The sequence below is a fragment of the Heptranchias perlo genome, chromosome 43, assembly GCF_035084215.1.
Source record: "Heptranchias perlo isolate sHepPer1 chromosome 43, sHepPer1.hap1, whole genome shotgun sequence".
NCBI lineage: Eukaryota > Metazoa > Chordata > Chondrichthyes > Hexanchiformes > Hexanchidae > Heptranchias > Heptranchias perlo.
In genome coordinates this window covers 3,594,554-3,666,642 of record NC_090367.1, presented here as the reverse complement: position 1 = coordinate 3,666,642, position 72,089 = coordinate 3,594,554, and the positions used below count along the sequence as shown (strand labels likewise).

At 51.9% G+C, this 72,089-nt stretch overlaps 3 protein-coding genes across 4 annotated transcripts in view; all 3 read right to left on the bottom strand.

The window, feature by feature from the left end:
• Nucleotides 1–15,381: 15,381 nt before the first annotated feature.
• On the bottom strand, nt 15,382–21,127 carry LOC137306513 (avidin-like). The gene is made up of 4 exons (XM_067975779.1): nt 20,966–21,127; nt 18,266–18,461; nt 16,795–16,912; nt 15,382–15,586 (listed from the first exon to the last, which is right to left on the bottom strand). Exons 1-4 carry the CDS (start codon nt 21,035–21,037, stop codon nt 15,547–15,549), a joined length of 426 nt encoding a protein of 141 aa, XP_067831880.1. The 5' UTR covers nt 21,038–21,127; the 3' UTR covers nt 15,382–15,546.
• A 1,378-nt stretch (nt 21,128–22,505) lies between these two features.
• Nucleotides 22,506–49,675, bottom strand: LOC137306424 (copper chaperone for superoxide dismutase-like). 2 transcript variants are annotated; one of them, XM_067975610.1, is made up of 8 exons: nt 49,589–49,675; nt 46,255–46,327; nt 39,387–39,524; nt 38,163–38,340; nt 36,731–36,791; nt 35,102–35,179; nt 25,871–25,974; nt 22,506–23,825 (listed from the first exon to the last, which is right to left on the bottom strand). In XM_067975610.1, the coding sequence occupies exons 1-8, from the start codon at nt 49,625–49,627 to the stop codon at nt 23,672–23,674; spliced, it is 825 nt and encodes a 274-aa protein (XP_067831711.1). In that variant the 5' UTR covers nt 49,628–49,675; the 3' UTR covers nt 22,506–23,671. The 2 variants fall into 2 exon arrangements, with proteins under 2 accessions (XP_067831711.1, XP_067831712.1); XM_067975611.1 differs by lacking the exon at nt 49,589–49,675 and adding an exon at nt 48,567–48,750.
• Nucleotides 49,676–69,545: 19,870 nt separating this feature from the next.
• The window catches only part of LOC137306423 (RNA-binding protein 4B-like), a 9,436-nt gene continuing 6,892 nt past the window's right edge, over nt 69,546–72,089 (bottom strand). Inside the window, exon 3 of the mRNA XM_067975609.1 lies at nt 69,546–71,909. Coding sequence (XP_067831710.1) covers nt 71,858–71,909 — 52 coding nt within the window. The 3' untranslated portion in view covers nt 69,546–71,857. The remainder of the gene's footprint in view (nt 71,910–72,089) is intronic.

Sequence of the window (72,089 nt, the reverse complement as noted above, 5' to 3'; positions counted from 1 at the left end):
GTCCGTGTGTGAATCAACACCAGGTGTGGACTGTACTCACTGTCCGTGTGTGAATCAACACCCGGTGTGGACTGTACTCACTGTCAGTGTGTGAATCAACACCCAGTGTGGACTGTACTCACTTTCCGTGTGTGAATCAACACCCGGTGTGGACTGTACTCACTGTCAGTGTGTGAATCGACACCCGGTGTGGACTGTACTCACTGTCAGTGTGTGAATCTACACCCGGTGTGGACTGTACTCACTGTCAGTGTGTGAATCAACACCCAGTGTGGTCTGTACTCACTGTCCATGTGTGAATCACCACACGGTGTGGACTGTACTCACTGTCCGTATGTGAATGAACACTCGGTGTGGACTGTACTCACTGTCCGTGTGTGAATCAACACCCGGTGTGGACTGTACCAATTGTCCGTGTGTGAATCAACACCCGGTGTGGAGTGTGTGAATCAACACCTGGTGTGGACTGTACTCTGTCCGTGTGTGAATCAACACCCAGTGTGGACTGTACTCACTATCCGTGTGTGAATCAACACCCGGTGTGGACTGTACTCACTGTCCGTGTGTGAATCGACACCCGGTGTGGACTGTACTCACTGTCCGTGTGTGAATCGACACCCGGTGTGGACTGTACTCGCTCCCCGTGTGTGAATCAACACCCAGTGTGGTCTGTACTCACTGTCCGTGTGTGAATCAACACCCGGTGTGGAGTGTGTGAATCAACACCCGGTGTGGACTGTACTCACTGTCCGTGTGTGAATCAACACCCAGTGTGGACTGTACTCACTGTCCGTGTGTGAATCAACACCCGGTGTGGACTGTACTCACTGTCCGTGTGTGAATCAACACCCGGTGTGGACTGTACTCACTGTCAGTGTGTGAATCAACACCCGGTGTGGACTGTACTCACTGTCCGTGTGTGAATCAACACACGGTGTGGACTGTACTCACTGTCCGTGTGTGAATCAACACCAGGTGTGGACTGTATTCACTGTCAGTGTGTGAATCGACACCTGGTGTGGACTGTACTCACTGTCAGTGTGTGAATCAACACCCAGTGTGGACTGTACTCACTGTCAGTGTGTGAATCGACACCCGGTGTGGACTGTACTCACTGTCAGTGTGTGAATCTACACCCGGTGTGGACTGTACTCACTGTCAGTGTGTGAATCAACACCCGGTGTGGACTGTACTCACTGTCCGTGTGTGAATCAACACCCGGTGTGGACTGTACTCACTGTCCGTGTGTGAATCGACACCCGGTGTAGACTGTACTCACTGTCAGTGTGTGAATCGACACCCGGTGTGGACTGTACTCACTGTCCCCGTGTGTGAATCAATACCAGGTGTGGACTGTACTCAATGTCCGTGTGTGAATCGACACATGGTGTGGACTGTACTCACTGTCAGTGTGTGAATCGACACCCGATGTGGACTGTACTCACTGTCCGTGTGTGAATCAACACACGGTGTGGACTGTACTCACTGTCCCCGTGTGTGAATCAACACCCGGTGTAGACTGTACTCACTGTCAGTGTGTGAATCGACACCCGGTGTGGACTGTACTCACTGTCAGTGTGTGAATCGACACCCGGTGTGGACTGTACTCACTGTCAGTGTGTGAATCAATACCCGGTGTGGACTGTACTCATTGTCCGTGAGTGAATCGACACACGGTGTGGACTGTACTCACTGTCAGTGTGTGAATCGACACCCGATGTGGACTGTACTCACTGTCCGTGTGTGAATCAACACACGGTGTGGACTGTACTCACTGTCCCCGTGTGTGAATCAACACCCGGTGTGGACTGTACTCACTGTCCGTGTGTGAATCAACACCCGGTGTGGACTGTACTCACTGTCCGTGTGTGAATCAACACCTGGTGTGGACTGTACTCGCTCCCCGTGTGTGAATCAACACCCAGTGTGGACTGTACTCACTGTCCGTGTGTGAATCAACACACGGTGTGGACTGTACTCACTGTCCGTGTGTGAATGAACACTCGCTGTGGACTGTACTCACTGTCCCTGTGTGTGAATCAATACCCAGTGTGGACTGTACTCACTGTGAGTGTGTGAATCAACACCCAGTGTGGTCTGTACTCACTGTTCGTGTGTGAATCAACACACGGTGTGGTCTGTACTCACTGTCCGTGTGTGAATCAACACCCGGTGTGGTCTGTACTCACTGTCCCCGTGTGTGAATCAACACCCGGTGTGGACTGTACTCGCTCCCCGTGTGTGAATCAACACCCAGTGTGGACTGTACTCACTGTCCGTGTGTGAATCAACACCAGGTGTGGACTGTACTCACTGTCCGTGTGTGAATCAACACCCGGTGTGGACTGTACTCACTGTCAGTGTGTGAATCAACACCCAGTGTGGACTGTACTCACTTTCCGTGTGTGAATCAACACCCGGTGTGGACTGTACTCACTGTCAGTGTGTGAATCGACACCCGGTGTGGACTGTACTCACTGTCAGTGTGTGAATCTACACCCGGTGTGGACTGTACTCACTGTCAGTGTGTGAATCAACACCCAGTGTGGTCTGTACTCACTGTCCATGTGTGAATCACCACACGGTGTGGACTGTACTCACTGTCCGTATGTGAATGAACACTCGGTGTGGACTGTACTCACTGTCCGTGTGTGAATCAACACCCGGTGTGGACTGTACCAATTGTCCGTGTGTGAATCAACACCCGGTGTGGAGTGTGTGAATCAACACCTGGTGTGGACTGTACTCTGTCCGTGTGTGAATCAACACCCAGTGTGGACTGTACTCACTATCCGTGTGTGAATCAACACCCGGTGTGGACTGTACTCACTGTCCGTGTGTGAATCGACACCCGGTGTGGACTGTACTCACTGTCCGTGTGTGAATCGACACCCGGTGTGGACTGTACTCGCTCCCCGTGTGTGAATCAACACCCAGTGTGGTCTGTACTCACTGTCCGTGTGTGAATCAACACCCGGTGTGGAGTGTGTGAATCAACACCCGGTGTGGACTGTACTCACTGTCCGTGTGTGAATCAACACCCAGTGTGGACTGTACTCACTGTCCGTGTGTGAATCAACACCCGGTGTGGACTGTACTCACTGTCCGTGTGTGAATCAACACCCGGTGTGGACTGTACTCACTGTCAGTGTGTGAATCAACACCCGGTGTGGACTGTACTCACTGTCCGTGTGTGAATCAACACACGGTGTGGACTGTACTCACTGTCCGTGTGTGAATCAACACCAGGTGTGGACTGTATTCACTGTCAGTGTGTGAATCGACACCTGGTGTGGACTGTACTCACTGTCAGTGTGTGAATCAACACCCAGTGTGGACTGTACTCACTGTCAGTGTGTGAATCGACACCCGGTGTGGACTGTACTCACTGTCAGTGTGTGAATCTACACCCGGTGTGGACTGTACTCACTGTCAGTGTGTGAATCAACACCCGGTGTGGACTGTACTCACTGTCCGTGTGTGAATCAACACCCGGTGTGGACTGTACTCACTGGCAGTGTGTGAATCAACACCCAGTGTGGACTGTACTCACTGTCCGTGTGTGAATCAACACCCGGTGTGGACTGTACTCACTGTCTGTGTGTGAATCAACACCCGGTGTGGACTGTACTCACTGTCCGTGTGTGAATCAACACCCGGTGTGGACTGTACTCACTGTCCGTGTGTGAATGAACACTCGGTGTGGACTGTACCCATTGTCCGTGTGTGAATCAACACCCGGTGTGAAGTGTGTGAATCAACACCTGGTGTGGACTGTACTCTGTCCGTGTGTGAATCAACACCCAGTGTGGACTGTACTCACTATCCGTGTGTGAATCAACACCCGGTGTGGACTGTACTCACTGTCCGTGTGTGAATCGACACCCGGTGTGGACTGTACTCACTGTCCGTGTGTGAATCGACACCCGGTGTGGACTGTACTCGCTCCCCGTGTGTGAATCAACACCCAGTGTGGTCTGTACTCACTGTCCGTGTGTGAATCAACACCCGGTGTGGAGTGTGTGAATCAACACCCGGTGTGGACTGTACTCACTGTCCGTGTGTGAATCAACACCCAGTGTGGACTGTACTCACTGTCCGTGTGTGAATCAACACCCGGTGTGGACTGTACTCACTGTCCGTGTGTGAATCAACACCCGGTGTGGACTGTACTCACTGTGAGTGTGTGAATCAACACCCGGTGTGGACTGTACTCACTGTCTGTGTGTGAATCAACACACGGTGTGGACTGTATTCACTGTCAGTGTGTGAATCAACACCCGGTGTGGACTGTACTCACTGTCCGTGTGTGAATCAACACACGGTGTGGACTGTACTCACTGTCCGTGTGTTAATCAACACCAGGTGTGGACTGTACTCACTGTCAGTGTGTGAATCGACACCTGGTGTGGACTGTACTCACTGTCAGTGTGTGAATCAACACCCAGTGTGGACTGTACTCACTGTCAGTGTGTGAATCGACACCCGGTGTGGACTGTACTCACTGTCAGTGTGTGAATCTACACCCGGTGTGGACTGTACTCACTGTCAGTGTGTGAATCAACACCCGGTGTGGACTGTACTCACTGTCCGTGTGTGAATCAACACCCGGTGTGGACTGTACTCACTGGCAGTGTGTGAATCAACACCCAGTGTGGACTGTACTCACTGTCCGTGTGTGAATCAACACCCGGTGTGGACTGTACTCACTGTCAGTGTGTGAATCAACACCCGGTGTGGACTGTACTCACTGTCCGTGTGTGAATCAACACCCGGTGTGGACTGTACTCACTGTCCGTGTGTGAATGAACACTCGGTGTGGACTGTACCCATTGTCCGTGTGTGAATCAACACCCGGTGTGAAGTGTGTGAATCAACACCTGGTGTGGACTGTACTCTGTCCGTGTGTGAATCAACACCCAGTGTGGACTGTACTCACTGTCCATGTGTGAATCAACACCCGGTGTGGACTGTACTCACTGTCCGTGTGTGAATCGACACCCGGTGTGGACTGTACTCACTGTCCGTGTGTGAATCGACACCCGGTTTGGACTGTACTCGCTCCCCGTGTGTGAATCAACACCCAGTGTGGACTGTACTCACTTTCCGTGTGTGAATCGACACCCAGTGTGGACTGTACTCGCTCCCCGTGTGTGAATCAACACCCAGTGTGGTCTGTACTCACTGTCCGTGTATGAATCAACACCCGGTGTGGAGTGTGTGAATCAACACCCGGTGTGGACTGTACTCACTGTCAGTGTGTGAATCAACACCCGGTGTGGACTGTACTCACTGTCAGTGTGTGAATCAACACCCGGTGTGGACTGTACTCACTGTCCGTGTGTGAATCAACACCCAGTGTGGTCTGTACTCACTGTCCGTGTGTGAATCAACACCCGGTGTGGTCTGTACTCACTGTCCGTGTGTGAATCAACTCCCGGTGTGGAGTGTGTGAATCAACACCCGGTGTGGACTGTACTCACTGTCAGTGTGTGAATCAACACCCGGTGTGGACTGTACTCACTGTCCGTGTGTGAATCAACACCCGGTGTGGACTGTACTCACTGTCCGTGTGTGAATCAACACCCGGTGAGGACTGTACTCACTGTCAGTGTGTGAATCAACACCCGGTGTGGACTGTACTCACTGTCAGTGTGTGAATCAACACCCGGTGTGGACTGTACTCACTGTCCGTGTGTGAATCAACACCCGGTGTGGACTGTACTCACTGTCCGTGTGTGAATCAACACCCAGTGTGGACTGTACTCACTGTCCCCGTGTGTGAATCAACACCCGGTGTGGACTGTACTCACTGTCAGTGTGTGAATCAACACCCGGTGTGGACTGTACTCACTGTCCGTGTGTGAATCAACACCCAGTGTGGACTGTACTCACTGTCCCCGTGTGTGAATCAACACCCGGTGTGGACTGTACTCACTGTCCGTGTGTGAATCAACACCCAGTGTGGACTGTACTCACTGTCCGTGTGTGAATCAACACCCAGTGTGGACTGTACTCACTGTCCGTGTGTGATTCAACACCCGGTGTGGACTGTACTCACTGTCTGTGTGTGAATCAACACACGGTGTGGACTGTATTCACTGTCAGTGTGTGAATCAACACCCGGTGTGGACTGTACTCACTGTCCGTGTGTTAATCAACACCAGGTGTGGACTGTACTCACTGTCAGTGTGTGAATCGACACCTGGTGTGGACTGTACTCACTGTCAGTGTGTGAATCAACACCCAGTGTGGACTGTACTCACTGTCCGTGTGTGAATCAACACCAGGTGTGGACTGTACTCACTGTCCGTGTGTGAATCAACACCCGGTGTGGACTGTACTCACTGTCAGTGTGTGAATCAACACCCAGTGTGGACTGTACTCACTTTCCGTGTGTGAATCAACACCCGGTGTGGACTGTACTCACTGTCAGTGTGTGAATCGACACCCGGTGTGGACTGTACTCACTGTCAGTGTGTGAATCTACACCCGGTGTGGACTGTACTCACTGTCAGTGTGTGAATCAACACCCAGTGTGGTCTGTACTCACTGTCCATGTGTGAATCACCACACGGTGTGGACTGTACTCACTGTCCGTATGTGAATGAACACTCGGTGTGGACTGTACTCACTGTCCGTGTGTGAATCAACACCCGGTGTGGACTGTACCAATTGTCCGTGTGTGAATCAACACCCGGTGTGGAGTGTGTGAATCAACACCTGGTGTGGACTGTACTCTGTCCGTGTGTGAATCAACACCCAGTGTGGACTGTACTCACTATCCGTGTGTGAATCAACACCCGGTGTGGACTGTACTCACTGTCCGTGTGTGAATCGACACCCGGTGTGGACTGTACTCACTGTCCGTGTGTGAATCGACACCCGGTGTGGACTGTACTCGCTCCCCGTGTGTGAATCAACACCCAGTGTGGTCTGTACTCACTGTCCGTGTGTGAATCAACACCCGGTGTGGAGTGTGTGAATCAACACCCGGTGTGGACTGTACTCACTGTCCGTGTGTGAATCAACACCCAGTGTGGACTGTACTCACTGTCCGTGTGTGAATCAACACCCGGTGTGGACTGTACTCACTGTCCGTGTGTGAATCAACACCCGGTGTGGACTGTACTCACTGTCAGTGTGTGAATCAACACCCGGTGTGGACTGTACTCACTGTCTGTGTGTGAATCAACACACGGTGTGGACTGTATTCACTGTCAGTGTGTGAATCAACACCCGGTGTGGACTGTACTCACTGTCCGTGTGTGAATCAACACACGGTGTGGACTGTACTCACTGTCCGTGTGTGAATCAACACCAGGTGTGGACTGTATTCACTGTCAGTGTGTGAATCGACACCTGGTGTGGACTGTACTCACTGTCAGTGTGTGAATCAACACCCAGTGTGGACTGTACTCACTGTCAGTGTGTGAATCGACACCCGGTGTGGACTGTACTCACTGTCAGTGTGTGAATCTACACCCGGTGTGGACTGTACTCACTGTCAGTGTGTGAATCAACACCCGGTGTGGACTGTACTCACTGTCCGTGTGTGAATCAACACCCGGTGTGGACTGTACTCACTGGCAGTGTGTGAATCAACACCCAGTGTGGACTGTACTCACTGTCCGTGTGTGAATCAACACCCGGTGTGGACTGTACTCACTGTCTGTGTGTGAATCAACACCCGGTGTGGACTGTACTCACTGTCCGTGTGTGAATCAACACCCGGTGTGGACTGTACTCACTGTCCGTGTGTGAATGAACACTCGGTGTGGACTGTACCCATTGTCCGTGTGTGAATCAACACCCGGTGTGAAGTGTGTGAATCAACACCTGGTGTGGACTGTACTCTGTCCGTGTGTGAAACAACACCCAGTGTGGACTGTACTCACTATCCGTGTGTGAATCAACACCCGGTGTGGACTGTACTCACTGTCCGTGTGTGAATCGACACCCGGTGTGGACTGTACTCACTGTCCGTGTGTGAATCGACACCCGGTGTGGACTGTACTCGCTCCCCGTGTGTGAATCAACACCCAGTGTGGTCTGTACTCACTGTCCGTGTGTGAATCAACACCCGGTGTGGAGTGTGTGAATCAACACCCGGTGTGGACTGTACTCACTGTCCGTGTGTGAATCAACACCCAGTGTGGACTGTACTCACTGTCCGTGTGTGAATCAACACCCGGTGTGGACTGTACTCACTGTCCGTGTGTGAATCAACACCCGGTGTGGACTGTACTCACTGTGAGTGTGTGAATCAACACCCGGTGTGGACTGTACTCACTGTCTGTGTGTGAATCAACACACGGTGTGGACTGTATTCACTGTCAGTGTGTGAATCAACACCCGGTGTGGACTGTACTCACTGTCCGTGTGTGAATCAACACACGGTGTGGACTGTACTCACTGTCCGTGTGTTAATCAACACCAGGTGTGGACTGTACTCACTGTCAGTGTGTGAATCGACACCTGGTGTGGACTGTACTCACTGTCAGTGTGTGAATCAACACCCAGTGTGGACTGTACTCACTGTCAGTGTGTGAATCGACACCCGGTGTGGACTGTGCTCACTGTCAGTGTGTGAATCAACACCCGGTGTGGACTGTGCTCACTGTCCGTGTGTGAATCTACACCCGGTGTGGACTGTACTCACTGTCAGTGTGTGAATCAACACCCGGTGTGGACTGTACTCACTGTCCGTGTGTGAATCAACACCCGGTGTGGACTGTACTCACTGGCAGTGTGTGAATCAACACCCAGTGTGGACTGTACTCACTGTCCGTGTGTGAATCAACACCCGGTGTGGACTGTACTCACTGTCTGTGTGTGAATCAACACCCGGTGTGGACTGTACTCACTGTCCGTGTGTGAATCAACACCCGGTGTGGACTGTACTCACTGTCCGTGTGTGAATGAACACTCGGTGTGGACTGTACCCATTGTCCGTGTGTGAATCAACACCCGGTGTGAAGTGTGTGAATCAACACCTGGTGTGGACTGTACTCTGTCCGTGTGTGAATCAACACCCAGTGTGGACTGTACTCACTGTCCATGTGTGAATCAACACCCGGTGTGGACTGTACTCACTGTCCGTGTGTGAATCGACACCCGGTGTGGACTGTACTCACTGTCCGTGTGTGAATCGACACCCGGTTTGGACTGTACTCGCTCCCCGTGTGTGAATCAACACCCAGTGTGGACTGTACTCACTTTCCGTGTGTGAATCGACACCCAGTGTGGACTGTACTCGCTCCCCGTGTGTGAATCAACACCCAGTGTGGTCTGTACTCACTGTCCGTGTATGAATCAACACCCGGTGTGGAGTGTGTGAATCAACACCCGGTGTGGACTGTACTCACTGTCAGTGTGTGAATCAACACCCGGTGTGGACTGTACTCACTGTCAGTGTGTGAATCAACACCCGGTGTGGACTGTACTCACTGTCCGTGTGTGAATCAACACCCAGTGTGGTCTGTACTCACTGTCCGTGTGTGAATCAACACCCGGTGTGGTCTGTACTCACTGTCCGTGTGTGAATCAACTCCCGGTGTGGAGTGTGTGAATCAACACCCGGTGTGGACTGTACTCACTGTCAGTGTGTGAATCAACACCCGGTGTGGACTGTACTCACTGTCCGTGTGTGAATCAACACCCGGTGTGGACTGTACTCACTGTCCGTGTGTGAATCAACACCCGGTGAGGACTGTACTCACTGTCAGTGTGTGAATCAACACCCGGTGTGGACTGTACTCACTGTCAGTGTGTGAATCAACACCCGGTGTGGACTGTACTCACTGTCCGTGTGTGAATCAACACCCGGTGTGGACTGTACTCACTGTCCGTGTGTGAATCAACACCCAGTGTGGACTGTACTCACTGTCCCCGTGTGTGAATCAACACCCGGTGTGGACTGTACTCACTGTCAGTGTGTGAATCAACACCCGGTGTGGACTGTACTCACTGTCCGTGTGTGAATCAACACCCAGTGTGGACTGTACTCACTGTCCCCGTGTGTGAATCAACACCCGGTGTGGACTGTACTCACTGTCCGTGTGTGAATCAACACCCAGTGTGGACTGTACTCACTGTCCGTGTGTGAATCAACACCCAGTGTGGACTGTACTCACTGTCCGTGTGTGATTCAACACCCGGTGTGGACTGTACTCACTGTCTGTGTGTGAATCAACACACGGTGTGGACTGTATTCACTGTCAGTGTGTGAATCAACACCCGGTGTGGACTGTACTCACTGTCCGTGTGTTAATCAACACCAGGTGTGGACTGTACTCACTGTCAGTGTGTGAATCGACACCTGGTGTGGACTGTACTCACTGTCAGTGTGTGAATCGACACCCGGTGTGGACTGTACTCACTGTCAGTGTGTGAATCAACACCCAGTGTGGACTGTACTCACTGTCAGTGTGTGAATCGACACCCGGTGTGGACTGTACTCACTGTCAGTGTGTGAATCTACACCCGGTGTGGACTGTACTCACTGTCAGTGTGTGAATCAACACCCGGTGTGGACTGTACTCACTGTCCGTGTGTGAATCAACACCCGGTGTGGACTGTACTCACTGTCAGTGTGTGAATCAACACCCAGTGTGGACTGTACTCACTGTCCGTGTGTGAATCAACACCCGGTGTGGACTGTACTCACTGTCCGTGTGTGAATGAACACTCGGTGTGGACTGTACCCATTGTCCGTGTGTGAATCAACACCCGGTGTGAAGTGTGTGAATCAACACCTGGTGTGGACTGTACTCTGTCCGTGTGTGAATCAACACCCAGTGTGGACTGTACTCACTGTCCGTGTGTGAATCAACACCCGGTGTGGACTGTACTCACTGTCCGTGTGTGAATCGACACCCGGTGTGGACTGTACTCACTGTCCGTGTGTGAATCGACACCCGGTGTGGACTGTACTCGCTCCCCGTGTGTGAATCAACACCCAGTGTGGACTGTACTCACTTTCCGTGTGTGAATCGACACCCGGTGTGGACTGTACTCACTGTCCGTGTGTGAATCAACACCCGGTGTGGACTGTACTCGCTCCCAGTGTGTGAATCAACACCCAGTGTGGTCTGTACTCACTGTCCGTGTATGAATCAACACCCGGTGTGGAGTGTGTGAATCAACACCCGGTGTGGACTGTACTCACTGTCAGTGTGTGAATCAACACCCGGTGTGGACTGTACTCACTGTCAGTGTGTGAATCAACACCCGGTGTGGACTGTACTCACTGTCCGTGTGTGAATCAACACCCAGTGTGGTCTGTACTCACTGTCCGTGTGTGAATCAACACCCGGTGTGGTCTGTACTCACTGTCCGTGTGTGAATCAACTCCCGGTGTGGAGTGTGTGAATCAACACCCGGTGTGGACTGTACTCACTGTCAGTGTGTGAATCAACACCCGGTGTGGACTGTACTCACTGTCCGTGTGTGAATCAACACCCGGTGTGGACTGTACTCACTGTCCGTGTGTGAATCAACACCCGGTGAGGACTGTACTCACTGTCAGTGTGTGAATCAACACCCGGTGTGGACTGTACTCACTGTCAGTGTGTGAATCAACACCCGGTGTGGACTGTACTCACTGTCTGTGTGTGAATCAACACACGGTGTGGACTGTATTCACTGTCAGTGTGTGAATCAACACCCGGTGTGGACTGTACTCACTGTCAGTGTGTGAATCAACACACGGTGTGGACTGTACTCACTGTCCGTGTGTTAATCAACACCAGGTGTGGACTGTATTCACTGTCAGTGTGTGAATCGACACCTGGTGTGGACTGTACTCACTGTCAGTGTGTGAATCAACACCCAGTGTGGACTGTACTCACTGTCAGTGTGTGAATCGACACCCGGTGTGGACTGTACTCACTGTCAGTGTGTGAATCTACACCCGGTGTGGACTGTACTCACTGTCAGTGTGTGAATCAACACCCGGTGTGGACTGTACTCACTGTCCGTGTGTGAATCAACACCCGGTGTGGACTGTACTCACTGGCAGTGTGTGAATCAACACCCAGTGTGGACTGTACTCACTGTCCGTGTGTGAATCAACACCCGGTGTGGACTGTACTCACTGTCCGTGTGTGAATGAACACTCGGTGTGGACTGTACCCATTGTCCGTGTGTGAATCAACACCCGGTGTGAAGTGTGTGAATCAACACCTGGTGTGGACTGTACTCTGTCCGTGTGTGAATCAACACCCGGTGTGGACTGTACTCACTGTCCGTGTGTGAATCAACACCCGGTGTGGACTGTACTCACTGTCCGTGTGTGAATCGACACCCGGTGTGGACTGTACTCACTGTCCGTGTGTGAATCGACATCCGGTGTGGACTGTACTCGCTCCCCGTGTGTGAATCAACACCCAGTGTGGACTGTACTCACTTTCCGTGTGTGAATCGACACCCAGTGTGGACTGTACTCGCTCCCCGTGTGTGAATCAACACCCAGTGTGGTCTGTACTCACTGTCCGTGTATGAATCAACACCCGGTGTGGAGTGTGTGAATCAACACCCGGTGTGGACTGTACTCACTGTCAGTGTGTGAATCAACACCCGGTGTGGACTGTACTCACTGTCAGTGTGTGAATCAACACCCGGTGTGGACTGTACTCACTGTCCGTGTGTGAATCAACACCCAGTGTGGTCTGTACTCACTGTCCGTGTGTGAATCAACACCCGGTGTGGTCTGTACTCACTGTCCGTGTGTGAATCAACTCCCGGTGTGGAGTGTGTGAATCAACACCCGGTGTGGACTGTACTCACTGTCAGTGTGTGAATCAACACCCGGTGTGGACTGTACTCACTGTCCGTGTGTGAATCAACACCCGGTGTGGACTGTACTCACTGTCCGTGTGTGAATCAACACCCGGTGAGGACTGTACTCACTGTCAGTGTGTGAATCAACACCCGGTGTGGACTGTACTCACTGTCCGTGTGTGAATCAACACCCGGTGTGGACTGTACTCACTGTCCGTGTGTGAATCAACACCCGGTGAGGACTGTACTCACTGTCAGTGTGTGAATCAACACCCAGTGTGGACTGTACTCACTGTCAGTGTGTGAATCAACACCCGGTGTGGACTGTACTCACTGTCTGTGTGTGAATCAACACACGGTGTGGACTGTATTCACTGTCAGTGTGTGAATCAACACCCGGTGTGGACTGTACTCACTGTCCGTGTGTGAATCAACACACGGTGTGGACTGTACTCACTGTCCGTGTGTTAATCAACACCAGGTGTGGACTGTATTCACTGTCAGTGTGTGAATCGACACCTGGTGTGGACTGTACTCACTGTCAGTGTGTGAATCAACACCCAGTGTGGACTGTACTCACTGTCAGTGTGTGAATCGACACCCGGTGTGGACTGTACTCACTGTCAGTGTGTGAATCTACACCCGGTGTGGACTGTACTCACTGTCAGTGTGTGAATCAACACCCGGTGTGGACTGTACTCACTGTCCGTGTGTGAATCAACACCCGGTGTGGACTGTACTCACTGGCAGTGTGTGAATCAACACCCAGTGTGGACTGTACTCACTGTCCGTGTGTGAATCAACACCCGGTGTGGACTGTACTCACTGTCCGTGTGTGAATGAACACTCGGTGTGGACTGTACCCATTGTCCGTGTGTGAATCAACACCCGGTGTGAAGTGTGTGAATCAACACCTGGTGTGGACTGTACTCTGTCCGTGTGTGAATCAACACCCAGTGTGGACTGTACTCACTGTCCGTGTGTGAATCAACACCCGGTGTGGACTGTACTCACTGTCCGTGTGTGAATCGACACCCGGTGTGGACTGTACTCACTGTCCGTGTGTGAATCAACACCCGGTGTGGACTGTACTCACTGTCCGTGTGTGAATCGACACCCGGTGTGGACTGTACTCGCTCCCCGTGTGTGAATCAACACCCAGTGTGGACTGTACTCACTTTCCGTGTGTGAATCGACACCCAGTGTGGACTGTACTCGCTCCCCGTGTGTGAATCAACACCCAGTGTGGTCTGTACTCACTGTCCGTGTATGAATCAACACCCGGTGTGGAGTGTGTGAATCAACACCCGGTGTGGACTGTACTCACTGTCAGTGTGTGAATCAACACCCGGTGTGGACTGTACTCACTGTCAGTGTGTGAATCAACACCCGGTGTGGACTGTACTCACTGTCCGTGTGTGAATCAACACCCAGTGTGGTCTGTACTCACTGTCCGTGTGTGAATCAACACCCGGTGTGGTCTGTACTCACTGTCCGTGTGTGAATCAACTCCCGGTGTGGAGTGTGTGAATCAACACCCGGTGTGGACTGTAATCACTGTCAGTGTGTGAATCAACACCCGGTGTGGACTGTACTCACTGTCCGTGTGTGAATCAACACCCGGTGTGGACTGTACTCACTGTCAGTGTGTGAATCAACACCCGGTGTGGACTGTACTCACTGTCCGTGTGTGAATCAACACCCAGTGTGGACTGTACTCACTGTCCCCGTGTGTGAATCAACACCCGGTGTGGACTGTACTCACTGTCCGTGTGTGAATCAACACCCAGTGTGGACTGTACTCACTGTCCGTGTGTGAATCAACACCCAGTGTGGACTGTACTCACTGTCCGTGTGTGATTCAACACTCAGTGTGGACTGTACCCATTGTCCGTGTGTGAATCAACACCCGGTGTGGACTGTACTCACTGTCCGTGTGTGAATCAACGCCCAGTGTGGACTGTACTCACTGTCCCCGTGTGTGAATCAACACCCGGTGTGGACTGTACTCACTGTCCGTGTGTGAATCAACACCCAGTGTGGACTGTACTCACTGTCCGTGTGTGAATCAACACCCAGTGTGGACTGTACTCACTGTCCGTGTGTGATTCAACACTCAGTGTGGACTGTACTCACTGTCCGTGTGTGAATCAACACCCGGTGTGGACTGTACTCACTGTCAGTGTGTGAATCAACACCCGGTGTGGACTGTGCTCACTGTCCGTGTGTGAATCAACACCCGGTGTGGACTGTACTCACTGTCCGTGTGTGAATCAACACCCGGTGTGGACTGTACTCACTGTCAGTGTGTGAATCAACACCCGGTGTGGACTGTGCTCACTGTCCGTGTGTGAATCAACACCCAGTGTGGACTGTACTCACTGTCAGTGTGTGAATCAACACCCGGTGTGGACTGTGCTCACTGTCAGTGTGTGAATCAACACCCGGTGTGGACTGTGCTCACTGTCAGTGTGTGAATCAACACCCGGTGTGGACTGTACTCACTGTCAGTGTGTGAATCAACACCCAGTGTGGACTGTACTCGCTCCCCGTGTGTGAATCAACACCCGGTGTGGAAATCTGTAACAGAGACTGGAATTTGGTGTTGGGTTTGGTCCTTTATTGAAGGTGATTCAATGGATACAGAGTTTGAAATCCCCTTGATTCACTGATTATTCAGTAGATATCGATCACTGCGATCTCTGTGGCAGACCTGATCTCCTGTCACACCTCGCCATGCTCGAGATCACAGTCGAGGCGTTGTCATTTCTTCGGGCAACGATGAAACAAGTCCATGCCAGTCCTGTAAAAATCAGAGAGATTGAGCCCATCGACCTACGATTAATTCGAAACAGACACAGGGGGATTTCTGTTACAGGCCTGGTCCAATGTTAAAGATTGAATTAACTTAGTGTAACGCAGATCAGAATATTCCTTACTTATATTTGCTCTACAATTTAAAGTAAATCTTTATTCTGAATTTTGTACTCCTTAAGCGGAGGTATCTCAGTGCAGTAAATTAAGCAAGTTCCACCTCAGGTATCAAACACTCCCAGGGCAGGTACAGCACGGGTTAGATACAGAGTAAAGCTCCCTCTACACTGTCCCATCAAACACTCCCAGGGCAGGTACAGGGTTAGATACAGAGTAAAGCTCCCTCTACACTGTCCCATCAAACACTCCCAGGGCAGGTACAGGGTTAGATACAGAGTAAAGCTCCCTCTACACTGTCCCATCAAACACTCCCAGGGCAGGTACAGGGTTAGATACAGAGTAAAGCTCCCTCTACACTGTCCCATCAAACACTCCCAGGGCAGGTACAGGGTTAGATACAGAGTAAAGCTCCCTCTACACTGTCCCGTCAAACACTCCCAGGGCAGGTACAGCACGGGTTAGATACAGAGTAAAGCTCCCTCTACACTGTCCCGTCAAACACTCCCAGGGCAGGTACAGGGTTAGATACAGAGTAAAGCTCCCTCTACACTGTCCCATCAAACACTCCCAGGGCAGGTACAGGGTTAGATACAGAGTAAAGCTCCCTCTACACTGTCCCGTCAAACACTCCCAGGGCAGGTACAGGGTTAGATACAGAGTAAAGCTCCCTCTACACTGTCCCATCAAACACTCCCAGGGGCAGGTACAGGGTTAGATACAGAGTAAAGCTCCCTCTACACTGTCCCATCAAACACTCCCAGGGCAGGTACAGGGTTAGATACAGAGTAAAGCTCCCTCTACTCTAACCCTTTTAGCCCCGGGTATCATTCTGGTGAATCTACGCCCCCTCTGAGGCCAATATATCCTTCCCGAGGTGCGGTGCCCAGAACTGAAGGCAATATCTCCAGACGGGGGTCTGCCCGAGACTCTGTACAACTGAAGCATCACTCCCTCCCCTTTGTAACCCAGCCTGCCTTGAGAATGAAGGCGAACATCCCGTTTGCCTTTGCGATCGCTTTCTGTCCGTGTGTGTGCTGGCTTTCCCGTGCTATGTGAAGAAGGGCCAGCTGCAATTACCAGGTAGCAGCCCAGTTGTCCTCAGGCTGCGAGACATTTTGTCGGAGTAACCACATGGTGAACAACTTCTGCACACCTTTGGCCTTAAAGTACTGCCCGGTCCAGACCGTGACACTACCTGGGGAGAGAAAGAAATGTTAAACCAGCTGTTCGGGGTACGGTAATGTAATGGTTATGTTACCGGATTCGTAATCTCAAAGTGTCCAGTAATTCATCCCAAGTTCCAGGGATGAAAGATTCAGCAGCTTGGGAGGAAAATCGAAGGGGTTTTCTATTAAAAACGGGGTGCTTTTAAACACTGCTCACCCAAATAATAGAGTCGGCAAACCCCATCTCGTTGAGGCAGGCTGATCGTCGGTGGTGTGCTCGTTTCAAAGCAGGTCTCATGGCCGCCACTTTCGCAACGAACGCCCCCCCTGTGCGGAGGCGCTCCTCGCCGGGAGTTCCTGAACTGGGAGTTGGCCCGGTGGTGTTAAGAGCTGGCTGAAAATCTGGCCGGCCTGAGTGCCCTCGCCCGCCGAGGCGGCACCTCCCAAACCCGCGACCTCCACCGCCTCGAAGGACGAGGGCAGCGGGTGCATGGGGGGGCAACCCCACCCGCGCCTTCCCCTCCGAGTCACTCACACCCCATCCCGACTTGGAAATACATCGTCGTGGCTGGGTCAAAATCCTGGAACTCCCTGGGGGGAGGACCTTCACCACACGGACTGCAGCGGTTCAAGAAGGCGGCTCACCACCACCTTCTCAAGGGGCAACTAGGGATGGGCAATAAATGCCCGGCCATGCCAGCGACGCCCACATCCCCGAGAATGAGACGGGTCTGAGCCTCGCTCTGCATGTGCGTCAACTGCTCTTGACCGGGTGAAGCTGCTGGGCGGCTAAGACTGGCCTCAGTGCCAGCGTGCCAGTGGTTTCCGCTTGCCATGCGTGGGCATGGGACTTGGTAGGATGGGGCGAGGCCTGCCGACGCTGACCACAGCAACCTGCATTTATATAGCGCCTTTAACATAATTAAACGTCCCAGGGCGTTTCACAGGAGCGTTAACCAGACACACTGTGACACCGAGCCACATCAGGAGATATTAGGACAGGAGAGGTAGGTTTAAAGGAGGCGAGAGAGAGAGAGACGGAGAGGTTTAGGGAGGGAATTCCAGAGCTCAGGGCCTACACGGCTGAAGGCACGGCCGCCAATGGCGAAGCGATGGAAGTCGCGGGGGGGGGGGGGTGGGAGGAGGCGCGAGGCCAGAGTCGGAGGAGCGCGGAGATCTGGGAGGGCAGTCGGGGCCTGCGGACCTGTAACCTGCAGCCGACAGATCCTACAGGGCAGGAGGGAGGCGAGACCCGTGAAAGAGCAATTTTGACGAAGGCAGGAGGCCCGGTAACGAAGGGAATAAACTGAGGAGAGCGCGGAGAGCCAGCGAGACATCCAGTCGCGCACTGGGCTGCCCCGAAAATAAGTATTATGGGTTACCTATGCTCCATTTCACCACAAAGCCAACGGTTGGTTGCTCCAGGTTCTGTTGATATCCAGTCACAATCCCTTTCGCGACTTGTCCAGTCCTTGACACTTTCGATGTGTAGATGCCATGTACGAGCCCAGAGTTGCTCACATTGATCCACATGGTTGATCCGAGTTCATTTGTCCAGCAGCCAGTCAATGGTTGTACCTGACAGGGAGGGTCATTATTTAATGTCACTCACTCTCCATCCCGTTCTCTGACGGATAAGGAAGGCACTCCCATTTCTACAGCCCCTTTCACCACCTCAGGATACCCCGAAGCGCTTTACGGCCAATGAAGTACTTTTTGAATTGTTGTCATGTTGGAAACGCAGCAGCCAATTTGCGCACAGCAAGATCCCACAAACAGTAATGAGATAATGACCAGATCATCTGTTTTGAATTGAGGGATAAATATCGACCCCAGGACACCGGGGAGAACTCCCCCCTGCTCTTCTTCCAATAGCGGCCGTGGGATCTTACCTGAGGGGGGGGGCAGACGGGGGCCCCCGGTTTAACGACTCATCCCGAAAGACGGCACCTCCGACAGTGCGGCGCTCCCTCGGCACCGGCGCTGGGGAGTGTCGGCCTGGATTACAGGGCTCAAGTCTCTGGAGTGGGGGCTCGAACCCACCACCTCCTGACTCAGAGGCGAGAGAGAGCTCCCAGATTTCTCCTCGGTTTCCTGGGGCCAACATTTATCCCCGAACCAACATCACTAAAAAACAGATGGTCTGGTCATTATCACATTGCTCTTTGTGGGATCTTGCTGTGCGCAAATCGGCTGCTGCGTTTCCTCCATTACAACAGTGACCACACTTCAAAATAAAAGTACTTCATTGGCTGTAAAGTGCTTTGGGACGTCTTGAGGTGGGGAAAGGCGCTATATAAATGCAAGTCCTTTGTTCTGTGCTGAGGGAGTGCTGGACGGCCGGAGCTGCCGTCTCTCGCTCGATGTTTCTCCAGATACTTTCTCTCGTGCCCGAGACCTCACCAGCCGGTGAGCTTGAGTGGAAGATGCCGGGCCGGAGCTGTCAGGCGCGGACGGGATGGGGCTCGGCTCGGACGCCCTCCGCGGTTTGGAACGAACAGTGGGCCTGCGTGCGTGTGCGTGTGTGTGTGTGTGTCCCAGTGTATTCACGCACCAGACCAATCCCAGAGGCAGTGTAGCTTTGTGCTTTCTCGGACATAATATCGACTGAAACTATTCGGAGATTTGCTGCTTTTCAATTGCATCTTCAGTCTATTGTTAAACACAGGATCTACGGTCATGGGAACAGGGGGAGGCCATTCAGCCCCTCAAGTCTGTTCCGCCATTCAATTCGATCATGACTGATCTGTATCTTAACTCCATTTACTTGGAACCCTTAATCTCCTGACCCAATAAAAATCGATCAATCACAGTTTTGACATTTTCCAATTAACCCCCAGCCTCAATAGCTTTTTGGGGGGAGAGAGTTCCAGATTTCCACCCCCCTTTGTGTGAAGAAGTGCTTCCTGACATCACCCCTGAACGGCCTGGCTCTAATTTTAAGGTTCTGCCCCCTTGTTCTGGACTCCCCCCACCAGAGGAAATAGTTTCTCTCTCTCTACCCTATCAAATCCTTTAATCACCTTACATCGAATGTACAGCACAGAAACAGGCCATTCGGCCCAACTGGTCTATCCCGGTGTTCATGCTCCACATGAGCCTCCTCCCTCCCTACCCCATCTCACCCTATCAGCATATCCTTCTATTCCTTTCTCCCTCTTGTGTTTATCGAGCTTCACCTTATATGTACCTATATTATTCACCTCAACTACTCCTTGTGGGAGTGAGTTCCACATTCTCACCACTCTCTGGGTAAAGAAGTTTCTCCTGAATTCCCGATTGGATTTATTAGTGACTATCTTATATTTATGGCCCCCTAGTTCTGGTCTCCCCCACAAGTGGAGACATCTTCTCTCCGTCTACCCTATCGAACCCCGTCATAATTTTAAAGACCTCGATCAGGTCACCCCTCAGCCTTCTCTTTTCTGGAGAAAAGAGCCCCAGTCTGTTCAATCTTTCCTGATAGTTATAACCTCTCAGTTCTGGTATCATCCTCGTGAATCTTTTTTGCACCTTCTCCAGTGCCTCTATATCCTTTTTATAATATGGAGACCGGAACTGTTCACAATACTCCCAGTGTGGTCTAACCAAGGTTCGATACAAGTTTAACAAAACTTCTCTGCTTTTCAATTCTATCCCTCTAGAAATGACTCCAGTGTTTGGTTTGCCTTTTTTTATGTCCTTACTAAACACCTCAATTAGATCACCCCTTAATCTTCTACACTCGTAAATTAACCCTTTTGGCCCTGGTATCCTCTCTCCCTAACCCAGGGGTCAGTGGGCAGTGATCAGGGAGCAGGAACCCTGGCTGATTCCCCCCTCTCTCCCTAACCCAGGGGTCAGTGGGCAGTGATCAGGAGCAGGAACCCTGGCTGATTCCCCCCTCTCTCCCTAACCCAGGGGTCAGTGGGCAGTGATCAGGAGCGGGAACCCTGACTGATTCTCCTCTCTCCCTAACCCAGGGGTCAGTGGGCAGTGATCAGGGAGCAGGAACCCTGGCTGATTCGCCCCTCTCCCTAACCCAGGGGGTCATTGAGACCAACGCTGGCCTTACCAATCCTCCAGAAAGTTCAACGACTTACCAGTTCTGCACGAGAGCCGCTGAGAATGCCAAACGACAGCGTGAGTGCCAGGCACTGGAGCACGCCCTGCATGGTGCGACCTCTGGTCACTAGTTCTGCTCCTCAGTGCTGCGCTCCCCTAGTGAGTCTGCTGTCGAGGGTGGGGCTTGCACCAGTTATATAAAAACAAATCCCGTCCTGTTGGAGAGGGTGACTGCGAGATCGCGAGCACGCCGTTGAGAAATGAGGAAATGCCCTTTTGCAAGGACTCAGTTCCTGCCGTGTATCAGTGACGGTTGACCGGAGGTTACAGGACTAACTGACAGGGGTCAGCGTTAGTGAGCTGGGGTGAAACGTCCCCTCCCCAACTGAACTAATACACAGTGCAATTGTCGTCGCAGAACGGCATTTCAATTAAGGAAAGAGGCAAGCCTCCGCTTGCCGTTCATTCCGAACTGCGGAGGGCGTCCCAGATGAGCCCCATCCTGACAGCTCCGGCCCGGCATCTTCCGCTCAAGCTCACCGGCTGGTGAGGTCTCGGCCACGAGAGAAAGTATCTGGAGAAGCATCGATCGAGAGACGGCAGCTCCGGCCGTCCAGCACTCCCTCAGCACAGAAGAAAGGTCTTGCATTTATATAGCGCCTTTCCCCACCTCAGGACGTCCCAGAGCGCTTTACAGCCGATGAAGTAGTTTTGAAGTGCGGTCACTGTTGTAATGTAGGAAACGCGGCAGTCAATTTGCGCACAGCAAGATCCCACAAACAGCAACGAGATAATGTCTAGATAATCTGTTTTAGGGGCATTGAGGGATAAATATTGGCCCCAGGACACCGGGGAGAACTCCCCCCTGCTCTTCTTCCAATAGCGGCCGTGGGATCTTTTACATCCACCTGAGAGGGGCAGACGGGGCCTCGGTTTAACGTCTCATCCGAAAGACGGCACCTCCGACAGTGCAGCGCTCCCTCAGTACTGACCCTCCGACAGTGCAGCGCTCCCTCAGTACTGACCCTCCGACAGTGCAGCGCTCCCTCAGTACTGCCCCTCCGACAGTGCAGCGCTCCCTCAGTACTGACCCTCCGACAGTGCAGCGCTCCCTCAGTACTGACCCTCCGACAGTGCAGCGCTCCCTCGGTACTGACCCTCCGACAGTGCAGCGCTCCCTCGGTACTGACCCTCCGACAGTGCAGCGCTCCCTCAGTACTGACCCTCCGACAGTGCAGCGCTCCCTCGGTACTGACCCTCCGACAGTGCAGCGCTCCCTCAGTACTGACCCTCCGACAGTGCAGCACTCCCTCAGTACTGACCCTCCGACAGTGCAGCACTCCCTCAGTACTGACCCTCCGACAGTGCAGCGCTCCCTCAGTACTGACCCTCCGACAGTGCAGCACTCCCTCGGTACTGCAGCGGGAGTGTCGGCCTGGATTATGGGCTCAAGTCTCTGGAGCGAGGGCTCGAACCCACGACCTCCTGCCTCAGAGGCGAGTGAGTGAGTCACAGGCTGTGCGGTGTCGGAGATACCAGGCCCCACCTAGCTCAGCAAGAGAAAAGAATATATATATATATATTTAAATTATTGCAGAGTTTTATTGTATTCTCACTGATACAGTAAATCTGGAGTAATTTAACAGAACTCATCAGAAAATCCACTCTCTAGATTGGATCAAAGATAAATCACTCTCCTACACGGGATCAAACAAGACGAGACAATGAAAGACTCATTTAAAGCGGGCCTTTCACCACCTCAGGACGTCCCAAAGCACTTTCCAGTCAATGGAGCAGCTTCGAAATGTAGTCAATGCTGTAATGTAGGAAATGGAGTCATACTGCCAGCTGCGAGACACCTCCTTGTCCAGACATTAAGAAGACTCCGTCCCAAAGTTTAAAAGCTCTCAGGCACTTTTGAAACACGGCTTGGCATCAGATTGGAGCTATACTGCAGCCCGTGCGAGGTGGCCTCCAGCCAATGGGGGAAGAGGGTTCTTACATTGCTTGGCTTTGGTCAAATAGGAAAGCAACGCCCATTGGTCCTCAGAAGCACATGGTCTCGCAGGTTAAGACGGTGCTCGATCGCACACCCTCCGCGTTACCTGTTCCTCTTGTGGTTGGTTTTGGGGGGGTGGGGGGGTAGTTCGAAAATAAGAGAGAAGGAAATGTGAGCAGAACCAGGGCTAAGAAGGGGTTGCCAACCCTCCAGGATTGTCCTGGAGTCCGCTGCGGGGATACACCCAACCAGAGTTGGCAACTGTGGGGACCGTGTTACTCGATGAAAATGGAGCGAGAGGGAAACACCCAACTGGCCCCAAATGGCACCAGAGAGAAGGGAGGGTCAACGCTGAGGGCACAGAGCTGGGCCAGGCAAAGAAGGGGAAGGGGAGAAAGGCCAGACTGAGGCCCAGAGCGGGCCTGGGCTCACTAGAGTTAGACAGAGGAGGCAGCTGAGGCCCAGAGCAGGCCTGGGCTCACTGGTGTTAGACAGAGGAGGCAGCTGAGGCCCAGAGCAGGCCTGGGCTCACTGGTGTTAGACAGAGGAGGCAGCTGAGATCAACCGGCAATCAACAAACCAGTTAGTTTGATTAAATTAGCCTCAGTACCCTTAACGGACTGAGGAGAAAAAAATTTTCTAGAACATTCCAGTCAACGGACCTAAATCTTGTCAGAAATTAAACTCTAAGTTTTAATCAAATTCGCATTGCTAACGTGCGTCTGGAATCAGGCGAGTTCAAAGGTCAAAGGTTGGCCACAGGCGGGTCAGTTGACCTCCGTCCTGGTCCGGCGATTGGTCGGTCTCGCTCCTCCCACAGGGTCACGCCGTCGCACGAGCAGATTTGTTTCGGGTTCTGGAAGAGTCCGGCGGAGCGAGCGATAATTCCACAGGCCAACCTTAGCAGGGGAACGGGGGGAGCAAGCACAGGACTGAGGTCAGGGTTAGATACAGAGTAAAGCTCCCTCTACACTGTCCCGTCAAACACTCCCAGGGCAGGTACAGGGTTAGATACAGAGTAAAGCTCCCTCTACACTGTCCCGTCAAACACTCCCAGGGCAGGTACAGGGTTAGATACAGAGTAAAGCTCCCTCTACACTGTCCCGTCAAACACTCCCAGGGTCAGGGACAGGGTTAGATACAGAGTAAAGCTCCCTCTACACTGTCCCATCAAACACTCCCAGGGCAGGTACAGGGTTAGATACAGAGTAAAGCTCCCTCTACACTGTCCCATCAAACACTCCCAGGGCAGGTACAGGGTTAGATACAGAGTAAAGCTCCCTCTACACTGTCCCATCAAACACTCCCAGGGCAGGTACAGGGTTAGATACAGAGTAAAGCTCCCTCTACACTGTCCCATCAAACATTCCAAGGGCAGGTACAGGGTTAGATACAGAGTAAAGCTCCCTCTACACTGTCCCGTCAAACACTCCCAGGGCAGGTACAGGGTTAGATACAGAGTAAAGCTCCCTCTACACTGTCCCATCAAACACTCCCAGGGCAGGTACAGGGTTAGATACAGAGTAAAGCTCCCTCTACACTGTCCCATCAAACACTCCCAGGGCAGGTACAGGGTTAGATACAGAGTAAAGCTCCCTCTACACTGTCCCATCAAACACTCCCAGGGCAGGTACAGGGTTAGATACAGAGTAAAGCTCCCTCTACACTGTCCCGTCAAACACTCCCAGGGCAGGTACAGGGTTAGATACAGAGTAAAGCTCCCTCTACACTGTCCCATCAAACACTCCCAGGGCAGGTACAGGGTTAGATACAGAGTAAAGCTCCCTCTACACTGTCCCATCAAACACTCCCAGGGCAGGTACAGGGTTAGATACAGAGTAAAGCTCCCTCTACACTGTCCCATCAAACACTCCCAGGGCAGGTACAGGGTTAGATACAGAGTAAAGCTCCCTCTACACTGTCCCATCAAGCACGAGAACTCCCCCCTGCTCTTCTTCCAATAGTGGCCGTGGGATCTTTTACGCCCACCTGAGAGGGGCAGACGGGGCCCTCGGTTTAACGTCTCATCCGAAAGACGGCACCTCCGACAGTGCGGCGCTCCCTCGGTACCGGCACTGGGGAGTGTCGGCCTGGATTACGGGGCTCGTCGTGATAAGACACATCGTTTACAAGTACGATTCTCAGCACACACCTGAGCTGAGGTTCGGCAGTCAAACTCGACTGGGCCTTCTGTTAATAATCCGCCTGCTTGCGGGATCTGGGAATATGGTTTGACTCCCCGCGCCCCCTCCTCGTTCTCCACATAAACAATGTTTCCTCTCGCTATCGCTCGGGCTCTCTGATTTTCATTCCCCCACCGTTTCACAGGAACAGGGCGAGGCCATTCGGCCCCTCGAGCCTGTTCCGCCATTCAATTGGATCAGGACCAATCTGCATCTCAACTCCTTTTTCCCCGCCTTCCCTCCGTATCCCTCGACACCCTTCCCCAACAAAAATCGATCGCTCGGAGTCTTGAAAGCTCCGACTGACCCCCAGCATCCACTGCCTTTTTTGGGGAGGTGGGGGGGGGGGGAAATTCCAGATTTCCACCCCCCTTTGTGTGAAGAAATGTTTCCTGATTTCACCCCATGAACGGCTTAATTTTATTCTGACCCCTCGTTCTCGTCTGCCCCGTCAGGAATAGTTTCTCCGTATCTCCCCTATCGACGCGTTAAAGGCCTCGATCAGATCACCCCCCTCCTCCTCCCACTCCGATCTTCTTCACTCACGGGAATACAGGCCAAGCTCCCCTCGTAAATTAACCCTTTAAAGCCCCTCTAGAGAAAGTGCCGTATCTCCACCCGGGGCAGCTGTCTCCGGCAGCCTGACCGAGACGAGGGACTCAGGGCGCCAGCGCTGCCCGCCTGACCCTGCGGGGAGACGCGCCCTGGCACAGCGCCCCCCCACCCCGCGTCGATCCCGCTCGTGCGCCTCGGGGACCTACCGCTCTCCGGAGTTGCCCGTGGTTCGGGACAGAGGGTGGCCTCCTCTGCCCAAGTCGTCCTCGCCAGCGTCGACCACCAATGATCGGCCGATGATATCCCAGACCTGTCGGAGAGGGAGGGGAGCAGAGTTAGTGACGGGCAGCTCGTTGGACAGAAGGTATCGCCGCTGGCACAGACCACGGGTCGGGGGCCGCCCCGTCGAGACACCCCTTCACCACTGGGCCGCCCCGTCGACACCCCTTCACCATTGGGCCATCCCATCAACACCCCTTCACCATTGGGCCGCTCCGTCGACACCCCTTCACCATTGGGCCACCCCGTCGACACCCCTTCACCATTGGGCCGCCCAGTCAACACCCCTTCACCATTGGGCCATCCCATCAACACCCCCTTCACCATTGGGCCATCCCATCGACACCCCTTCACCATTGGGCCATCCCATCGACACCCCTTCACCATTGGGCCATCCCATCGACACCCCTTCACCATTGGGCCATCCCATCGACACCCCTTCACCATTGGACCACCCCATCAACACCCCCTTCACCATTGGGCCATCCCATCGACACCCCTTCACCATTGGGCCACACAGGCCAGGAAGGTCCCTGTTTTCACACCATGTCTGTGTTGCGTCAATTCATTTGAGCCAAGGTAGCGTTTACAATTGGCCTCCACAGACCTCAGCTAGAGAGAGAGAGAGAGTGTGACAGACAGAGAGAGGGACAGAGCGAGACAGAGAGAGAGAGCCACAGAGAGAGAGAGAGAGATGGAGAGAGAGAGAAAGAGTCAGAGAGAGAGAGAAAGAGTCGGAGAGAGAGAGAAAGAGTCAGAGAGAGAGAGAGAAAGAGATGGAGAGAGAGAGAAAGAGATGGAGAGAGAGAGAAAGAGATGGAGAGAGAGAGAAAGAGATGGAGAGAGAGAGAAAGAGTCGGAGAGAGAGAGAAAGAGTCGGAGAGAGAGAGAAAGAGTCAGAGAGGGAGAGAGAAAGAGTCAGAGAGAGAGAGAAAGAGATGGAGAGAGAGAGAAAGAGATGGAGAGAGAGAGAAAGAGATGGAGAGAGAGAGAAAGAGATGGAGAGAGAGAGAAAGAGTCAGAGAGAGAGAGAAAGAGATAGAGAGAGAGAGAAAGAGTCAGAGAGAGAGAGAAAGAGTCAGAGAGAGAGAGAGAAAGAGTCAGAGAGAGAGAGAGATAGAGATGGAGAGAGAGAGAGAGAAAGAGATGGAGAGAGAGAGAGAGAAAGAGATGGAGAGAGAGAGAGAAAGAGATGGAGAGAGAGAGAAAGAGATGGAGAGAGAGAGAAAGAGATGGAGAGAGAGAGAAAGAGTCGGAGAGAGAGAGAAAGAGATGGAGAGAGAGAGAAAGAGTCAGAGAGAGAGAGAAAGAGTCAGAGAGAGAGAGAAAGAGTCAGAGAGAGAGAGAGAAAGAGATGGAGAGAGAGAGAAGGAGATGGAGAGAGAGAGAGAGAAAGAGATGGAGAGAGAGAGAGAGAAAGAGATGGAGAGAGAGAGAAAGAGATGGAGAGAGAGAGAGAAAGAGTCGGAGAGAGAGAGAAAGAGTCGGAGAGAGGGAGAGAAAGAGATGGAGAGAGAGAGAAAGAGATGGAGAGAGAGAGAAAGAGATGGAGAGAGAGAGAAAGAGATGGAGAGAGAGAGAAAGAGATGGAGAGAGAGAGAAAGAGATGGAGAGAGAGAGAAAGAGTCGGAGAGAGAGAGAAAGAGATGGAGAGAGAGAGAAAGAGTCAGAGAGAGAGAGAAAGAGTCAGAGAGAGAGAGAGAAAGAGATGGAGAGAGAGAGAAAGAGATGGAGAGAGAGAGAGAAAGAGATGGAGAGAGAGAGAAAGAGATGGAGAGAGAGAGAAAGAGATGGAGAGAGAGAGAAAGAGATGGAGAGAGAGAGAAAGAGATGGAGAGAGAGAGAAAGAGTCGGAGAGAGAGAGAAAGAGATGGAGAGAGAGAGAAAGAGATGGAGAGAGAGAGAAAGAGATGGAGAGAGAGAGAAAGAGATGGAGAGAGAGAGAAAGAGTCAGAGAGAGAGAGAAAGAGATAGAGAGAGAGAGAAAGAGTCAGAGAGAGAGAGAAAGAGTCAGAGAGAGAGAGAGAAAGAGTCAGAGAGAGAGAGAGATAGAGATGGAGAGAGAGAGAGAGAAAGAGATGGAGAGAGAGAGAGAGAAAGAGATGGAGAGAGAGAGAAAGAGATGGAGAGAGAGAGAAAGAGATGGAGAGAGAGAGAAAGAGATGGAGAGAGAGAGAAAGAGATGGAGAGAGAGAGAAAGAGTCGGAGAGAGAGAGAAAGAGATGGAGAGAGAGAGAAAGAGTCAGAGAGAGAGAGAAAGAGTCAGAGAGAGAGAGAAAGAGTCAGAGAGAGAGAGAGAAAGAGATGGAGAGAGAGAGAAAGAGATGGAGAGAGAGAGAGAGAAAGAGATGGAGAGAGAGAGAGAGAAAGAGATGGAGAGAGAGAGAGAAAGAGTCGGAGAGAGAGAGAAAGAGTCGGAGAGAGGGAGAGAAAGAGATGGAGAGAGAGAGAAAGAGATGGAGAGAGAGAGAAAGAGATGGAGAGAGAGAGAAAGAGATGGAGAGAGAGAGAAAGAGATGGAGAGAGAGAGAAAGAGATGGAGAGAGAGAGAAAGAGTCGGAGAGAGAGAGAAAGAGATGGAGAGAGAGAGAAAGAGTCAGAGAGAGAGAGAAAGAGTCAGAGAGAGAGAGAGAAAGAGATGGAGAGAGAGAGAAAGAGATGGAGAGAGAGAGAGAAAGAGATGGAGAGAGAGAGAAAGAGATGGAGAGAGAGAGAAAGAGATGGAGAGAGAGAGAAAGAGATGGAGAGAGAGAGAAAGAGATGGAGAGAGAGAGAAAGAGTCGGAGAGAGAGAGAAAGAGATGGAGAGAGAGAGAAAGAGATGGAGAGAGAGAGAAAGAGTCAGAGAGAGAGAGAAAGAGTCAGAGAGAGAGAGAGAAAGAGATGGAGAGAGAGAGAGAGAAAGAGATGGAGAGAGAGAGAGAGAAAGAGATGGAGAGAGAGAGAGAGAAAGAGATGGAGAGAGAGAGAAAGAGATGGAGAGAGAGAGAAAGAGATGGAGAGAGAGAGAAAGAGATGGAGAGAGAGAGAAAGAGATGGAGAGAGAGAGAAAGAGTCGGAGAGAGAGAGAAAGAGATGGAGAGAGAGAGAAAGAGTCAGAGAGAGAGAGAAAGAGTCAGAGAGAGAGAGAAAGAGTCAGAGAGAGAGAGAGAAAGAGATGGAGAGAGAGAGAAAGAGATGGAGAGAGAGAGAGAGAAAGAGATGGAGAGAGAGAGAGAGAAAGAGATGGAGAGAGAGAGAGAGAAAGAGATGGAGAGAGAGAGAGAAAGAGTCGGAGAGAGAGAGAAAGAGTCGGAGAGAGAGAGAGAAAGAGTCGGAGAGAGAGAGAAAGAGTCGGAGAGAGAGAGAAAGAGTCGGAGAGAGAGAGAAAGAGTCGGAGAGAGAGAGAAAGAGTCGGAGAGAGAGAGAAAGAGTCGGAGAGAGAGAGAAAGAGTCAGAGAGAGAGAGAGAGAAAGAGAGAGTGTGTGTGTCGGAGAGAGAGAAAGAGACGGAGAGAGAGGGACAGAGAGAGAGAGAGAGACGGAGAGGGGAAAGAAAACAATGGCCAGTATTTCCTGATCATTCTGCAGCGACTCCTGGAAAGAGAAAGAGTGTGCGTGAGTGAGAGCACGAGTGTGCAAGTGTGAGTAAGTGAGTGTGCGCGAGTGAGAACGAGGTGTGCGAGAGTGAGTGTGCATGCGTGAGTGAGTGATAGTGTGTGTGAGAAAGAACGAGTGAGCGGGAGTGTGAGTGAGTGAGTGAGCGTGCGTGTGCGAAGTAAGTGTGACAGTTTACAGGCAGTGCATGTGATATGCTGGACTTAATATAAAACCAGTGGGTCACAAATGCAATACTCAGATTGAGTCGGACAACTGGTCTATCCCGGTGTTTATGCTCCACACGAGCCTCCTCCCTCCCTCCCTTCATCTCACCCTATCAGCATATCCTTCTATTCCTTTCTCCCTCATGTGTTTATCGAGCTTCCCCTTAAATCCATCTGTTATTCACCTCAACCACTCCTTGTGGGAGTGAGTTCCACATTCTCACCACTCTCTGGGTAAAGAAGTTTCTCCTGAATTCCCGATTGGATTTATTGGTGACTATCTTATATTTACGACCCCTTGTTCTGGTCTTTCTAGGGACCATCTTCTCTACGTCTACCCTATCAAACCCGCTCACCATTTCAAAGACCTCTATCAGGTCACCCCTCAGCCTTCTCTTTTCTAGAGAGAGAAGCCCCAGCCTGTTCAGCCTCTCCCTGATTGTTAGAACCTCTCAGTCCTTTCGTTGACAGGGACTGGCCCAGCCCCTTTCTGAGCCCTGCCATTCCCCACCCTCGCTGCCCGGCCCTCCTGCACCTTTATCCAAAAACATTTCTGCCTGCACTTCCATCGTCGTTCCCCCCCCCGCAATGTGAAGCTACGAGCCCTTTGTTCGTCTGTCTCCACAGGGAAGAGGAACATCGCAGAATCCACAATCTCCAGACCCTCCTACTCAGACGTCCTCACCCCTCAGGTCTTCCCCGTTCGACAGAGGGAGGCCCCAGGGTCGGCCGGCCTCTCCCCCCCCCCTACCTCCTGGAAGCAATCCGTCCCCGCACGCACTCCCACGACTTAAATCGTTCTTAAGACAAGGCAAAGATCGCATCGTGTAAAAGGCAAGTGCCTTTATAGATAACATTTGGTCCGGGTGATCTCCTGGCCTGGGGTCGGAGAGGAACTTTCCCAGAGTTTTTCCCTCCCTTATTGTCCCTGGGTTTTATCTCTTGTTTTTCTGACTCTCCCAGGAGATTACACGGCTGCGGGGAGGGGAGAGAGGGAGGGGGGGAGAGTTTAGTCGCGATGCTACGACCATCGTAAGTGTGGGGCAGGCTTGATGGACCACCTGGTCTTTATCTGCCTGTCTTTCCCGTAGGTAAAACTTCTCACCGTGCTCCCGACCTGGTCAGTAAGCCAGATAGAATTTTAGGAGTGACTTACTCTCAACTTCTAAGTTCCACCTTTCTCCCCCCCCACCCCCCCCCCCCGCGAGTCCCAACGGTCTGACCCATTTCCCAACTCCCCGTCAACTGTTTCAACGGCCTGTCCGTAATGTTGTTCCTCTTGCAATGTCGCAATCACATTTAGTACATAATCCGCGATGTCTTCATCTCTGGCCAATGCAATAACGGGCCTCTGCCTCGGCCCACCTGCTGCTGAAACCCTCGTCCGTGCTTTCGTTACCTCCAGACTCGACTGCTCCAACGCTCTCCTCTCCGGCCTCCCATCTCCCACCCTCCGTAAACTTCAGCTCATCAGAAACTCTGCCCCCCGCCCCCACCCCCGCCCCAGTATCCTAACTCGCACCGAGTCCCGTTCACCCCTCACCCCCCCCCTGTGCTCGCTGACCGACATCGGCTCCCGATCCGGGAACACCTCGATTTTAAAATTCCTTTTGTTTAAATCCCTCCATGGCCCTCGCCCCCCTCCTCCCTATCTCTGTAACCTCCTCCAGCCCCTACAACCCTCCGAGATCTCTGCGTTCCTGCCAATAACACAAAGATTGGCGGCATGGTAAGTCGTGTGGACGGGAGTATAAAATTACAAAGAGGCATTGATAGATTAAATGAGGGGGCAAAACTGCGGCAGATGGATTTGAATGAAGTCATGTATTTTGGACCAAAAATGGATCGATCAGAGTATTTTTTAAAGGTGAAAAGCCAGGAACAGGTGGTCCAAAGAGATTTAGGGGTCCATGTACACACATCACTAAAAGGTACAGAAAGTAATCAAAAAGGCTAATGGAATGTTAGACTTCATATCTAGAGGACTAGACTATAAAGGGGAGGAATTTTTGCTGCAGCTGTCGTTGGCCAGGGGCTGTAGAAACTACTGGGTTTATTCCGAACTGCTGACACACACAGGCAAAAGCAACTTTTGAACTGAAGTAACCTGAGTTCAGTCGCTGGCCTGAGCTGGCTGGAACCGGTTTGAATTAGCTAAGTTTTCTGAAAGACAAAGGAGATGTGATATGACACAAGTCCTTATTTAGAAAAGGAGTAATGAGGTAACGCTACCTAAGTCCTTGGGACAGAGCCAATGAGGAGAAGACATAGACTAGGCGAGCAAGCCTAAACCAACGGCAGAGAGAGAGAGCACAGCTTGAAGAGATAAGATTCGGAATAAGGATGAAGAATCTGGGGCGTGGAGCCAGAGTGAAGACTCCGGAGACCAACCATCGCGGAAGTGGAAGAACCTAGGTCAGGGACGTAGAGACAACGTCGAGAGAGAGAGAGAACGGAACGCCTGGCCAGCGTCAGCTCTCCTTTTCGGGTATTATCCTTTATATTCTGTGACCACTCAGGGAGTATCAGAGAAACCTAGTGAGTGTGCGTTTAGATCCTAGTTTGGGTATAAAACTGTATAACCTGGTGTAACCTGCTTGTCTATATCTAACCAGACGTATAGCATTTAGATCCTAGTTTGGGTATAAAACTGTATAACCTGCTGCAAACTGCATGTCTATATCTAACCAGACATATAAGCTGTATGTATATGATCTAACGGCATGAATAAAGCGAATTGAGAGTTAAGAGAGAATTGACTCTTCTCCTCTTTGTACTAAGCCAGTAACCGTAACCAGTGACCTCCGGTCAACAACTGTACAGCTAGACCCCATCTGGAGCACCGTGTTCAGTTCTGGGCACCGCACCTCAGGAAGGATATATTGACCTCGGAGGGAGTGCAGTGTAGAGTCACCAGAATGTTACCAGGGCTCCCAGGGTTAGATTATGAGAGATTACATAAACTAGACTCGTATTCCCTGGAATATAGAAGGTTAAGGGGGTGATTTGATTGAGGTTTTTCGGATTTTGAAAGGAATTGATAGGGTGGATAGAGAGAAACTTTTTCCCGCTGGTGGGGTGAGTCTAGGAACAGGGGACAGAACCTTAAAATCAGAGCCAGGCCGTTCAGGGGAGAAGTTCGGAAACACTTCCTCACACAAAGGGTGAGAGAAGTGGGGAACTCTCTCCCACAAAAAGGCAGTGGATGCTGGGGGTGGGGGTCAGTTGGAGTTTTCAAGACTGAGCTCGATGGATTTTTTTTGTTGGGTAAGGGGATATCGAGCGATACGGAGCGAAGGCGGGAAAAATGGAGTCGAGATACAGATCAGCCGCGATCTGATTGAATGGCGGAACAGGCCTGAGGGGCTGAATGGCCTCCTCCTGTTCCTACGTTTCCCATCCCTGCTGGAAGTGAGCGGATAGGGATACGATCGAGGGCTTGGGACCAGAGGGTGAGAATCTGCGGGATATTCCTTAGCGGGGAACGGATTCTGTCCCGATAACCGTCTGGAGTGGGAAACCCGGATGAATTTTGCCCTCACTACCCGAGAGGTGCCGAGCCTAATTTGTATCATTAATCCTTCTCCGGCCCCCTCAGGCGATTGAAACCCAGTCCGGGAGATCACACGGACCAGGTGTTATCTGTAAAGACACTTACCTTCCGCATGATGCGATCTCTGCCCCCCCCAGTTAGGAAGCGGTCCAGCTCCCTCTGGAAGGCAGCCAGCGCCCACCATGCCAGCCAGCGCCCACCACGCCAGCCAGCGCCCACCACGCCAGCCAGCGCCCACCACGCCAGCCAGCGCCCACCACGCCAGCCAGCGCCCACCACGCCAGCCAGCGCCGCAGTCCAGAGGCTCACTAATCTCTGGGAAAAGAGGCATCGCCTGACATCCAGTCTACTCCGACACTTCCGTGGTTTAAACGCACGTCCCCTGGTCCTCCCCAGTCTGTTAAACTGGAATAATCTTATCAGTAGGGTCGCTATCCAGCCCTTTCATTAATATACAGACCTCTCTCAGCTCACCCTCTGAGTCTACACTGCTCTAAAGTAAACAGACCTTGAGCCGATCTGAGTAACTAAGATTCTTTAAGAAGGAAAGACTTGCATTTCTATAGCGCCTTTTACCACCTCAAAAACGCTTTACAGCCAATGAAGTACTTTTGAAGTGTAATCACTGTTGTAATGTAGGAAACGCGGCAGCCAATTTGCGCACAGCAAGATCCCACAAACAGCAACGTGATAATGACCAGATCTTCTGCTTTTTTTAGTGATGTTGGTTGAGGGATAAATATTGGCCCCAGGACACCGGGGAGAACTCCCCCCTGCTCTTCTTCCAATAGTGGCCGTGGGATCTTTTACGTCCACCTGAGAGGGGCAGACGGGGCTTCGGTTTAACGTCTCATCTGAAAGACGGCACCTCCGACAGTGCAGCACTCCCTCAGGACTGCACCGGGAGTGTCGACCTGGGTTACGAGGCTCGAGTCTCTGGAGTGGGGGCTCGAACCCACGACCTTCTGACTCAGAGGGGAGAATGAGAGAGAGACACTGACCCACAGGCTGAGACCTATAAGCTAGGAACCATTCTTGGAGCCCTCCTCTGGACCTTTTCCCAGGCTACCATATCACCCACCATGTGGGGGGGGGGGGACAAAAACTGGGCTCAGCACAGCACTGCAGACAGGGTCTGACCAGCGACCTGTATAGTGACAAAATGGTGTAGTTTGATTTATACGTAAGAACATAAGAAATAGGAGCAGGAGTAGGCCATTCGGCCCCTCGAGACTGCTCCGCCATTCAGTCAGATCATGGCTGATCTTCGACCTCAACTCCACTTTCCCGCCCGATCCCCGTATCCCTCGATTCCCCTCGAGTCCAAAAATCTACCGAGCTCAGCCTCAACGCCCGAGCATCCCCCAGCTCTCCGATAAGGTCATACTAAATGGTTCTATTAATACAACCCAATAACCTGTTAGCTTTAGCCACAGCTTCCCCACATTGGTCGTGAACCTTCAAAAGCCCTCGATGGGATGGTTTCTGGAGCAACCAATGCAGATGAGAGGAGGAGGCGGAGCTGAGGAGAGTTTTTTTAACGCACCCAGTTGTGATGATCTGGAATTCACTGCCTGAAAGGGCGGTGGAAGCAGATTCAATAGTAACTTTCAAAAGGGAATTGGATATATACTTGAAGGGGAAAAATCTACAGGGCTATGGGGATAGAGGGACTAATGGGATAGATCTTTCAACGAGCCGGCACAGGCGCAATGGGCCGAATGGCCTCCTTCCCGCGCTGTACGATTCTACGATAGTTTGAAAGGGTCGACGTGGCCCCTCTTCACCGTGCCGACTGCCTTACCTTCAATCGGTCGGCCTGCAATCGGAAGGTGGCCCGCCCGACCTCGTTTGCGCTGATGTTTCCCAGGTCACCGGCGTGCTGGAAGAGAGGCGGCAATGAGTGACGGCCGAGGCGCAGGACACCGCCAAGATATGGGGAAACAAACGGAGAAAGGGCCGAGGTAAAAGTAGGGGGGAGCGGGGGGTTAAGTGACGCCAAGATTTGGTTAGTGGGAGGACGGGAAGGCCGAGGGGAGGGGGAGCAGTTCCAGAGTCGGAAGGTCCTGGGAGAGATGAGTTTGGGCAGGAGAGAGAGCGCAAGGGGGAGGATGCAGGGGGGGTGGGGGAGAGCGTGGGATGGGGGATATGGAATTTGGGAACAACAAATGGAGGAAGGTTCAGCGTTTCTCGGGGTGTAGCAGTCAGGATGGAACGACACAGAAGCCTGGAGGACACAGTAAATCCATACAAGTTATCACAGGTAGCTGTACATCCTACTCCACTCTGACCTTCAGAGATGGTGCCCACCCCTCCCTGCATCCCCGAGGCAATATTACACCAGTTCACTCCAACTCGACCCTCCAAACCCTGCTCCCTGCCGAAGGTTTATTGTGCTCGTCAAGATAAGGGATGTGAGTGGTGGGGAAAGGAACACCAATTCAGGCACCAAGTGTCCCGTCAAACACTCCCAGGGCAGGTACAGGGTTAGATACAGAGTAAAGCTCCCTCTACACTGTCCCATCAAACACTCCCAGGGCAGGTACAGCACGGGTTAGATACAGAGTAAAGCTCCCTCTACACTGTCCCATCAAACACTCCCAGGGCAGGTACAGGGTTAGATACAGAGTAAAGCTCCCTCTACACTGTCCCGTCAAACACTCCCAGGGCAGGTACAGCACGGGTTAGATACAGAGTAAAGCTCCCTCTACACTGTCCCATCAAACACTCCCCGGGCAGGTACAGGGTTAGATACAGAGTAAAGCTCCCTCTACACTGTCCCATCAAACACTCCCAGGGCAGGTACAGGGTTAGATACAGAGTAAAGCTCCCTCTACACTGTCCCATCAAACACTCCCAGAGCAGGTACATCACGGGTTAGATACAGAGTAAAGCTCCCTCTACACTGTCCCATCAAACACTCCCAGGGCAGGTACAGCACGGGTTAGATACAGAGTAAAGCTCCCTCTACACTGTCCCATCAAACACTCCCAGGGCAGGTACAGGGTTAGATACAGAGTAAAGCTCCCTCTACACTGTCCCATCAAACACTCCCAGGGCAGGTACAGGGTTAGATACAGAGTAAAGCTCCCTCTACACTGTCCCATCAGGTATGGCCCGGGTTTGAGACAGGGTAATGACACCACCCCAATAACATGCCTCAGATCCAACTGTACCAGTGCGCCATTTACCCATTCTGTACACATGACAGCCTTTCTGAGTGAGCGTGCCAAATTCGGGTGGATTTATTGTGCGGGGAGAGCAGGTCCCCTAGGGACAGGGAGGAGTATTGCTCGGATTGCTGATTGCCAACAGACCCAGGTTCCTTCCACCCCAGTCAGCCCGGGCTCCCCGTTAAAACCTCCCTCGGACGTACTGCAGCGAGTCACTGCCATGTCCTGGACGGGCACTGTGCAATGTAATCTTTACTTACCCGATTTGCATCTTGGGGCCCACCGTGCTTGTTCTTTCCTGGGTTGTAGTGGTTCCCACAGCTGTGGAATAATCACATGAAAGCCTTAAACCCCGGTGATGACGGAACGAAGGGGCTTCAGCCGTGGCTCAGTGGGTAGCACTCTCTCGCCTCTTAGCCAGAAGGTCGTGGGTTCGAGCCCCCGCTCCAGAGACTCGAGTCCATAATCCAGGCCGACGCTCCCAGTGCCGGTACCGAGGGAGTGCTGCACTGTCGGAGGTGCCGTCTTTCAGAGGAGATCTTAAACCGAGGCCCTCTCAGGCAGACGGAAAAGATCCCATTGGAAGAAGAGCAGGGGGGAGTTCTCCCCGGAGTCCTGGGGCCGATATTTATCCCTCAACCAACATCACTTAAAAAAAACAGTGGTCGTTGGAGTTTATGGGAGCTTGCTGTGCGCAATTTGGCCGCTGTCAGTGAGATGACAAGCTTGTCTAGAACTAGGGGGCACGGCCTGTGCTTGAAGTGGGGGTCAATGCAAAGCTAACAATATTTCAGTGAGCGAGGGGTCAATCTGTAGAACTGACTCCCTAAGGTGGAAACAGATGGTGTTGATTCATTGAAAGACAAATTTGAGAGATTTCTTTCAGAAAATAACATTTTAGGATCCAGTATATGAGAAATTTGAGACATGATCTGTGGTAAGTGTAGCATGCTTGGGAGAAAGAGGTGACTTTGGACTTGTGGTTCCCAAAACTCTCCACCATCATCGTTGTATCGTGTGACTGTCAGGAGGGTAGGTGAACGAGCTGGACTGTGGCGTCATTCCACATGTTCCTATGAATCACACAGCACAGAAGGAGGCCATTCGGCCCTTCGTGCCTGTGCCGGCTCTTTTGAAAGAGCTATCCCATTAGTCCCACTGCCCCCCCTGCTCTTTCCCCATTAGCCCTGCAAATTTTTCCTTTTCAAGAATTTATCAGATTCCCTTTTGAAAGTTGTTATTGAATCTGCTTCCACCGCCCTTTCAGGCAGTGAATTCCAGATCAGAACAACTCGCTGCGTTAAAAAACATTCTCATCTCCCCCCTCTGGTTCTTTTGCCAATTATCTTAAATCTGTGTCCTCTGGTTACCGTCCCTCCTGCCACTGGAAACAGTCTCTCCTTATTTACTCGATCAAAACCCTTCCTGATCTTGAACGCCCCTATTAAAGCTCCCTGTAAATGTTTCGGTTCCAAAGAGAACAAGGGTGAATAAAAAGAAAATTGGGTTTGCGATTCACGCTGTGGCCAAATAGCCAGCTAAGTGCCCAGGCTCGGGACGTGGTACTGAAGGCTGGGACACCTGTGGAACTGTAGTCCCAACAAAAAAAAGAGGAGGAAACTGGACGGGGAAATAGGCAGGGTCCGTCCCCACGTCAGTATCCCCCTCCCACACTTGCGGACAACAGATTACCTGAAGCAGGAGTTGGTCAGATCCCCGAATTCGTGCACATGCAATCCATGCAGACCGGGGCTCAGCCCATCGATCGTCCCCTCGACAACGCACTGCTGCTCCGACAGCTGCAGGAACCGCACCGCGCCCTTGACGGGGCTGTCAGGGCCCAGCATCGCAACAGCCACGCCCAGGTCCCCTGCGGAGAAACGGCACACTGGCATCAGGGGCAACTGGTTGGAGTCACACTGCCTACTGTCAGTGTAGCTCCCTCTACACTGTCCCATCAAACACTCCCAGGGCAGGTACAGGGTTAGATACAGAGTAAAGCTCCCTCTACACTGTCCCATCAAACACTCCCAGGGCAGGTACAGGGTTAGATACAGAGTAAAGCTCCCTCTACACTGTCCCATCAAACACTCCCAGGGCAGGTACAGCACGGGTTAGATACAGAGTAAAGCTCCCTCTACACTGTCCCATCAAACACTCCCCAGGGCAGGTACAGCACGGGTTAGATACAGAGTAAAGCTCCCTCTATACTGTCCCATCAAACACTCCCAGGGCAGGTACAGCACGGGTTAGATACAGAGTAAAGCTCCCTCTACACTGTCCCATCAAACACTCCCAGGGCAGGTACAGGGTTAGATACAGAGTAAAGCTCCCTCTACACTGTCCCATCAAACACTCCCAGGGCAGGTACAGGGTTAGATACAGAGTAAAGCTCCCTCTACACTGTCCCATCAAACACTCCCAGGGCAGGTACAGGGTTAGATACAGAGTAAAGCTCCCTCTACACTGTCCCATCAAACACTCCCCAGGGCAGGTACAGCACGGGTTAGACACAGAGTAAAGCTCCCTCTACACTGTCCCATCAAACACTCCCAGGGCAGGTACAGCACGGGTTAGATACAGAGTAAAGCTCCCTCTACACTGTCCCGTCAAACACTCCCAGGGCAGGTACAGGGTTAGATACAGAATAAAGCTCCCTCTACACTGTCCCGTCAAACACTCCCAGGGCAGGTACAGGGTTAGATACAGAATAAAGCTCCCTCTACACTGTCCCATCAAACACTCCCAGGGCAGGTACAGCACGGGTTAGATACAGAGTAAAGCTCCCTCTACACTGTCCCATCAAACACTCCAAAGGCAGGTACAGGGTTAGATACAGAGTAAAGCTCCCTCTACACTGTCCCATCAAACACTCCCAGGGCAGGTACACCCTGTCGTTGTGTGCTTTGTACTTACCGAGAGTTGCTGGGCCCATCCCTTTCAGCACTGCCCGTCTCCCTGTGCCCTCGATCAGCTCCTGCACTTCCCCGGACGTCAGTGTCGTGTCGATGAGAACCTGCTCCTTGCTCAGATTAATATCCACTGAGTGGATCCCTGCAAGGAATCGGAGTCAGGTCACAGTCTCTGGACATCAGCATTTCATCCTGTTAAACTCGGCCGTACTAAATTCTGAAGGGGCAATGTCACAGTTAATAGTAAACCTCTCGTTGCCCCCTAATCTTTGCCCCCTGCCCCCAAAGGGGCAGATTCCTTCTGGCATACAGAGCCACACGGGTCAGTTGCACGCCGATGGCTCGTCTATACGGCTGGTCCACCGTGTGTTATTCAACCATGGAGTGAATCACAGCCAAGCCCGCTCTCCCCCCACCCAACATTAACTAAATAACTAACTCTCACTCGCCGAAACACACACACACACTCACTCATTCACTCGCCGAAACACACACACACTCACTCACCGAAACACACACACACTCACTCACTCACCAAAACACACACTCACTCACTCACCGAAACACACACTCACTCACTCACCGAAACACACACTCACTCACTCACCGAAACACACACTCACTCACTCACCGAAACACACACTCACTCACTCACCGAAACACACACTCACTCACTCACTCACCGAAACACACACACACACTCACTCATTCACTCGCCGAAACACACACACTCACTCACTCACTCGCCGAAACACACACACACTCACTCACCGAAACACACACACACACTCACTCACTCACCAAAACACACACACACACTCACTCACTCACCAAAACACACACACACACTCACTCACTCACCGAAACACACACACACTCACTCACTCACCAAAACACACACTCACACTCACTCACTCGCCGAAACACACACACACTCACTCACTCACCAAAACACACACTCACACTCACCAAAACACACACTCACACTCACTCACTCACTCGCCGAAACACACACACACACTCACTCACTCACCGAAACACACACACTCACTCACTCGCCGAAACACACACACACTCACTCACTCACTCGCCGAAACACACACACACTCACTCACTCACCAAAACACACACTCACACTCACTCACTCGCCGAAACACACACACACACTCACTCATTCACTCGCCGAAACACACACACACTCACTCACTCACCAAAACACACACTCACACTCACTCACTCGCCGAAACACACACACACACTCACTCATTCACTCGCCGAAACACACACACACTCACTCACTCACCAAAACACACACTCACACTCACTCACTCACCAAAACACACACACACACTCACTCAGTCACCGAAACACACACACACACACTCACCGAAACACACACACACTCACTCACTCACCGAAACACACACACACACACTCACCGAAACACACACACACACTCACTCACCGAAACACACACACACACACTCACTCACTCACCGAAACACACACACACTCACTCACTCACCGAAACACACACACACTCACTCACCGAAACACACACACACTCACTCATTCACTCGCCGAAACACACACACACACTCACTCACTCACCGAAACACAAACACACTCACTCACCGAAACACACACACACTCACTCACTCACCGAAACACACACACACTCACTCATTCACTCGCCGAAACACACACACACTCACTCACTCACCGAAACACACACACACTCACTCACTCACCGAAACACACACTCACTCACCGAAACACACACACACTCACTCACTCACCGAAACACACACACACTCACTCACCGAAACACACACTCACTCACTCACCGAAAAACACACACACACTCACTCACTCACCGAAACACACACACACTCACTCACTCACCGAAACACACACTCACACTCACTCACTCGCCGAAACACACACACACACACTCACTCACACCGAAACACACACACACACTCACTCATTCACTCGCCGAAACACACACACACTCACTCACTCACCGAAACACACACACACTCACTCACCGAAACACACACACACTCACTCACTCACTCGCTGAAACACACACACACTCACCGAAACACACACACACTCACTCACTCACCGAAACACACACACACTCACTCACCGAAACACACACACACTCACTCACTCGCCGAAACACACACACACACTCACTCATTCACTCGCCGAAACACACACACACTCACTCATTCACTCACCAAAACACACACACACTCACTCACTCACCGAAACACACACACACTCACTCACCGAAACACACACACACTCACTCACTCACTCGCTGAAACACACACACACTCACCGAAACACACACACACTCACTCACTCACCGAAACACACACTCACACTCACTCACTCGCCGAAACACACACACACACTCACTCATTCACTCGCCGAAACACACACACACTCACTCATTCACTCACCAAAACACACACACACTCACTCACTCACCGAAACACACACACACTCACTCACCGAAACACACACACACACTCACTCACTCACCGAAACACACACACACACTCACTCATTCACTCGCCGAAACACACACACTCACTCACTCACTCGCCGAAACACACACACACTCACTCACCGAAACACACACACACTCACTCACTCACCAAAACACACACACACACTCACACACTCACCGAAACACACACACACTCACTCACTCACCGAAACACACACACACTCACTCACCGAAACACACACTCACACTCACTCACTCGCCGAAACACACACACACACTCACTCATTCACTCGCCGAAACACACACACACTCACTCATTCACTCACCAAAACACACACACACTCACTCACTCACCGAAACACACACACACTCACTCACCGAAACACACACACACACTCACTCACTCACCGAAACACACACACACACTCACTCATTCACTCGCCGAAACACACACACTCACTCACTCACTCGCCGAAACACACACACACTCACTCACCGAAACACACACACACTCACTCACTCACCGAAACACACACACACACTCACTCACTCACCGAAACACACACACACACTCACTCATTCACTCGCCGAAACACACACACTCACTCACTCACTCGCCGAAACACACACACACTCACTCACCGAAACACACACACACTCACTCACTCACCAAAACACACACACACTCACTCACTCACCGAAACACACACACACTCACTCACTCACCAAAACACACACTCACTCACTCACTCACTCGCCGAAACACACACACACTCACTCACTCACCAAAACACACACTCACACTCACCAAAACACACACTCACACTCACTCACTCACCGAAACACACACACACTCACTCACTCACCGAAACACACACACACTCACTCACTCACCAAAACACACACTCACACTCACTCACTCACCAAAACACACACTCACACTCACTCATTCACTCGCCGAAACACACACACACTCACTCATTCACTCGCCGAAACACACACACACTCACTCACTCACCAAAACACACACACACTCACTCATTCACCAAAACACACACACACTCACTCACCAAAACACACACACACACTCACTCACTCACTCGCCGAAACACACACACACACTCACTCACTCACCGAAACACACACACTCACTCACTCACTCGCCGAAACACACACACACTCACTCACTCACTGAAACACACACACACTCACTCACTCACCAAAACACACACTCACACTCACTCACTCGCCGAAACACACACACACACTCACTCATTCACTCGCCGAAACACACACACACTCACTCACTCACCAAAACACACACTCACACTCACTCACTCGCCGAAACACACACACACACTCACTCATTCACTCGCCGAAACACACACACACTCACTCACTCACCAAAACACACACTCACACTCACTCACTCACCAAAACACACACACACACTCACTCAGTCACCGAAACACACACACACACACTCACCGAAACACACACACACTCACTCACTCACCGAAACACACACACACACACTCACCGAAACACACACACACACTCACTCACCGAAACACACACACACACTCACTCACTCACCGAAACACACACACACTCACTCACTCACCGAAACACACACACACTCACTCACCGAAACACACACACACTCACTCATTCACTCGCCGAAACACACACACACTCACTCACTCACCAAAACACACACACACACTCACTCACTCACCGAAACACACACACACTCACTCACTCACCGAAACACACACTCACTCACTCACCGAAACACACACACACTCACTCACTCACCGAAACACACACACACTCACTCACTCACCGAAACACACACTCACTCACTCACCGAAACACACACACACTCACTCACTCACCGAAACACACACACACTCACTCACTCACCAAAACACACACTCACACTCACTCACTCGCCGAAACACACACACACACACTCACTCACACCGAAACACACACACACACTCACTCATTCACTCGCCGAAACACACACACACTCACTCACTCACCGAAACACACACACACTCACTCACCGAAACACACACACACTCACTCACTCACTCGCTGAAACACACACACACTCACCGAAACACACACACACTCACTCACTCACCGAAACACACACACACTCACTCACCGAAACACACACTCACACTCACTCACTCGCCGAAACACACACACACACTCACTCATTCACTCGCCGAAACACACACACACTCACTCACTCACCGAAACACACACACACACACTCACCGAAACACACACACACACTCACTCACTCACCGAAACACACACACACACTCACCGAAACACACACACACACTCACTCACTCACCGAAACACACACACACACACTCACCGAAACACACACACACACTCACTCACTCACCGAAACACACACACACTCACTCACTCACCGAAACACACACACACTCACTCACCGAAACACACACACACTCACTCACTCACTCGCTGAAACACACACACACTCACTCACTCACCGAAACACACTCACACTCACTCACTCGCCGAAACACACACTCACACTCACTCACTCGCCGAAACACACACACACTCACTCACTCACCGAAACACACACACACTCACTCACCGAAACACACACACACTCACTCACCGAAACACACACACACTCACTCACCGAAACACACACACACTCACTCACCGAAACACACACACACTCACTCACCGAAACACACACACACTCACTCACTCACTCGCCGAAACACACACTCACTCACTCACTCACTCGCCGAAACACACACACTCACTCACTCACCGAAACACACACACTCACTCACCGAAACACACACTCACTCACTCACCGAAACACACTCACTCACTCACCGAAACACACTCACTCACTCACTGAAACACACACACTCACTCACTCGCCGAAACACACACACTCACTCGCCGAAACACACACACTCACTCGCCGAAACACACACACTCACTCGCCGAAACACACACACTCACTCGCCGAAACACACACACTCACTCACCGAAACACACACTCACTCACTCACCGAAACACACACTCACTCACTCACTGAAACACACACTCACTCACTCACTGAAACACACACTCACTCACTCACTGAAACACACACTCACTCACTCACTGAAACACACACTCACTCACTCACTGAAACACACACTCACTCACTCACTGAAACACACACTCACTCACTCACTGAAACACACACTCACTCACTCACTGAAACACACACTCACTCACTCACCGAAACACACACACTCACTCGCCGAAACACACACACACACTCACTCACTCACTGAAACACACACTCACTCACTCACCGAAACACACACACTCACTCGCCGAAACACACACACACACTCACTCACTCACTGAAACACACACACTCACTCACTGAAACACACACACACACACTCACTCACTCACTCGCCGAAACACACACACACTCACTCACTCACTCGCCGAAACACACACTCACTCACTCACTGAAACACACACACTCACTCACTGAAACACACACACACACACTCACTCACTCACTCGCCGAAACACACACACACTCACTCACTCACTCGCCGAAACACACACACACTCACTCACTCACTCGCCGAAACACACACACACTCACTCACTCACTCACATCAGCAGGGTGAGGGGGGAGAATCCACCTGCCTCCCCGGTCACCATTGCTCTCCAGTTACCCCTGTTGTAAAATGCACGTGTGTGGATTTTGAGGGAGGGCTGTGAAGCTCCCCATGGTTGAACAGTCACTCTAAATTAAGTCACGCCCCCCCCCCCCCCCCCCCCTTCCTGCTCCTAGGCGGCCATTATCAATCTTCATCTGGCCACACGGAGGGGATGACAACAGCCCAGGGATGAACACCCCGTCCCCCCGCCCTGCCCCCAGCCTGTGTGGTTCCGAGCCGTACATATCAGCAAGTCCCCCTCCAGTTCCATCGCTGCTCCGTGCTCAGTGAGCTGATCGGAGCAGGGCGACAGCATCAGCCCTCTTGGGCTGGCAGAGTCGGGGTGGAGGGGTTAAATCAGGCCCGGATTCCTGCTCGAAGGTGAGGACAGCACCGACCCAGCGGCCTGCAGTTTGGGATCCTTCCAATCCTCTCCGTCCGGGCTCACGCTGCAGGAGCGGGTGAGGTGAGGGAGGGGGGGAGTGGTCAGAGGGCAGTCGGGCCTCGCTCTGTCCTGAATCCCCAGTAAAGGGTCAGTGCCTCCGGATCGCAGGGGGAGAGAAATGAGCCTCTTGTTTGCACAGATTGGAATGGAACCTACCCTCCACTGCAGTCAGGGTGTTTCGGATAGCATCAACACAGCTCTCACAGCTCATCTGCACCGCAAACTCCAACTGAAAACAACAACAACCTGCATTTATATAGCGCCTTTAACGTCCCTCGGCCCTTCACAGGAGCGATTATCAAACAGAATTTGAGACCGAGCCACAGAAGGAGATATTAGGACAGGTGACCGAAAGCTCGGTCAAAGAGGGAGGTTTTAAGGAACGTCTTAAAGGAGGAGAGAGAGAGGCGGAGAGGTTTAGGGAGGGAATTCCAGAGCTCAGGGCTCAGGCAGCTGAAGGCACGGCCGCCAATGGTGGAGCGATGGAAATCGGGGGATGCGCAAGAGGCCAGAATTGGAGGAGGGCAGAGATCTCGGAGGGTTGTAGGGGCTGGAGGAGGTTACAGAGATAGGGAGAGGGGGGGCGAGGGCCACGGAGGGATTTGAAAACAAGGATGAGAACTTTAAAATCGAGGCGTTCCCGGACCGGGAGCCGATGTAGGTCAGCGAGCACAGGGGGGGGATGGGTGAACGGGACTCGGTGCGAGTTAGGATCCGGGGGCGGGGGGGGGGGGGGCAGAGTTTTAGATGAGCTGAAGATTACGGAGGGTGGAAGATGGGAGGCCGGCCCGGGGAGCGTTGGAACGATCGAGATTAAAGATAACAAAGGCACAGATGAGGGTTTCAGCAGCAGATGAGCTGAGGCAGGGGCGGAGATGGGCGATGTTACGGAGGTGGAAGTAGGCGGTCTTGGTGATGGAGCATATATGAGGTCAGAAGCTCAGCTCAGGGTCAAACAGGCCGCCAAGGTTGCGAAAGGCTCAGTCAGGGAGGTTCCCTTCCACAAGTGACCTCCAAGTATCCATTCTTAATGTGCGAGTTGGCAAGCTATTCAACTGTGGAGGGCATCACATTTGGGAATCTGCCCAGATGTGCGCGTGCGCGCGCGCACGCACGCACACTTTCCAGCAGGGGTCACCGAATAACGATCAGGAGCAGGGGCTCCTCCCTGTGCTGTTCCCACAGGGTCGGTGACCAGAGGACACAGATTTAAGATTAATCGGCAGAAGAACCGGGGTGAGGGAGCTGAGGAGAATTTTTTATTTTTAAACACAGCGAGTTGTTACGATCTGGAATGCGCTGCCTGAAAGGGCGGTGGAAGCAGATTCAATAATAACTTTCAAAAAGGGAATTGGATAAATACTTGAAAAGGAAAAATTTGCAGGGCTAATGGGGAAAGAGCAGTGGAGTGGGACCAATGGGTTAGCTCATTCAAAGAGCTGGCACAGGCACGATGGGCCGAATGGCGCTGTATGAGGGCCGTGATGCTCCCCGTGGTTGATCAGCCACGCCGCCATTAGTTCATGGCCCCCTCCTGCTCCCAAACGCCCACTGTCAATCATCATCTGGCCACAGGGAGGAGGCGGCAACAGCCCAGAGGTGAACCCCCATAACCAGTGCCAGCCATGGCGGTACCGAGATCTGTGATGCTCCTCATGGTTGAACAGCTGCTGTGGGTCACCCAGGCTGACATTAGCCAACTTGGTAGCATCATGTGACATTCAGACCCGACTCGCACTGATGAAATCTTCAAAGAGGAGCAGGTTCCGGGTGCAATCAGGGCTGAATGATCAATAACCTGCATTTATATAGCGTCTTTAACGCAGTAAAACGTCCCAAGGGGCTTCACAGGAGCGATTATCAAACAAAATTTGACACCGAGCCACATAAGGAGATATTCGGACAGGTGACCAAAAGCTCGGTCAAAGAGGGAGGTTTTAAGGAGCGTCTTAAAAGGAGGGAGAGAGAGAGAGGCGGAGAGGTTTAGGGAGGGAATTCCAGAGCTCAGGGCCCGGGCAGCTGAAGGCCCGGCCGCCAATGGTGGAGCGATTAAAATCGGGGGGGTGGGCAAGAGGCCAGAATTGGAGGAGCGCGGAGATCTCGGTGGAGGTTACAGAGATAGGGAGGGGGAGGCGAGGGCCATGGAGGGGTTTAAATACGAGGATGAGAATCTTAAAATCGAGGTGTTGCTGGACCGGGAGCCGATGTAGGTCAGCGAGCGCGGGGGGGGTGATGGGTGAACGGGACTCGGTGCGAGTTAGGATACGGGGCGGGGGGGGGGAGGCAGGATTTTGGATGAGCTGAAGTTTACGGAGGGTGGGAGATGGGAGGGGGCTGTGAGGCCAACTGTATTGCTTTAACTTGGCTAAGATCAGTATAGACTGGTGGACTGAACCTGGATTGAGCAGATAGGTGCACTGAGTGTGGTACAGACCAGTAAGGTCACGAGTAAAGTAAGAAAGACTTACATTTATAAAGGGCCTTTCACCACCTCAGGACGTCCCAAAGCGCTTTACAGCCAATGACATACTTTTGAAGTGTGGTCACTGTTGTAATGTAGCGAAACACGGCAGCCGATTTGCGCACAGCAAGATCCCACAAACAGCGACATGAGCAATGACCGGATTTTAGTGACGTTGGTCGAGGGATGAATATTAGCCCCAGGGGAGAACTCCCCCCCCCCCACCCCCCCTGCTCTTCTTCCAACAGCGGCCGTGGGAGCTTTTACACCCACCCGAGGAGGGGCAGGCGGGGCCCTCGGTTTAAGGTCTCATCCCGAAAGACGGCACCTCCGACAGCGCGGCGCTCCCTCAGTACCGGCACCGGGGAGCGTCGGCCTGGGCTACGCGCTCAAGCCTCTTAACACGACCCGACCGTACGGGGGTCTGCGCACCCACCCCCGGCTTTATCTGCTCTGCGCACCCCCCCGGCTTTATCTGCTCTGCGCACCCACCCCCGGCTTTATCTGCTCTGCGCACCCCCCCGGCTTTATCTGCTGTGCGCACCCCCCCGGCTTTATCTGCTCTGCGCACCCCCCCGGCTTTATCGGCTCTGCGCACCCCCCCGGCTTTATCTGCTCTGCACACCCCCCGGCTTTATCTGCTCTGCGCACCCCCCCGGCTTTATCTGCTTTGTCGCCCATGACTCGACACAATTCTACAGAAACAGTTCTAAAGAAATTTTTTTTAAAAAAAAAAAGCACAGAGTATTCCAGAAAGCCCATTTAAAAATAAATTGGACCAAGGGCAAAGCAGGAAATTACGAGGACCTGAGTCAGACTGTGATGAGAGAGAGAGAGAGAGAGAGAGAATGGACAGGGCACGTCCTTTAAATCAATCACAGACGGAATTCTGCAGCAGGGCAAACATTTAACGTGAGATTAATTATATCTTCCTGTTTCGGAAGCACGTGCACTGTCAAACTCTGCGCCAAGGGATACAGATAAACACATAATCCTGCCCCGTGCCAGATACCCCCAGGAGCCCCATACCTTAATCTCACTGCTATCTAAGCTACTGGTTGCTGCCATGTTGACCGTCCCACTTGAACCTTCCTCTCTGACCCGGAAGTGATTCCCTTCCAGCTCTTGCCTCTGGTTTAAACGCGGGCGAGAATTCCCCTTTAACCCAACATCTTTAAAGAGACAGCGCCCGACAATTCTTCCCCCTTAAATCTATATGAGATTTTAAAGTGGTTTTAACCTCTTAGGTCAGGATTTAATGGAAGTTTATACTGTCGGGTACATTTGAGATTTTTTTTTTAATGTTAGGCTTGAGTTTCTATGGCGCCTTTCACCACCTCAGGACGTCCCAAAGCGCTTTACGGCCGATGAAGTACTTTTTAAAGTGTAATGTGGGGAGACATGGCAGCCGATCTGCGCACAGCAAGATCCCACAAAACAGCAATGTGATAATGACCAGATCGTCTGTTTTTTTTTAAGTGATCTTGGTTGAGGGATAAATATCGGCCCCAGGACACCGGGGAGAACTCCCCCCAGCTCTTAAGAACGTAAGAAATAGGAGCAGGAGTAGGCCAATCGGCCCCTCGAGCCTGCTCCGCCATTCAATAAGATCACGGCTGATCTGATCCTAACCTCAAATCTAAAGAACACAAGAAGTAGGAGCAGGACCCGGCCACTCAGCCCCTGGGCCCGCTCCCCCACCCACAGGGCCTTGACCGATCCAAACTCAGCTTCATGTCCAATTTCCTGCCCGCTCCCCGTAACCCCTAATTCCCTTTACTTCTAGGAAACTGTCGATTTCTGTTTTAAATTTATTTAATGATGTAGCTTCCACAGCTTCCTGGGGCAGCAAATTCCACAGACCTACTACCCGCTGAGTGAAGAAGTTTCTCCTCATCTCAGTTTTGAAAGAGCAGCCCCTTATTCTAAGATTATGCCCCCTGGTTCTAGTTTCACCCATCCTTGGGAACATCCTTACCGCATCCACCCGATCAAGCCCCTTCACAATCTTATATGTTTCAATAAGATCGCCTCTCATTCTTCTGAACTCCAATGAGTAGAGTCCCAACCCACTCAACCTCTCCTCATATGTCCGCCCCCTCATCCCCGGAATTAACCGAGTGAACCTTCTTTGTACTGCCTCGAGAGCAAGTATGTCTTTTCTCAAGTATAGACACCAAAACTGTATGCAGTATTCCAGGTGCGGTCTCACCAATACCTTATATAACTGCAGCAATACCTCCCTGTTTTTATATTCTATCCCCCGAGCAATAAAAGCCAACATTCCATTGGCCTTCTTGATCACCTGCTGCACCTACATACTAACTTTTTGATTTTCTTGCACTAGGACCCCCAGATCCCTTTGTACTGCACTACTTTCCAGTTTCTCGCCATTAAGATAATAACTTGTTCTCTGATTTTTCCTGCCAAAGTGCATAACCTCACATTTTCCAATATTGTATTGCATCTGCCAAATCTCCGCCCACTCACCCAGCCTGTCTATATCCCCTTGTAGGTTTTTTATGTCCTCCTCACTCTCTACTTTCCCTCCCGTCTTTGTATCATCTTCTTCGAAATAGCGGACGCGGGAGCTGTTACGCCCAGCTAAGGGGGCGGACAGGGCCTCAGTTTAACATCGCATCGGAAAGATGGTGCAGCACTCCCTCAGTGGGAGCCTTGAACCCGCAACCTTCTGACTCAGAGAGGTAAGTGTGCGAGCCACAACCGCCATTCAGCCCATCAAGTCAATGCCCGAGAAGATTTTCTTTGCCACAGGCCATCTTGCCCAATCCCACTCTCCTGCTTGTAAAAACCGAAAATGTTGGGAGGCACTCAGCAGGGAAGAGGAAGGTCATGCTAATGTCCTTTCGTCAGAACCCGGGAGATGTGACAGATGAGCAGCTCATAAGGAGGTACAGAGGCAGGACAAAGGGGGCAGGGAGGGGAAAAAAAGAGGTGTGATTTAGGCGGAGGGCAGGAAATGATTCAACAACAGACACGATAATGGAATAATGAGAAAAATGATTTTTGTGGTATATAACAATGATTTAGATTTAAACGTAGGGGGCATGATTAAGAAGTTTGCAGATGATACGAAAGTTGGTCCTGTGGTTGATAGTGAGGAGGAAAGCTGTAGACTGCAGGAAGATACCAATGGACTGGTCAGGTGGGCAGAAAAGTGGCAAATGGAATTCAATCCGGAGAAGTGTGAGGTAGTGCGTTTGGGGAGGGCAAACAAGGCAAGGGAGTACACAATAAATGGGAGGATACTGAGAGGTGTAGAGGAACAGAGGGACCTTGGGAGTGCATGTCCACAGATCCCTGAAGGTAACAGGACAGGTAGATAAGGTGGTTAAGAAGGCATACGGGATACTTTCCTTTATTAGCCGAGGCACAGAATATACGTTGCAGGAAAGGATGCCCCGGAGCATGGTACATTGGCGAGACCATGCAGACACTGCGACAACGGATGAACGGACACCGCGCAACAATCGCCAGACAGGAGGGTTCCCTCCCAGTCGGGGAACACTTTAGCAGTCAAGGACATTCAGCCACCGATCTTCGGGTAAGCGTTCTCCAAGGCGGCCTTCGAGACACACGACAACGCAAAATCGTCGAGCAGAAGTTGATAGCCAAGTTCCGCACCCATGAGGACGGCCTCAACCGGGATCTTGGGTTCATGTCACGCTACACGTAACCCCACCAGCAAAAAAAAGGGGGGAAAAAATTATATGTTTTTTAAAATTCTCTCTCTCTCTGCCATTTTGAGTTTCTTTCTGCCTGCCTGTGTAATCGACACAATGTATATCCAGTGTACTGGGACGTGCTGTCCTCCGTGACTGGCCTGTTTGAATAACAACGACACCTTTTGATTGGTGTGATGCTGTCCCAACATAGTATAAGATATGCGATTTGAGAACCTTTTCACACATTCATCTGACGAAGGGGATAATCTCCGAAAGCTTGTGATTTTAAAATAAATTTGTTGGACTATAACCTGGTGTTGTAAGATTCCTTACATTTGTCCACCCCAGTCCATCACCGGCATCTCCACATCACAGAATATAAGAGCAGGGAGGTTATGCTAGAACTGTATAATACACTGGTTAGGCCACAGATTGAGTACTGTGTACAGTTCTGGTCACCACATTACAGGAAAGATGTGATTGCACTAGAGAGGGTACAGAGGAGATTTACAAGGATGTTGCCAGGGCTGGAGAATTTTAGCAATGAGGAAAGATTGGATAGGCTGGGGTTGTTTTCTTTGGAACAGAGGAGGCTGAGGGGAGATTTAATTGAGGTGTATAAAATGATGAGGGGCCGAGATAGAGTGGATAGGAAGGACCTATTTCCCTTAGCAGAGAGGTCAATAACCAGGGGGCATAGATTTAAAGTGATTGGTAGACGGATTAGAGGGGAGCTGAGGAGAAATTGTTTCACCCAGAGGGTGGTGGGGGGTCTGGAAGTCACTGCCTGAGAGGGTGGGAGAGGCAGAAACTCTCATCGCATTTAAAAAGTACCTGGATGTGCACTTGAAGTGCTGTAACCGACAGGGCTACGGACCAAGAGCTGGAAAGTGGGATTAGGCCGGTAAGTTCTTTTTTGGCCGGCATGGACATGATGCGCCGAATGGCCTCCATCTGTGCCGTAAATTTCCATGATTCTATGAAGAGAAATAAAAGAGGTATTCGAGACCCAGAGGATGCGTAAATGGTTACAGTAGATTAGAAGAAGGGGAGGGAAACCTGGAAATGAGGCAGAGACTCACTCCCCTCACCCTTTAATATCCCACCCTGTCCAATCGCCCTCCCGACACCCTTTAATATCCCACCCTGTCTAATCCCACTCCCCTCACCCTTTAATATCCCACCCTGTCTAATCCCACTCCCCTCACCCTTTAATATCCCACCCTGTCCAATCCCACTCCCAACACCCTTTAATATCCCACCCTGTCTAATCCCACTCCCCTCACCCTTTAATATCCCACCCTGTATAATTCCACTCCCCTCACCCTTTAATATCCCACCCTGTCTAATCCCACTCCCCTCACCCTTTAATATCCCACCCTGTCTAATCCCACTCCCCTCACCCTTTAAAAACCCACCCTATCCAATCCCACTCCTGGCACCCTTTAATATCACACCCTGTCTAATCCCACTCCCCTCACCCTTTAATATCCCACCCTGTCTAATTCCACTCCCCTCACCCTTTAATATCCCACCCTGTCCAATCCCACTCCCCTCACCCTTTAATATTCCACCCTGTCAGATCCCACTCCCCTCACCCTTCAATATCCCACCCTGTCTGATCCCACTCCCCTCACCCTTTAATATCCCACCCTGTCCAATCCCACTCCCCTCACCCTTTAATATCCCACCCTGTCTCAACCCACTCCCCTCACCCTTTAATATCCCAACCTGTCTAATCCCACTCCCCTCACCCTTCAATATCCCAACCTGTCCAATCCCCCTCCCCTCACCCTTCAATATCCCACCCTGTCTCAACCCACTCCCCTCACCCTTTAATATCCCACCCTGTCTAATCCCACTCCCCTCACCCTTTAATATCCCAACCTGTCCAATCCCACTCCCCTCACCATTTAATATCCCACCCTGTCGAATCCTACTCCCCTCACCCTTTAATATCCCACCCTGTCGAATCCTACTCCCCTCACCCTTTAATATCCCACCCTGTCGAATCCTACTCCCCTCACCCTTTAATATCCCACCCTGTCTAATCCCACTCCCGACACACTTTAATATCCCACCCTGTCCAATCCCCCTCCTGAATCCCTTTAATATCCCACCCTGTCTGATTCCACTCCCCTCACCCTTTAATATCCCACCCTGTCCAATCCCACTCCCGACACCCTTTAATATCCCACCCTGTCCAATCCCACTCCCCTCACCCTTTAATATCGCACCCTGTCTGATCCCACTCCCCTCACCCTTTAATATCCCACCCTGTCTGATCCCACTCCCCTCACCGTTTAATATCCCACCCTGTCTAATCCCCCTCCCCTCACCCTTTAAAATCCCACCCTGTCTAATCCCACTCCCCTCCCCCTTTAATATCCCACCCTGTCTAATCCCACTCCCCTCCCCCTTTAATATCCCACCCTGTCTAATCCCACTCCCCTCACCCTTTAATATCCCACCCTGTCCAATCCCACTCCCGACACCCTTTAATATCCCACCCTGTCCAATCCCACTCCCGACACCCTTTAATATCCCACCCTGTCCAATCCGACTCCCCTCACCCTTTAATATCCCACCCTGTCGAATCCCACTCCCGACACCCTTTAATATCCAACCCTGTCCAATCCCACTCCCGACACCCTTTAATATCCCACCCTGTCCAATCCCCCGCCCGAAACCCTTTAATATCCCACCCTGTCTAATCCCACTCCCGACACCCTTTAATATCCCACCCTGTCCAATCCCACTCCCCTCACCCTTTAATATCGCACCCTGTCTAATCACACTCCCCTCACCCTTTAATATCCCACCCTGTCCAATCCCACTCCCCTCACCCTTTAATATCCCACCCTGTCTGATCCCACTCCCCTCACCCTTTAATATCCCACCCTGTCTGATCCCACTCCCCTCACCCTTTAATATCCCACCCTGTCTCATCCCACTCCCCTCACCCTTTAATATCCCACCCTGTCCAATCCCCCAAGCGACACCCTTTAATATCCCACCCTGTCTTATCCCACTCCCCTCACGCTTTAATATCCCACCTTGTCTAATCCCCCTACCCTCACGCTTTAATATCCCACCCTGTCTAATCCCCCTCCCGACACCCATTAATATCCCACCCGGTCCAATCCCCCTCCCGACACCCATTAATATCCCACTCTGTCTCATCCCACTCCCCTCACCCTTTAATATCCCACCCTGTCCAATCCCACTCCCGACACACTTTAATACCCCACCCTGTCTGATCCCACTCCCCTCACCCTTTAATATCCCAACCTGTCCAATCCCCCTCCTGACACCCCATAATATCCCACCCTGTCAAATCCCACTCCCCTCACCCTTTATTATCCCACCTTGTCCAATCCCACTCCCCTAACCCTTTAATATCCCACCCTGTCCAATCCCACTCCCCTCACCCTTTAATATCCCACCCTGTCCAATCCCACTCCCCTCACCCTTTAATATCCCACCCTGTCCAATCCCACTCCCCTCACCCTTTAATATCCCACCCTGTCTAATCCCACTCCCCTCACCCTTTAATATCCCACCCTGTCCAATCCCACTCCCCTCACCCTTTAATATCCCACCCTGTCTAATCCCACTCCCCTCACCCTTTAATATACCACCCTGTCTAATTCCACTCCCCTCACCCTTTAATATCCCACCCTGTCTAATTCCACTCCCCTCACCCTTTAATATCCCACCCTGTCTAATCCCACTCCCCTCACCCATTAATATCCCACCCTGTCCAATCCCACTCCCCTCACCCTTTAATATCCCACCCTGTCCAATCCCACTCCCCTCACCCTTTAATATTCCACCCTGTCAGATCCCACTCCCCTCACCCTTCAATATCCCACCCTGTCTGATCCCACTCCCCTCACCCTTTAATATCCCACCCTGTCCAATCCCACTCCCCTCACCCTTTAATATCCCACCCTGTCTCAACCCACTCCCCTCACCCTTTAATATCCCAACCTGTCTAATCCCACTCCCCTCACCCTTCAATATCCCAACCTGTCCAATCCCCCTCCCCTCACCCTTTAATATCCCACCCTGTCTCAACCCACTCCCCTCACCCTTAAATATGCCACCCTGTCTAATCCCACTCCCCTCACCCTTTAATATCCCAACATGTCCAATCCCCCTCCCCTCACCCTTTAATATCCCACCCTGTCTCAACCCACTCCCCTCACCCTTTAATATCCCAACCTGTCCAATCCCACTCCCCTCACCATTTAATATCCCACCCTGTCGAATCCTACTCCCCTCACCCTTTAATATCCCACCCTGTCGAATCCTACTCCCCTCACCCTTTAATATCCCACCCTGTCTAATCCCACTCCCGACACACTTTAATATCCCACCCTGTCCAATCCCCCTCCTGAATCCCTTTAATATCCCACCCTGTCTGATCCCACTCCCCTCACCCTTTAATATCCCACCCTGTCCAATCCCACTCCCGACACCCTTTAATATCCCACCCTGTCCAATCCCACTCCCCTCACCCTTTAATATCGCACCCTGTCTGATCCCACTCCCCTCACCCTTTAATATCCCACCCTGTCTGATCCCACTCCCCTCACCGTTTAATATCCCACCCTGTCTAATCCCCCTCCCCTCACCCTTTAATATCCCACCCTGTCTAATCCCACTCCCCTCCCCCTTTAATATCCCACCCTGTCTAATCCCACTCCCCTCCCCCTTTAATATCCCACCCTGTCTAATCCCACTCCCCTCACCCTTTAATATCCCACCCTGTCCAATCCCACTCCCGACACCCTTTAATATCCCACCCTGTCCAATCCCACTCCCGACACCCTTTAATATCCCAAACTGTCCAATCCGACTCCCCTCACCCTTTAATATCCCACCCTGTCGAATCGCACTCCCGACACCCTTTAATATCCCACCCTGTCTAATCCCACTCCCGACACCCTTTAATATCCCACCCTGTCCAATCCCACTCCCCTCACCCTTTAATATCGCACCCTGTCTCATCACACTCCCCTCACCCTTTAATATCCCACCCTGTCTGATCCCACTCCCCTCACCCTTTAATATCCCACCCTGTCTGATCCCACTCCCCTCGCCCTTTAATATCCCACCCTGTCTGATCCCACTCCCCTCACCCTTTAATATCCCACCCTGTCTCATCCCACTCCCCTCACCCTTTAATATCCCACCCTGTCCAATCCCCCAAGCGACACCCTTTAATATCCCACCCTGTCTTATCCCACTCCCCTCACCCTTTAATATCCCACCCTGTCTAATCCCCCTCCCGACACCCATTAATATCCCACTCTGTCTCATCCCACTCCCCTCACCCTTTAATATCCCACCCTGTCCAATCCCACTCCCCTCACCCTTTAATATCCCACCCTGTCCAATCCCACTCCCGACACCCTTTAATACCCCACCCTGTCTGATCCCACTCCCCTCACCCTTTAATATCCCAACCTGTCCAATCCCACTCCCCTCACCCTTTAATATCCCAACCTGTCCAATCCCACTCCCGACACCCTTTAATATCCCACCCTGTCTAATCCCCCTCCCGACACCCTTTAATAACCCACCCTGTCCAATCCCACTCCCCTCAGCCTTTAATATCCCACCCTGTCTAATCCCCCTCCCGACACCCTTTAATAACCCACCCTGTCCAATCCCACTCCCCTCAGCCTTTAATATCCCACCCTGTCCAATCCCACTCCCCTCACCCTTTAATATCCCACCCTGTCAGATCCCACTCCCCTCACCATTTAATATCCCACCCTGTCCAATCCCACTCCCCTCAGCCTTTAATATCCCACCCTGTCCAATCCCACTCCCCTCAGCCTTTAATATCCCACCCTGTCTGATCCCACTCCCCTCAGCCTTTAATATCCCACCCTGTCCAATCCCACTCCCCTCACCCTTTAATATCCCACCCTGTCAGATCCCACTCCCCTCACCCTTCAATATCCCAACCTGTCTCATCCCACTCCCCTCACCCTTCAATATCCCAACCTGTCCAATCCCCCTTCCCTCACCGTTTAATATCCCACCCTGTCTCAACCCACTCCCCTCACCCTTTGATATCCCAACCTGTCTAATCCCACTCCCCTCACCCTTTAATATCCCAACCTGTCCAATCCTCCTCCCCTCACCCTTTAAAATCCCACCCTGTCTAATCCCACTCCCCTCACCCTTTAATATCCCACCCTGTCTAATCCCACTCCCCTCACCCTTTAATATCCCAACCTGTCCAATCCCACTCCCGACACCCTTTAATATCCCACCCTGTCCAATCCCACTCCCCTCACCCTTTAATATCCCACCCTGTCTAATCCCACTCCCCTCACCCTTTAATATCCCACCCTGTCTAATCCCACTCCCCTCACCCTTTAATATCCCAACCTGTCCAATCCCACTCCCGAAACCCTTTAATATCCCACCCTGTCTAATCCCACTCCCGACACCCTTTAATACCCCACCCTGTCTAATTCCACTCCCCTCACCCTTTAATATCCCACCCTGTCTGATCCCACTCCCGACACCCTTTAATATCCCACCCTGTCTGATCCCACTCCCGACACCGTTTAATATCCCACCCTGTCTGATCCCACTCCCAACACCCTTTAATATCCCACCCTGTCTAACCCCACTCCCCTCACCCTTTAATATCACACCCTGTCCAATCCCACTCCCCTCACCCTTTAATATCCCACCCTGTCTGATCCCACTCCCAACACCCTTTAATATCCCACTCTGTCTAACCCCACTCCCCTCACCCTTTAATATCCCACCCTGTCTAATCCCACTCCCCTCACCCTTTAATATCCCACTCTGTCCAATCCCCCTCCCGACACCCTTTAATATCCCACTCTGTCCAATCCCCCTCCTGACACCCTTTAATATCCCACCCTGTCTGATCCCACTCCCAACACCCTTTAATATCGCACCCTGTCTAACCCCACTCCCCTCACCCTTTAATATCCCACCCTGTCTCATCCCACTCCCCTCACCCTTTAATATCCCACCCTGTCTAATCCCCCTCCACTCACCGTATAATATCCCACCCTGTCCAATCCCCCGCCCGAAACCCTTTAATATCCCACCCTGTCTAATCCCACTCCCGACACACTTTAATATTCCACCCTGTCGAATCCTACTCCCCTCACCCTTTAATATCCCACCCTGTCGAATCCTACTCCCCTCACCCTTAAATATCCCACCCTGTCGAATCCCACTCACCTCACCCTTTAATATCCCACCCTGTCCAATCCCCCGCCCGAAACCCTTTAATATCCCACCCTGTCGAATCCCACTCCCCTCACCCTTTAATATCGCACCCTGTCTGATCCCACTCCCCTCACCCTTTAATATCCCACCCTGTCTGATCCCACTCCCCTCACCCTTTAATATGCCACCCTGTCTAATCCCCCTACCCTCACCCTTTAATATCCCACCCTGTCCAATCCCCCTCATGAATCCCTTTAATATCCCACCCTGTCTAATCCCACTCCCCTCACCCTTTAAGAACCCACCCTGTCTAATCCCCCTCCCGACACCCTTTAAGATCCCACCCTGTCTAATCCCACTCCCCTCAGCCTTTAATATCCCACCCTGTCAGATCTCACTCCCCATACCATTTAATATCCCACCCTGTCAGATCCCACTCCCCTCACCATTTAATATCCCACCCTGTCTGATCCCACTCCCCTCACCCTTTGATATCCCACCCTGTCAGATCCCACTCCCCTCACCCTTCAATATCCCACCCTGTCGAATCCCACTCCCCTCACCCTTCAATATCCCAACCTGTCTCAACCCACTCCCCTCACCCTTTAATATCCCACCCTGTCTCAACCCACACCCTCACCCTTTAATATCACAACCTGTCCAATCCCACTCCCCTCACCCTTTAATATCCCACCCTGTCTAACCCCACTCCCAACACCCTTTAATATCCCACCCTGTCTAACCACACTCCCGACACCCTTTAATATCCCACCCTGTCTGATCCCACTCCCCTCACCCTTTAATATACCACCCTGTCTAACCCCACTCCCGACACCCTTTAATATCCCACCCTGTCTGATCCCACTCCCCTCACCCTTTAATATACCACCCTGTCTAACCCCACTCCAGACACCCTTTAATATCCCACCCTGTCTAACCCCACTCCCAACACCCTTTAATATCCCACCCTGTCTAACCCCACTCCCAACACCCTTTAATATCCCACCCTGTCCAATCCCACTCCCGACACCCTTTAATATCCCACCCTGTCCAATCCCACTCCCCTCACCCTTTAATATCCCACCCTGTCCAATCCCACTCCCCTCACCCTTTAATATCCCACCCTGTCCAATCCCACTCCCGACACCCTTTAATATCCCACCCTGTCCAATCCCACTCCCCTCACCCTTTAATATCCCACCCTGTCTAATCCCACTCCCCTCACCCTTTAATATCCCACCCTGTCCAATCCCACTCCCCTCACCCTTTAATATCCCACCCTGTCCAACCCCACTCCCGACACCCTTTAATATCCCACCCTGTCTAATCCCACTCCCCTCACCCTTTAATATCCCACCCTGTCCAATCCCACTCCCCTCACCCTTTAATATCCCACCCTGTCCAATCCCACTCCCGACACCCTTTAATATCCCACCCTGTCCAACCCCACTCCCAACACCCTTTAATATCCCACCCTGTCCAATCCCACTCCCGACACCCTTTAATATCCCACCCTGTCCAATCCCACTCCCCTCACCCTTTAATATCCCACCCTGTCCAATCCCACTCCCGACACCCTTTAATATCCCACCCTGTCTAATCCCACTCCCCTCACCCTTTAATATCCCACCCTGTCCAATCCCACTCCCGACACCCTTTAATATCCCACCCTGTCCAATCCCACTCCCCTCACCCTTTAATATCCCACCCTGTCCAACCCCACTCCCGACACCCTTTAATATCCCACCCTGTCTAATCCCACTCCCCTCACCCTTTAATATCCCACCCTGTCCAATCCCACTCCCCTCACCCTTTAATATCCCACCCTGTCCAATCCCACTCCCGACACCCTTTAATATCCCACCCTGTCTAACCCCACTCCCAACACCCTTTAATATCCCACCCTGTCCAATCCCACTCCCGACACCCTTTAATATCCCACCCTGTCCAATCCCACTCCCCTCACCCTTTAATATCCCACCCTGTCCAATCCCACTCCCGACACCCTTTAATATCCCACCCTGTCTAATCCCACTCCCCTCACCCTTTAATATCCCACCCTGTCCAATCCCACTCCCGACAACCTTTAATATCCCACCCTGTCCAATCCCACTCCCCTCACCCTTTAATATCCCACCCTGTCTAATCCCACTCCCCTCACCCTTTAATATCACACCCTGTCCAATCCCACTCCCCTCACCCTTTAATATCCCACCCTGTATAATTCCACTCCCCTCACCCTTTAATATCCCACCCTGTCTGATCCCACTCCCGACACACTTTAATATCCCACCCTGTCTGATCCCACTCCCGACACCCTTTAATATCCCACCCTGTCTAAACCCACTCCCTCACCGTTTAATATCCCACCCTGTCTAATCCCACTCCCCTCACCCTTTAATATCCCACTCTGTCCAATCCCCCTCCCGACACCCTTTAATATCCCACTCTGTCCAATCCCCCTCCTGACACCCTTTAATATCCCACCCTGTCTAATCCCACTCCCCTCACCCTTTAATATCCCACCCTGTCTAATCCCCCTCCACTCACCCTTTAATATCCCACCCTGTCCAATCCCACTCCCGACACCCTTTAATATCCCACCCTGTCCAATCCCACTCCCCTCACCCTTTAATATCCCACCCTGTCTAATCCCACTCCCCTCACCCTTTAATATCCCACCCTGTCCAATCCCACTCCCCTCACCCTTTAATATCCCACCCTGTCCAACCCCACTCCCGACACCCTTTAATATCCCACCCTGTCTAATCCCACTCCCCTCACCCTTTAATATCCCACCCTGTCCAATCCCACTCCCCTCACCCTTTAATATCCCACCCTGTCCAATCCCACTCCCGACACCCTTTAATATCCCACCCTGTCCAACCCCACTCCCAACACCCTTTAATATCCCACCCTGTCCAATCCCACTCCCGACACCCTTTAATATCCCACCCTGTCCAATCCCACTCCCCTCACCCTTTAATATCCCACCCTGTCCAATCCCACTCCCGACACCCTTTAATATCCCACCCTGTCTAATCCCACTCCCCTCACCCTTTAATATCCCACCCTGTCCAATCCCACTCCCGACACCCTTTAATATCCCACCCTGTCCAATCCCACTCCCCTCACCCTTTAATATCCCACCCTGTCCAACCCCACTCCCGACACCCTTTAATATCCCACCCTGTCTAATCCCACTCCCCTCACCCTTTAATATCCCACCCTGTCCAATCCCACTCCCCTCACCCTTTAATATCCCACCCTGTCCAATCCCACTCCCGACACCCTTTAATATCCCACCCTGTCTAACCCCACTCCCAACACCCTTTAATATCCCACCCTGTCCAATCCCACTCCCGACACCCTTTAATATCCCACCCTGTCCAATCCCACTCCCCTCACCCTTTAATATCCCACCCTGTCCAATCCCACTCCCGACACCCTTTAATATCCCACCCTGTCTAATCCCACTCCCCTCACCCTTTAATATCCCACCCTGTCCAATCCCACTCCCGACAACCTTTAATATCCCACCCTGTCCAATCCCACTCCCCTCACCCTTTAATATCCCACCCTGTCTAATCCCACTCCCCTCACCCTTTAATATCACACCCTGTCCAATCCCACTCCCCTCACCCTTTAATATCCCACCCTGTATAATTCCACTCCCCTCACCCTTTAATATCCCACCCTGTCTGATCCCACTCCCGACACACTTTAATATCCCACCCTGTCTGATCCCACTCCCGACACCCTTTAATATCCCACCCTGTCTAAACCCACTCCCTCACCGTTTAATATCCCACCCTGTCTAATCCCACTCCCCTCACCCTTTAATATCCCACTCTGTCCAATCCCCCTCCCGACACCCTTTAATATCCCACTCTGTCCAATCCCCCTCCTGACACCCTTTAATATCCCACCCTGTCTAATCCCACTCCCCTCACCCTTTAATATCCCACCCTGTCTAATCCCCCTCCACTCACCCTTTAATATCCCACCCTGTCCAATCCCCCGCCCGAAACCCTTTAATATCCCACCCTGTCGAATCCTACTCCCCTCACCCTTTAATATCCCACCCTGTCGAATGCTACTCCCCTCACCCTTAAATATCCCACCCTGTCGAATCCTACTCACCTCAACCTTTAATATCCCACCCTGTCGAATCCCACTCCCGACACACTTTAATATCCCACCCTGTCCAATCCCCCGCCCGAAACCCTTTAATATCCCACCCTGTCGAATCCCACTCCCCTCACCCTTCAATATCGCACCCTGTCTGATCCCACGCCCCTCACCCTTTAATATCCCACCCTGTCTGATCCCACTCCCCTCACCGTTTAATATCCCACCCTGTCAAATCCCTCTCCCCTCACCCTTTAATATCCCACCCTGTCTAATCCCCCGACCCTCCCCCTTTAATATCCCACCCTGTCTAATCCCACTCCCCTCACCCTTTAATATCCCACCCTGTCCAATCCCACTCCCGACACCCTTTAATATCCCACCCTGACGAATCCCACTCCCCTCACCCTTTAATATCCCACCCTGTCCAATCCCACTCCCCTCACCCTTTAATATCCCACCCTGTCGAATCCCACTCCCGGCACCCTTTAATATCCCACCCTGTCCAATCCCACTCCCGACACCCTGTAATATCCCACCCTGTCCAATCCCACTCCCGACACCCTATAATATCGCACGCTGTCCAATCCCACTCCCCTCACCCTTTAATATCCCACCCTGTCGAATCCCACTCCCGACACCCTTTAATATCCCACCCTGTCCAATCCCACTCCCGACACCCTTTAATGTCCCACCCTGTCCAATCCCACTCCCGACACCCTTTAATATCCCACCCTGTCCAATCCCACTCCCCTCACCCTTTAATATCCCACCCTGTCCAATCCCACTCCCAACACCCTTTAATATCCCACCCTGTCTAACCCCACTCCCGACACCCTTTAATATCCCACCCTGTCTAATCCCACTCCCGACACCCTTTAATATCCCACCCTGTCCAATCCCACTCCCCTCACCCTTTAATATCCCACCCTGTCCAATCCCACTCCCCTCACCCTTTAATATCCCACCCTGTCTAATCCCACTCCCCTCACCCTTTAATATCCCACGCTGTCTAATCCCACTCCCGACACCCTTTAATATCCCACCCTGTCTAATCCCACTCCCCTCACCCTTTAATATCCCACCCTGTCTAATCCCACTCCCGACACCCTTTAATATCCCACCCTGTCCAATCCCACTCCCCTCACCCTTTCATATCCCACCCTGTCCAATCCCACTCCCCGCACCATTTAATATCCCACCCTGTCTAATTCCACTCCCCTCACCCTTTAATATCCCACCCTGTCTAATCCCACTCCCGACACCCTTTAATATCCCACCCTGTCCAATCCCACTCCCCTCACCCTTTAATATCCCACCCTGTCCAATCCGACTCCCCTCACACTTTAATATCCCACCCTGTCTCATCCCACTCCCAACACCCTTTAATATCCCACCCTGTCTAACCCCACTCCCGACACCCTTTAATATCCCACCCTGTCTAATCCCACTCCCCTCACCCTTTAATATCCCACCCTGTCCAATCCCACTCCCCTCACCCTTTAATATCCCACCCTGTCCAATCCCACTCCCCGCACCCTTTAATATCCCACCCTGTCTAATTCCACTCCCCTCACCCTTTAATATCCCACCCTGCCTGATCCCACTCCCGACACCCTTTAATATCCCACCCTGTCTGATCCCACTCCCGACACCCTTTAATATCCCACCCTGTCTCAACCCACTCCCTCACCGTTTAATATCCCACCCTGTCTAATCCCACTCCCCTCACCCTTTAATATCCCACTCTGTCCAATCCCCCTCCTGACACCCTTCAATATCCCACCCTGTCTAATCCCACTCCCGACACCCTTTAATATCCCACCCTGTCCAATCCCACTCCCGACACCCTATAATATCCCACCCTGTCCAATCCCACTTCCCTCACCCTTTAATATCCCACCCTGTCTAATTCCACTCCCCTCACCCTTTAATATCCTACCCTGTCTGATCCCACTCCCGACACCCTTTAATATCCCACCCTGTCTGATCCCACTCCTGACACCCTTTAATATCCCACCCTGTCTCAACCCACTCCCTCACCGTTTAATATCCCACCCTGTCGAATCCCACTCCCCTCACCCTTTAATATCCCACCCTGTCCAATCCCCCGCCCGAAACCCTTTAATATCCCACCCTGTCTAATCCCACTCCCGACAGACTTTAATATCCCACCCTGTCGAATCCTACTCCCCTCACCCTTAAATATCCCACCCTGTCGAATCCTACTCACCTCACCCTTTAATATCCCACCCTGTCTAATCCCACTCCCGACACACTTTAATATCCCACCCTGTCCAATCCCCCGCCCGAAACCCTTTAATATCCCACCCTGTCGAATCCCACTCCCCTCACCCTTTAATATCACACCCTGTCTGATCCCACTCCCCTCACCCTTTAATATCTCACCCTGTCTGATCCCACTCCCCTCACCGTTTAATATCCCACCCTGTCTAATCCCACTCCCCTCACCCTTTAATATCCCACCCTGTCTAATCCCCCTACCCTCACCCTTTAATATCCCACCCTGTCCAATCCCCCTCCTGAATCCCTTTAATATCCCACCCTGTCTGATCCCACTCCCCTCACCCTTTAATATCCCACCCTGTCCAATCCCACTCCCGACACCCTTTAATATCCCACCCTGTCTAATCCCACTCCCCTCCCCCTTTAATATCCCACCCTGTCTAATCCCCCTCCCCTCACCCTTTAATATCCCACCCTGTCCAATCCCACTCCCGACACCCATTAATATCCCACCCTGTCTAATCCCACTCCCGACACCCTTGAATATCCCACCCTGTCCAATCCCACTCCCGACACCCTATAATATCCCACACTGTCCAATCCCACTCCACTCACCCTTTAATATCCCACCCTGTCCAAACCCACTCCCCTCACCCTTTAATATCCCACCCTGTCGAATCCCACTCCCCTCACCCTTTAATATCGCACCCTGTCCAATCCCACTCCCGACACCCTATAATGTCCCACCCTGTCGAATCCCACTCCCCTCACCCTTGAATATCCCACCCTGTCCAATCCCACTCCCGACACCCTATAATATCCCACCCTGTCCAATCCCACTACCCTCACCCTTTAATATCCCACCCTGTCCAATCCCACTCCCCGCCCCCTTTAATATCCCACCCTGTCGAATCCCACTCCCGACACACTTTAATATCCCACCCTGTCCAATCCCACTCCCGACACCCTATAATATCCCACCCTGTCCAATCCCACTCCCCTCACCCTTTAATATCCCACCCTGTCCAATCCGACTCCCCTCTCCCTTTAATATCCCACCCTGTCGAATCCCACTCCCGACACCCTTTAATATCCCACCCTGTACAATCCCCCTCCCCTCACCCTTTAACATCCCACCCTGTCTAATCCCACTCCCGACACCCTTTAATATCCCACTCTGTCTAATCCCACTCCCCTCACCCTTGAAAATCCCAACCTGTCCAATCCCACTCCCCTCACCCTTTAATATCCCAACCTGTCCAATCCCACTTCCGACACCCTTTAATATCGCACCCTGTCGAATCCCACTCCCCTCACCCTTTAATATCCCACCCTTTCTAATCCCAGTCCCGACACCCATTAATATCCCACCCTGTCCAATCCCACTCCCGACACCCTTTAATATCCCACCCTGTCTAATCCCCCTACCCTCACCCTTTAATATCCCAGCCTGTCTGATCCCACTCCCCTCACCCTTTAATATCCCACCCTGTCTGATCCCACTCCCCTCACCCTTTAATATCCCACCCTGTCTGATCCCACTCCCCTCACTCTTTGATATCCCACCCTGTCTCATCCCACTCCCCTCACCCTTTAATATCCCACCCTGTCCAATCCCCCTCGCGACACCCTTTAATATCCCACCCTGTCTAATCCCCCTACCCTCACCCTTTAATATCCCACCCTGTCTGATCCCACTCCCGACACCCTTTAATATCCCACCCTGTCTGATCCCACTCCCCTCACCCTTTGATATCCCACCCTGTCTGATCCCACTCCACTCACCCTTTAATATCCCACCCTGTCCAATCCCGCTCCCGACACCCTTTTATCTCCCACCCAGTCTAATCCCCCTCTCCTGTTCATTCCCAAACCCTTTCATATCCCATTCTCTCCCCAAACCCTTAAATTTCCCATCAAGTCTAATCCCACTCACTCCTCGCTGTGCCCTTTGTTGTTTCTTTTCTTCAAGGAACAAATACGTATTTGGAAGTTCTGGACTCTGCATCCACGACGGTTTGTGGCAGAGAATTCCACTCTCTGACTGCCCTCTCTGTTTAGAATTTTTTCCCCCAACCTCTCCTTTAATTCTTTTTCTGATTATCTTAACTCACGCTTGCTTCCTGTATCACTTGGTTGACAGCGTCCCTATTATAAAACAGCAGACATATATATTTATTACCATTTGGTTTCTTGTGGCAATGTACATTAGGAGCACAGACCACATGATCACAGGTGTAAGGTCCCAGTTTAATAATAGAAGACTTTCCCCATTGCCATGCATGCTGGGACTGCCTCCACCTCCATCATGATCTCTTGCTTTAGAATTGCACACTGTCAATTGCACAGGAAGTTCTCTTTTCGAAACAGCCAGGACACAAATTGCACCTCACTTTTCTTTTTCGATAAACATGACCATCTGAATTTCGAGGGAGCAAGACGCTGGAAACTTTCCCATTATAAAATTCTGGAAAGTTGCAGCAAAGCCGTCTCCTTCTGGTAAGAGACGGGTTTAACAATTGCCTTTCAGCCCCTGATGATTTTCTTTTCCACTGGGTTTCCAGCGGCTGTTGGTCTTTATTTGTCTGCCGCCAGCATTTGCGTTCAGCAGTTAAAAAATAATTGCCTTCTTCTCCCGGGTGCTGCTGTTGTTGGTTAGTGTACAAACTCCATCCCACCCCCTAAACTGCGATTTCAAAGTTTGCATCCTCTTGTTCAAATCCATCTATGGCCTCGCTCCTCCCCATCTTTGTAACCTCCTCCACCCCAAAGAGACCTCTGCGTTCCTCCAACTTGTGCATCCCCCCCTCTTCCTTCACCCTCGCATTGGCAGCCGTGCCTTCAGCTGCCTAGGCCCTAAATTCTGGAATTCCCTCCCCAAACTTCTCTCTCCTCCTTGAGGACGCTCCTTAACACTTACCTCTATGACAGAGCTCTTGGTCACCTGTCCCAATACCTCCTTCTCTAGCTCAGTGTCAACTTTTGTCTGATTACGCTCCTGTAAAGCACCTTGGGACGTTTTAATTACGTTAAAGGCGCTATATGAATGCAAGTTGCTGTTACCTTCTCCTCTCCTTTCCCAAAGTGGCAGAACTGCTTCCACTATCACTGGGTGCCTTACTCATGTGGCCAGTCTTAGGATCATAGAATGAGGAGGCCATTTGGCCCGTCAAGCCTACACCATACAGCCTTCTGACACTGGAAACCAGCACAGCCGAATCCACTCCTGTCCTCACCAAACATCCACATGCGCAACCTTGATAGGAATTAGGAACAGGAACCCCATGGTGCTGTGTTCTCCATGGGCCAGGGGCACCGAGAGCAGGTATAGTGCCCCGACTCCAGAGATCAGCTCTCAGCAGGCAGACTGGATCCCAGTCCAGGGTGTTCTACGGTTGTTATCTTTTAGGGATTTATGGATACAGGTTAAATCCCAGTTCGGAAGTTGCTGCTACTAACAGATCTTCAGTGTTTGGAATTTAATCACCAAACCGGAAACAGCTCCAAGAACAAACCTCCAGGCCCATAAAATTCAAACAGGTCAAACCAGCGAGTAAAAATACAGATGGACACAACAGGATTGAGGGATCCATGGTTTGAGTGCCAGGGCCCTTACAGAAGTCACAGGTCTATGACACAGCACGGTTTGACAAGTGCCAACATGTAAAGTAAAGACACACGCAAAATGTATTTCAGATTAGTTTTATTGAGTCTTAGCTAGACGTTAAGATACAAACACCCTCCCCCTCCCCTCCAACTCTTTAATTTCAGACACTGGTTCTCTAGTGTAGGCAATCATTACACAAACTATTAAATCATTTGTCATGCTACAAGTAAATTAAATGAGCCTCATTTGTGTTTTACAAATAAGACAAGACCGCGTAAACTCACCTCCCCTAATCCCATTCTTCACCTAATCCCACCCCCCCAACTAAAACTATATTTGCAGTTTATCTTTTAATCCCCACCCCACCAAAGACGCCACTCACGCAGGGTACAATCCCACAGATGACAGCAGCCCACCAGCAATGCACCCAGGCGGTCACTTAACGTGCAGGTAAGTAGTCAGTATCCACAAGCTGTTCGACCATGGGGGGGGGGCTTTGCAACCTGAATCTAATCCTCACTCAATTACCGCAAAAAAAACGCACCTTTTCCAGCAGGAGTCACTGGCTAGCCACCGGGAGCAGGAATTCTTGCCAGACCCTGACCCTCCCCGGGTAGAGATGCAGTCAACTGTAGCACCCCCCCCCCCACACCGAGCTGAGCCCCAACTCACTTAGCGCTGACCAGGTGGTGAACATGGAACCTTCAGCTCCGTAAGGCTCAGTTAACACACCGCGTGGTGCATTCCCCCACTGGGCCATGAGGGGAGCTTCACATTTGTAAGTTACTTCCAAAGCACTAGCTTCCTATGAATACTAATAGGTGCATGCACACTAATAGTGCACCCTACCTGCAAGAAAAAAGTACTGAACACAGCTCTGTTCTGAGTATTGCCGTTGCATTCATATAAACGCGCGCACACTCACCGACACACACACACACCCACCCACACACACTCACCGACACACACAGGAAAAGGTACAGTGTGTCCCCTCGCGGTTACTGAGCTGCACCCAAGTCCAACATCCAGACAGGGAAATATACCGAAAGTCAAGCCAATTCCCGCCCTGGCCTCGCCGTCGAGCCGGTCAAACCAACCGGCGCACAGATCGGCAAAGGGAATCAGAAACCCCGCACGCTTTCCCCACTCGGGCCGCTGCCAACGGGAGTTTGTGCCGGTGAAGTGGAAACGATCGCAGCATGTCGCTTTTTAGGAGTAAAAGAGACCGGCCTGTTTCTCAGGGAAGTCAGAGCTTCGAGCTACAACTCTAAATCGGACCGCTATTCTACGGGTTTACACATCCGCGACCCACCCCCCCCCTCCCCGAGCGGACCAGAGGCTGCAGGAAGACAGAGGACAAAAAGGAAAGAACAACCAAGGAAGGTGGATCACCTGCTCTCGTGCATTCCTCAGCAGCCAGTATCGGAACTGTGTTGGCAAGAGTCGTAGGAATGCAGCGCCCACCCGAGGCAGGGTATAGCACACGGGGCGGGAGGGAGAGTGAAACGCAGGTTTTTAACTCTTAGTATTTGCTGTGCTGTGCAATCCCTGAAGCTGTGCTCTTACTCGAGTGCCCCAGTCACCTCTAGTCGCTGTGTTTTGAACCTCAGCAACCGCTGGGTTTGCGGGCAGGCACCCGGTGTAGAACGCGGCTGCGGAGGCAAGAGAGCGGCAGGTACATGCGGGCTGCCCGCCTGGATTTCTCGCGGTAACTTACGATTGGGTTCCTGCAGCTGTGCGACCCAGCAACTGGACTGTACACCGCTCTACACAAGATGGCCACCGCCCTACACAAGATGGCCACCGCCCCTCCCGCCGACCCGCAGTTCGAACTCACGTCGCAAGAGCTGACTGGAGACACGAGCCAAGTACGCTGATCGCTCCCTCGAGGGACTGCAAGGCAAAAATCGGCAGAACAGGCTTCCCCTTTAAAAAGGGCGTTGGAAACGAGAACGTCGGCGTTAAGAGACGTGGCCTTCGCGACGCGGAGAAAGCCCTTGCATTCAGTGAGGCGATTAGCAGAATTTGTACGAAGGGAGATTTGTTGTTATTTTGGGGGGTTGGGAGGGGGGTTTTGGGGGAGGAGGAGGAAGGGAAGTGTCCAGAAAAGAAATAAAAAAACAAAAATTAAACCCCGGGCGAGTAGCATTTGATCACAACCATCGGTGAGAAAGAAAGCGTTAAGAGTGTTTACAGAACCTACGGATCACAAGGCCAAGCTGAAGAGATTATATATAAAATTTTTTTTTTAAAAAGAGAGATATATATTTTGTTTAAATGCCACGGCGCTGTTCGTGCGATGCTCGCGCGGGTCGTGTATTCGTCTGGAGAGAGCAAACTTCTGGTCGGAGAGCGGCGGCGGAGGAGGAGGAGGAGGAGGAACTCGTCGGTTCATTGGGCATAGCGGGTTTCGGTGGAATTATCGTAGTCGAACTGATCATACCTAAGAGAAAAAGCACATCATGTCAATACAGGGCGGGCGGCAAGGAAAGTCGTTCACGCATTCACCGAGTGGGAGCCAGGCCGGAATCGAACATCCCTAAACTGCGGGGCTTAAATCGAGGAGGCGGGGTAAAAAAAAAAAAAAATTTAAAATGTGCCTCCTACCACCGGAACAAGAAAT

Excerpts from the sequence above, each read along its gene's own strand:
- LOC137306513 (XM_067975779.1), bottom strand. The coding sequence starts at position 21,037 with ATGCAGGGCGTGCTCCAGTGCCTGGCACTCACGCTGTCGTTTGGCATT. Across the intron at positions 18,462-20,965 it reads GCGGCTCTCGTGCAGAACTG|GTACAACCATTGACTGGCTG; the intron begins GTAAGTCGTTGA and ends CCTCCCTGTCAG. Across the intron at positions 15,587-16,794 it reads GACAACTGGGCTGCTACCTG|GACTGGCATGGACTTGTTTC; the intron begins GTAATTGCAGCT and ends TGATTTTTACAG.
- LOC137306424 (XM_067975610.1), bottom strand. The coding sequence starts at position 49,627 with ATGGCAGCAACCAGTAGCTTAGATAGCAGTGAGATTAAG. Across the intron at positions 46,328-49,588 it reads TAGATAGCAGTGAGATTAAG|TTGGAGTTTGCGGTGCAGAT; the intron begins GTATGGGGCTCC and ends TGTTGTTTTCAG. Across the intron at positions 39,525-46,254 it reads CACCCTGACTGCAGTGGAGG|GGATCCACTCAGTGGATATT; the intron begins GTAGGTTCCATT and ends GATTCCTTGCAG.